Source organism: Tachysurus vachellii, chromosome 3, assembly GCF_030014155.1.
Source record: "Tachysurus vachellii isolate PV-2020 chromosome 3, HZAU_Pvac_v1, whole genome shotgun sequence".
Classification (NCBI taxonomy): Eukaryota; Metazoa; Chordata; class Actinopteri; order Siluriformes; family Bagridae; genus Tachysurus; species Tachysurus vachellii.
Window position 1 is genome coordinate 8,655,844 of NC_083462.1, and position 71,210 is coordinate 8,727,053.

Sequence of the window (71,210 nt, forward strand, 5' to 3'; positions counted from 1 at the left end):
ATAGGGCCTTTTCAGGATATAAATCTCACTCTGTGTTCAGGCATGAAATCTGGGCATGCAAACAAAAAGGTCCATTGACTCTCTTGGGGAGAAAAAAAGATAAAGATAAGATGCCCCACGTTGAACATCGCTAAAAATCAGTTTACTGCCTCAGGTTGTAGCGAGCGAGGGCACAAACATGTGAGATGCTACAGAAAGTTAGATACATCTTAGATACAAATTAAAGATAGTGGAGTCTGGGACTTGCCCCTTGTTTGTCCTTTCCTTGCAACCTTTCCTTGAAATTTAGAGCAATAGTCACTCAATAAGACTTTTCTTAGGCAAGGAAGAAATTTTTGCACTTCCCTTTCTAAGAGTTAAAGGTAGAAAAGTTCACTCTTGAGTAAGAGCTGACACACACACACACACACACACACACACACACACACACATACACGCATTTTTCTTACTATACTTACACTGACAGTAATATTGATATTAGATCATGCATATCTAATCTTATCCTCAGTACCTAAAAGAAAACCTTTGTGTTAGTGTGTGTGTGTTAGCTGCAGGGACATTTGGTCCCCAACAAAATGTAAAAAAAAAAAATTCAATTCAATTTAATATAACACACACACACACAAACACAATATACCAGGGCCACAATACACACACACCAGAGCCAACATGGCTGAATCAACATTAAAACATGGCTCATTTTCTCCAAAATACAATCCTTTAATGGCATTTAAACTCAACACAACACTAAAAAAACAACCCAAACACATCCTCAGTTTTTCAGACTGACATTTATAAGAACAAACCATTGAAAGATGCTATCAAACAAAGTCAAAAGAATTCTTGATGATTTATTGAACTCCGATATATGATGTTTTATTTATTTTTCCTCCTTACAGGATCCCTCTGAACAAAAGAAACTTCAGAGTTCGGTCTAAAAGCCTTTACGGTTTCATCTGTAGCACCTCCACCCTTCTGCCTCGCCCCCTGCTGTGATACAAACATTCTTGATGGGGAAAAGGTGTGTGATAACACTTCTCAGCTACTCCTTCCATTTTGCAATCCAGTCACAGGGCCATCAACATGGCCATTCACATTCATGCCTCAGGTCAGCCCTCACGTGCCCACTGCACTTATCTCCCCTGTGATAAGGCAGTTCAGCAGGGACATTAAATAGTAACACAATACGGATGCATCTCTGTAACAGAAAAACGTGTGAAACGCAGGCTCCTCTGTGGCCCATCACTGCTCTCGAGTCATCTCATGACAATGAAGGCCTTTCACACCAGCTGATTTGGAAAAGAGTAGAAGGAGGAGGATGAGAGGGGAGTCAGCAATACAGCATACAAAATGAGATGATCTGCCCCAACCAGTCATCAAAAAAGCCCACACGAAAAGATCCGGGCACTGAAGTCTCCATCCTTTAACTCTCAACCTCCCAAACTTGTCTATCTGCAAAAAAAAAAAAGCAACTGTTCCAGTATTTGATATGCTTGATGACATTCTTTTATCTCCCTGACACAAAACAAGCATTTTAACTTCCCCTGGGGTTGTAACTATTCTGACAGTTTCTATTAGTTAGAAATGATAATGTTGCGTTTTTAATTAAACTTGCTCAATTCAGTTCTGAGGAAATAGCTCTTTTTCCAGCCGCCACATTGAGAACCATTGATCTACAACGATTTTCAGATAATGTTATTTAATGTAAAAAAAAACTTTTATTTGAATGTATCTGTCACATAATGTGTGACTAAAAAAAGTAAAACTAACTAAAAAAAAGTGCCCAATTTTTTACATACTATAACATATTCACTTTAAATCAGTAATTGTCTTAAATATGTAGGAGTGACCTATTACTCGCGTACGCAGCATACATTGAGCGGTCTCAGAGTTATACATTGTTGTTAAATATATCTCAGTGATAAGTCTGGATCATTGGATAATAAATCAGTTGATCAGCAACTACTACGATCCACAAGGAATCTGCTGTACCTATAAGATGTATTATTAATTATTTTGATGAGTTTTTGGTCAATAAATTACCCACTTGTGGACTATCTATCTATCTATCTATCTATCTATCTATCTATCTATCTATCTATCTATCTACCTCTCTCTCTTTATCTATCTATCTATCTATCTATCTATCTATCTATCTATCTATCTATCTATCTATCTCTCTCTTTATCTATCTATCTATCTGTCTGTCTGTCTATCTATCTGTCTGTCTATCTCTCTCTCTCTTTATCTATCTATCTATCTATCTATCTATCTATCTATCTATCTATCTATCTATCTATCTATCTATCTATCTACCTCTATCTATCTATCTATCTATCTATCTCTCTCTTTATCTATCTATCTATCTGTCTGTCTGTCTATCTATCTGTCTGTCTATCTCTCTCTCTCTTTATCTGTCACTCTATCTATCTATCTATCTATCTATCTATCTATCTATCTATCTATCTATCTATCTATCTTCCATACTTATTTATTTGTGCTCGATATTATTATTATTATTATTATTATTATTATTATTATTATAAAGAAGACGAACAGTAATCCTGTGATTTATAATGAGTTTCAGTATCAACAGGTCCAGCAGCCTTTTAAAAGATTTTTTTTTCTTTCCCCTAATATCAAACAAAAAGGGCGGAGTCACGTAGGTACCGACAGAAGGCGGGATCTATTATATGATTGGTTCCCATTGCGAGGACACGCCCACGGGTGGGGCTTGGGGTTATCTTCAAGCGCCGTTCAACTAGTATCGGTTTAGTAGTAGCGACGGACGAGCAGGAGCTGAGCAGCGACTCCTGTCCAATTCTACACTACAGAATTAAAAAGGAGGAAAAAACAAACAAACAAACAAAAAAAACATTTTTTTTTATAACTCCATCTTGCATTGCGCCTTTTTTTTGGACGAACAGCCTGTTGATTTGGATTTACTCACATTTTTTATTTATTTTTTTTTTAATTCTCACATTTTTTTTTTAATTCTAACAAAATCATGGGATCACAAGCGTCTAAGGGAGGAGTGACTGCTGAGGGCAAAGCCGCCGATGCTGCATCACCGGACGGGGTGAAGACTAACGGACAGGTGGGTACCGTTACCGCGACACACCCACACAGACACACACACACACACTCTGCTCTGACTTCACCTGACGCTGATCTCTAGTTGGCGATCTGTTAAACAGTTGCATCATCACCATCATCATCATCATCATTCTTAACATTTCTATAATTGCACGAGACCAAACACTAATTAATGAATTAATTGATTAATTGACGTTAATTAGTGTCGGTGTTTATATACAACAGCACATAGAGATGCACAGATATGACTTAAGCATGGTCAGCCCAGACACCTGCACTGATTATATCACCCGAACACATCGTCTATAGAGACAGAGAGTTTCGGTGATGTGAAAAGAAACGCGACGATCGATTTTTTATTTATTTATTTATTTATTTTGCAGCCTTTTGTCTCGAGACGCGTCTCGGGGGTTCGCGGTGCCGTGTAGCACGAGCGCCCCCGCGTGGTTTTTCTGGTGGTATTGCAAGGCGTCACCTGCAACACCGACAACCGGGGCTTTGTGTTCGACGACGATTTAGGAAATGAGGCTAAAAATCGTTTGAGAATCATCACCATCCAAGAGCTAGCTGTGGATTTGGTTTATAAAACGTAGCAATGAGTAAAAATGAAGGGAAAATCGAATCGATGTGATAGAAATTAACCTCGTTATATTTGTTCTTGCATTCCAGGAGAACGGGCACGTTAAGACGAACGGTGACGTGTCCGCCAAAGCCGAGGGCGAGTCTGGTGCCACCACCAACGGCTCGGCTGAAACCGCCAAGGAGACTGAAGCCGGAGCCGGAGATGCCATCGAACCGGCGCCTGCTGCCGAGGGCGACGGCGCCAAGCCGGAGGGCGAAGCAGCCAAGGAGACCCCTAAAAAGAAGAAGAAGAAGTTCTCTCTGAAGAACTCATTCAAGTTTAAGGGGCTGTCACTGAAAAAGAGCAAGAAGGCGAGCACCGAGGTGAAGGAGGAGGCTGTGAAGGAGGAAGAGAAGAAGGACGAGAAGCCGGCTGAAAACGGTGCCACCGAGGAGAAGAAAGAGAAGGAGGAAGAGGCTAAGCCAGAGGAGACCACCGCCGCTGCTGCTGCTGCCCCCCCAGCTGAGACCCCCAAGGCAGAGGAGGCTCCTCCCAAAACCGAGGAAGCTGCCGCCCCCAAGGAAGAGGCCGCCACCCCCTCAGCCGAACCCACGAAACCGACAGAGGAGACCAACTCAACACCTGCAGCATCCGAACAGAAGGAGTGATTGTACGTTGCGAGGAACTGTTGTGAACTGTTTTTCAAGGAAAAAAAATCTATATATATATTTATATATATATGTGTATATGTATACATATGTATATATACATGGATATATGTATATGTATATATACACATGTATGTGGAAAAAAGAGAGACTCCTCGTGCCACTTTCTTCAAGATTAATGAGAAACGACAGACTAGATTCACTAGTTCACTTCCCTATTAATGGCTCAAAGATCTGGGACTCTGAATTTAGGCCACAATCGATCTGAGACGTCGACGCTGGAGTGAAGAGTGTGAGAGAATGAGATGAAGAGGAGGCATCTTTCAATCCCACCATCACCCGAGATGCTAATATTATAAAATCAAGTACAAAATGAACATCACCACATAATGACTGTTAAAAAATGGAAATGGAAAAAAAGAAAAAAAAAAAAAAAAAGAAAAGACTCGCCAACTTTCTACATTCCTATATTTTAACCCAAATTTAAGTATTTTGTGGTGTATAGAGAACCATTTTAAATATCCAGAAGGCTTTGTCTTGTTTGTTTGAAATTGCATTTTAATTTCCATCTTGGCTAAACACACACACACTCTCACACACACACACACACACACACACATACATACATACATTTGAGCTTGCTATGTTCACATTTAAAGTAAAAAAAAAAAGAAGCAGAGTTGTTATGTGTTAAATGTGAGCCTTGATCTGCTTTTTTGTCTCTGTAAATAAATTTGACCGATTTTGTTCTTTATTTTGCTAATGTTCAAAGATGTTACTGGTTTTATTGTAAAGTTGATAATGGTAAATAAATGTTGGTTACCTAATGAAAGGTGAAAGTGTTTGTCGTTCTTGCCATCGGTGGGGAAAAATATGGGGCCTGGGGTTAAGTCACGGGGAACGAAAAATCACAAACACGTTTCATAGAATTTGAATGATTATAGTCCTCGTCATAAACGGGCCTGAAGCACATACAACTCCATGTTAAACTCCTGACCCAGATTGTAACTGTCTTGAATGCACACAAACTAAAATCCAGGTTTCAGACCTGATTCTCCAGATGTCTAAATCTAAACCCAAACCTGTAGTCACACTTTATTTACACTCTGAAACTTTCTATCAAGAGGATCTCCAAAAAAACAGCAAATCTAATGTGATAACAGGAGCATTGTTAAGTAGTCATGGGAGCATAGGCGTTAAATGATGTGTGTTAATTGGGATCTAATTAAAAAAATCACTGTCATACATCTTCAAAATGTAATATATAGAAATGTCAGCTTAGGCTAGATGAATTAATAATGAATGCTTGACATTTATATGAACCGAGCAATGAAAAAGCCTATAGATTGTATGATATTTTTTTTTTCTTTTCACTTTCACTGAGGCACCGGTTTTGATCCAAGCCTATAGTATAGATATATAGATAGACAGACAGACAGACATTTAGGGGTAAACAGACCAAACATGGCTTTCTGTCTGTCAGTAAATAAAACTCAGTAAATCCTTTCAAGTGAAGTTAAATATTCAGTCCTGCCTAACAATATGTCTATGTAAATGATTTGCATTGAAGAACAAGAAGGTCAGGGTGTTACTATAAATGTAATATAGCCAACAGATAATATTTACACTTCTATAGTTGTGTTTTTCCAGTTAAAACCTTGCGTAGTTGCTCATTCTGAAAACCTTGTCTGCTTTTCCTTTCGCTGATTAACCTGCCCTTCATCAATAGCGATTTTAACTGAACGAATTCGAGATGAGCGTCACCGCAACCATTGTGTGTGACTAATATAAATGCATCGACTGCTTATTGTTCTGTTTAAACACTGTGTAAGCATCAATTCCATCCAATTGTTTGCATTTATTTATGGCTGCAGGTCAAATGTGGACACAGAGCGCCACCGTGTGTCAGAGAGCCACGCTGCTACTATGTATATGTAATAAAAGCAAAAATAGCTTTTAATATTATTTATACAAGCACAATTGAATTCTGACTTTAAATCTATTCAGTTCGATTTGATTTATTTGTATAGAGCTTTTTAACAATTTTCTATCGTCGAAAAAGCAGCTTTACAGAAGTATGGAAACAGAAGAGAGAAAAAAAAGAAAGAAATATATAATAATAATAAGAAGAAGAAGAAGAAGAAGAAGAAGAAGAAGAAGAAGAAGAAAATAAGGATAAAAATAAATAAATTCATATATACAATTAAAGTTTAAAATGAATTTTAAATTAAAATTTAAGATACTATATATATCTATCTCTATCCCTAATGAGCAAGCCAGAGGCAACGGCGGCAAGGAAAAACTCCCTGAGATGATATGAGGAAGAAACCTTGAGAGGAACCAGGCTCAGAAGGGAACCTCATCCTCATTTGGGTGACACTGGACAGTAAATAGTGTAAATATAAATAATGTAATTTCTACAACAGTGTATAATAGTGCAGCCGAGAGCTCCTGAGGAAGCAGTTATGAGTAATGAGTAAATACAGCTGTGATTCAAATCAAAGATTTGACTCATTCTGGTTGGTTATTGTTTCTGCACTAACTGCTCATTCAGAGAGATTTGCAAATGTGACACTCCTCATAATCCTCCTAATACTTTTAGAATTGATTTTCCATTTAGCGGGAAGATTTCCATCATCGGAAAGTCTTAAGGAAAGTATTTATGCTTTGTTGTTTTTTGGTAAAATTATAAGCTTTATCTTATAAGCAGTGAGAAAAGACAATAGTGGAGGGACGACGGTTTACATCTGTGATATAAGTGATAACAGGAACTTGTCTCAGAGATATTCTACAACCTTCAAAATGTGACTGTTTTTATTGAGAAAGAAAAATATTGCAACTATTGACAAACTGATGCGATATAAGATCTATAAAATGGAATGCGATATGCTATAATAGGAAAAAGATCCATTTATGAATGTTAATTAGTAACTCTATGTTCCTGTTTCCGCACTATTAGTCCATTTTCCATCCATTTTCTGTGCCACTTATTGACCTGGAGCCTGGTGCTTATCCCAGGTGACTCAGGGAACAAAGCAGTGGGCAAACAATCTCAGGGCATTATTAACACCCTCTCACACACCCATTTACACACCACCAACTTAGAGATGCCAATCAAAATAAAACGTATGTCTTTGTACCAGGAGAGGAAACAAACACAAACTCCATGCACACGGGTCAAAGACGGGAATTCGAACCCTGAACCATGGAGGTACGAGACAAACCAATCAAAAATGTACTATAAAGAGCAAAGGTTAGACTTCTGGTTGATTAGTGTGAAGATTTGTTGGATGAACCCAGTACTATAAATGGTAATGTTTAGACTTCTGGTTAATTAGCATTACGATTTGCTGCATTAACAATAAAGCTATTGTAAAATCAGCAGTTCTAACTGTGTGAATAATAATACATAATACATATATATAAACTAGCTGGAAGAGGCAAAGCAACAACCAAGTGTGCATAAACCACCATAAATCATTTAAAAGTATTTCTTGTTGTACATTATTCTCTATACTTTGTTATATGCTTGATATAGTTACAGCTAAATGACCAGATGGTAAAAACAGGACATTTGCAGCATCTAACTATATTAAAATTGAAATTACAGATATTGCTTTACACTTTACATTTTAAATGTACCCTGGCAATGAGCTCTTCTCTACCTGGACATTGGTTTTCTGCTCCATTTGCTATTCAGATCCCATGTCCACTTCACAGATAAAGGCTGTATTGTCTGTCCTTTATTTTCTCATAATGGGACACTATTAAAGCATCACTTTGTATTGTATCTGTACCAACTGAGCACAAAACCTCTGACACTGCTACTGTAACGCTAATCTTGATGAAGCTAGGCTTGGATCCAAAAAAAGATGTAACTAAAATCTGGCTCATTTCCCAACTCGCTTTCTTGAGCAAGGAGATGACATGTTGTCTCCTCATAAATACAACATCATACCTGTTTGAACATCTTCGAACTGGATTTAGAGCCGTGTAAAGCACAGAGAGAGCAACGGCCAACGGTTTGTATAATTATAGATATATAAGTGAAAGGTTTGTATACTCTGATCTTTCTCTAGATTTTGATATACTGTTTTTTTATTTGTCTGAAAAATATTAAGGTGTAACTGGAAATGAACTGAATTTTCTGGTTTCATACAAAGACATCAGTATTGGTATATTAGTAAAGGTGTTAGTATTTGTCCTTCAGGTGTTAGAATTCAGTTCTCAGTCTTTATTATCTAAACTATATGCCTAAATGTTTGTAGATACCTAACCATCACACCCATGTGGTTATTAGACAAACTGTTACCGCAACGTTGGAAAGGCAATTGACCTTCACTGGAGCTAAGAGGCCTAAGAGACCCATGCTGTTCCGGCATGACCGTGCTCGTGTGCTAAAGCTAAGCTTGTGTAAAGTCACGGTTTATCAAGTGTGGTGTGGAAAAACTGAGGCAGATCAAAGCCCAGACCTCAAATCCAATGAACACCTTTGGGATGACAGGAACATCAACTGTGTACAAGGCTTTCTCACCTGACAAAAGTGCGCAACCTGTGGCTGAATGCATTTGAAAACTTTACAGGAGACTGGAGATTGTTATATATGTTATTATATATTCCATTTTAATGGCCATTTTGGATGGGATGTTTAACAGGATGCACATATGATGTATCTTCACTCAAAGCCACTTGTTTCCCCTTCTGTTCCTATACATACATACATACATACATACATACATATATATATATATATATATATGCTTATTTCATACATGGCGGTCAAATATTGTTTAATTGCAATTTAATGGACCTCACTTGTTGTGTGCATATCCTAAGAAATGTTGACGTAAATGGTTACCACTAAAGTTGGATATTTACTGATCATAATTAAACGAAACTACTGTCGTCATACTTGTGTGTCCTGAATAACAATCAGAGCTGTTATTAAAGTTTATTTGCATTTAAAGTTAATAAGTACTTTATATCTCAAGGCTGTTGTTAAATCTGATCGAATTGATTAGTTTACTATAACAGCACACCCTGTAGTATTTTATTTATTTGTTATAATGATAAATCAAATGCCTATTGTTTTTTAAAATAAAAAAAAAGGGGGGGGGGGGTGACCTGAGAAGTAAAAAACCACATCCTCATTTCTGATGGACGTTAAGTACACACCCATCGTGCCATTTTTTAATAAATTAAGAGAACTAAAGTGAAGAAATAATCATGTTTTGGTCAGTGATGGATATTTTAGATGGTTTAAACTCCCATCACATCAAAGAGTTTTGAAAGGAGCACAACAATGTGTGAAGAAATTGAGGGAACAATTGGAGAAGATGATTGGTTCAGATGCACGTTAGTCCCGCCTCTAAGAAAGGAAAGCTGAAATCTGGTTCGTCCAGACGTGCGAAACCAAGTCGTAGTTGAATTGAGCTACGCAGAAAGCGACAGGCTTCAGCCTCAGACTGTAACTGGAGCTAAAATGGCGCTGACTTCCCAAGGAACAAAGAAGAAAGTTTGCTATTATTATGACGGTAAGCAACCGGGCACTGAAGAGCGAGATCACGTTTTCAGTTATACGGCATTAAACTGAAGCATTTTGACACCTTTAAGTAGACTTTGTGCAAATTCTTTTCTTCTTTATGGGGCTGATCGTTAGCTCGGTTTAGCCGGTTAGCATGATGCTATCTGCTAGCTAATGCTAATGCTAGCGCTAGCTATCAAAGAAAGATGGCAAAAAATAGAAACGCTTAACGTCCGGGAATACAAATGTAGTGTTAAAAGTCAAAGTTTAACTTTTCACACGGTTGAAAAATTAAATAAGTCGTATTTCCAATAATTTTAATTTAAAAAGAATAAATGCTAGTTGCTAGTTCGTGACTAGCACGCTTGCACGAGATAATAGCTAATCAAAGTTAGCAAGTTTTTAGTCAGTTCAGATTATTACGCTTTCTTGCACTCGGTGCTTATTAGTTTCAGTAGAAAAAGTTGGAATTTAATACCGAGATCTTTTTTTTTATCTTGTGTATATTTCTATTCGTTTCTTTTTCTTCTTGTTGTTGGACGCTTCAGACTTTTCAGGATGAGACGATGCACTAAATTCAGCAGCTAGCTTTGTGTAATTAAGCGGTTTTTGTCTGTAAGACTTTACTCTTGAACTCTTTAAACCATGTAGAGAAATAAAGAGTAAAAACAAAACCTGTCTTTTTTTTTAATTAAGAACTTTTTTATTTTTGTATTAATTGTTGAATTTTCTTTCGATTCCAAATATTTTTGTAATCTTAAAGTATTGTGTTTTTGTCTATTCCACATGTTTTGCAGGTGATGTTGGGAATTATTACTACGGCCAGGGTCACCCCATGAAACCTCACCGCATCCGCATGACCCACAACCTCCTTCTTAACTATGGCCTGTATAGGAAGATGGAGATCTATGTAAGAGATGGGAAGGTTCCTTCGTTACTCGTATACATGTGCGATGGATGTTCAGTGCTTGATGTTGGTGCATGTCTGTTTTTCTCGACAGAGGCCTCACAAAGCCAATGCCGAAGAGATGACGAAATACCACAGTGACGACTACATCAAGTTCCTCCGCTCCATCCGCCCAGATAACATGTCAGAGTACAGCAAGCAAATGCAGAGATGTGAGTATTTCCCTGTTTGATGCCTGCTTTATGCACCCAACATACATGAAGTCGTTACACATGTATAAGTACAAGGCAACGAAACGGTTTGGCGTCTAACCAGAGTATTTACACTGAGTACGATATATACAGGTTAATATACGGATGAATATGCTATGGACAAGATTTACAGGTTGGGTGGTAGAGGCATGATATACAGGGTGTTATATAGGCAAATATACGGGTACACACACCTTACTGCTGTCTGTCAATAGTGTCTCATCTCTTAAACATTCATATAAGGATGTCAACTCTGATGACTCGTGTCATACTGTTACGGCAAAATTCTTAGGCAAATTTTCTGACCCCAAAACTCAGCTAATATACACTTCTTTATTATTATTAGTTATAATTGGTGGTGTTTTTAAATTCTGGTTGTAATATTTAGCTGTAAAATACATGCATTTATAAAACAGTCACTGCTTGATCAGAAAAATGAACTTTAATTTTTCTGAAAGTTTTAAAGATTTTTTTTATCAGATTTGTATGTAATGGATGCTAGTTTGGGAATCCTAATTAAAAAAAATTGATTGGTTCTATATTCCAAAGTATAAAGAAACTTGATGCTCAGTGATCGTTCAGGACGATGTATTTACTAATTACACGCATCCCAGTCCTAATGCACAGGGCCCTATATTTATCATCTCACCAGGGGTCATGTTGCAGTCAGTTTTCTGCCTATACCAAAAAAAATCAAGACAGTTTAGATGCAATGCTGGAAAAGATACATTTTTCAGGGTTTCCGCGGGGTCATAAATGTAACAATAAGAATTTAAGGCCATAAAAAGACATAAAAACGTCCGGATTTTCCATACAAAGTCATAAAAAACATTTAGCCACGTCTTAAATTGATATGCTCGTCCATTAATTTGTTCTTCAATCAAAATTCGCTCGCGGCGGCAATGGCATTCATTTGTTTCACCTGTTGTAGTTCTGTATGAGGAATCTGGGTGGTGTCACAGCGTTCCAGAACTACAAGGTCCATGCGGCAGCATACAGACATGTCGGAAGGACTTTCACAGAAACCCGCGCAAACTCCAAACATACTGTATCATACTGAGTCACTGCTTAGTTTAATTGAAATCATCCTGGCTATCACAATGGGAAAATGTACCTTTAACGATCTGTGGCTCGAAGAGTTTAGTAGCTGGCTCAAGCCCGTCGCTAACAATCTAGGCTATCAAGCCTATTGCACTCTGTGTAAGAAGACGTTGGAGCTGTCTAGTTTAGGCATAAAAGCCTTGAAGTCGCATGCAAAGTCGGAAAAGCATATCGTTGCTGTAAAAGGCCTGCAGCGGGTGCAGGCGATCCGTCAGTTTTGTTCAGCTCCGTCACTAACGTTACCCGGTCCAAGTACAGCGCGGGATCCAGTGCTACACAGAGTGGTTTCGGATCAACCTCCACACTGAAAGTGGAGGTCCTGTTGGTGTTGAATTCTATAATAATAGAATTACTCTTTAAATAATAAAACTTGTTACTTTCAATGAAAGTCAATAATAAAGACTTTTGAAAGGAATTTTAATGACTGAAGTTATTTATCGTAATTCGTGTAGGTCATAAATTCAAATCATAATGGTCATAAAAAGGTCTTAAGTCTTAAATTTGACTGATTAAACCCTGCAGAAACCCTGATTTTTACTAAGACGATGTAAGTTAATAATATAACGTGTTGTTTGATAATCTTGTAGATACAACAGCTTTGAGTTTTAGATTAGAACATGTCTCAATTCAACCCCAGAAAAAAAGCTTTGCACCATGTGTGACTCATGAAATCTCAATCGCTTGAATAGATGTTTAATTTACATAAATCTCATCAACAAACAAGTCTAAAATTTAATTAAAAATCTGAAAGTTTAAATTTTAGTTAGACTGTGTAATTGTTCATGTTCTTACAATAATTTTTTGTGAACAAGAAAACTTATGAACAAGGAGCCAGTGGAATTTGGATACGCTCAGAATTACCAGTACAGTAAAGGACTCTGTGTTAATTATTGCAGTGCTAGTTTTGGCCAGTGTTCGTTATTTGACAGCTAAGACAACAACACTAAAAAGAGTTTACACCCTAGGCTTTGACTGTGGTTGTGACCTTTCTGAACAACACAGCCGTACGACAGTATGCTCTAAGACACTGATGGCTGAGTGTAATTGTTCACACAGTAATAATTTCAGTAGTAGTAATAGTGTTGCTTGTGTGTGATGAATGTATACACTGCTGTATTCCTGCTCTGCCTCACTGATCATTGGCAAAGCCACAAACTAATCCGACCATGATTAAGCCCCCTCTGCAGTTTTCTCTTATTTATGGCTAATGCTAAGTGTGAAATTGGACTGATGGTTAATGAGGTGTTGGTGTATAAGCTGTGAGCGAACATGATGGCTTTTTGATGAAGACGCTTGTGACTAATCATCAGTCATGTATGCCAATTACCAGAGCGAAAGTGATTACCGTATAAAATAAAAATCAGATGTTTAATTGAATATTTATTAAAAATGGACAAGAAACATCTCACTTTCTTTTGCTAATAATGTGCTCATTTCTATTCCTTCCTCAGTTAATGTTGGTGAAGATTGTCCTGTGTTTGATGGCCTGTTTGAGTTCTGTCAGCTTTCAACAGGCGGCTCTGTCGGTAAGTGCAGTTATCCAGCCGGGTGTGTTTATATTTGTCATATAATTCCTACGCGCTGTTAATCAACAGATTCTAGTAGGTGACAAACCCAAAGCAGATGATTAAAGACTGTGTTTCCGTGTTTAGCGGGCGCTGTGAAACTAAACAAGCAGCAGACAGACATCGCCATTAACTGGGCGGGCGGCCTTCATCATGCCAAGAAATCGGAGGCGTCTGGTTTCTGCTACGTTAACGACATTGTGCTGGCCATCCTGGAACTGCTCAAGTACGTCCTCTGTTCAGGATTAGAGTTTTCCTGAATGTTGAAATCCTTATTACATGCAGCTTGTATCTTTTGTGATTCTTGTCAGGATAAAAAGCTCAAATAGCCTAGAATACCTGCAGGTCATTTAGGATGTACTGTCAAAGCAACATGTAGCTCCAATTAATTCAGAGGAACAGAACACGTGTGGTGGTGTTAATTAAGGGGTGACTGTCATAACTCACATACACCCTAAGTGTAAAAAAAAAAAAACTTTAAGCAGCTAAAATGTCGTATTTTAAGAAAGAAAAAAGTATTGAGGATAGTTTTAATATCCATAACAGATTAAAAGAAGACACTTTTATTGATCGAGCATAAAATTCGAACCATGTAGTAATAAATGAAAATAGTTCTCATATTGTATATATGAATATATTAACTTTCTATGTTGTGATGTACACAATTTATTACAGTAGACTTATTAGTCATATTGCCCTGCTCTAGTGGTGACTGTGTGTGTGTGTTTAAAAGATTAGTTCTAATCATTAGTCCTCTTGTGTGCTTGCTTCTTAGTATTACACTGAAGCTATGAGCCTCGTTTACCTAACAGTCTTTTCTATAAATACATACTAAAATATTTCTAACTTCAGAAGCACGAAGCTGGAACTATCCAGATCACACAGTTGCCTTTAGGAGCATTACATATTGCTGATTGACACATCACACTTTGGTTTCTGATTCGTTTTAAATGCTGTTTGTTTTAGTTTTAACTCAGACCTTTTTTGACCAGACTTCGACTGGATATAAATATAATCTTTTAGTTTTTTTTTTTTAAAACAGGTACCATCAAAGAGTTCTGTATATTGACATTGACATCCACCACGGTGATGGAGTAGAGGAGGCTTTCTACACTACAGACCGTGTCATGACCGTGTCGTTCCATAAGTATGGAGAGTACTTTCCTGGCACAGGTGACCTCCGAGTAAGTTTTGTTTTATTGCTGCCGGAATATTTGTACTCCAACCAAACGCTTCATTATGGTTTTTGCGTTGTGTCACAGCATCGCTTTTTCCTCATTGTCCTTTTCATGATTATAGGACATTGGTGCTGGAAAGGGGAAGTACTACGCGGTGAACTACCCACTCAGGGACGGGATCGATGACGAGTCTTATGAAGCCATATTCAAACCCGTAAGTCGTTAAAGACGTTCTGTAATTATCGCTTTTGGACTTTGACTCTACAGTGATTTGATATATACGTGGTGTTGTTTTCTTAGATCATGGCTAAAGTGATGGAGATGTACCAGCCAAGTGCTGTAGTGCTTCAGTGTGGTGCTGACTCTCTGTCTGGAGACAGGCTGGGCTGCTTCAACCTCACTATTAAAGGTCACTCTCTGAACTTCGCCATGTACCGCTGGAGACTTCTGTGTATTTTGGGGTGTTAAAAGTGAACGTGTTCTCTTCAGGTCATGCTAAGTGTGTGGAGTACATGAAGAGCTTTAACCTGCCCTTGCTCATGCTGGGTGGTGGAGGCTACACCATCAGAAACGTGGCTCGCTGCTGGACCTACGAGACCGCCGTCGCCCTGGACAGCACTATTCCTAATGGCAAGTTTTATTGCCTTGCACTGGATTTGTGACTTGGCACTTTTGGCTTTGACTCAATGCAGATATATAATGTGACTTGGTTGGTTGGGAAAATATACTCAAGATGTTCAAATTATAAGATTTTAGTGTTACAACCAAAACCTAACCATATAAAGACTTTTATCACAGTGCATTGATGCTAGAAGGCTAATTAAACAGCTAGCATCCGTTATTAGAACTCTATAATGTGCTTATGTATAGGGATACAGCTTAGATAAAGTCTGGAGTTTGATTGTAGATTTTAGTTTCAGGACAAGCAAAAAAATGTTTGAGTGGCTTAAGATCATTGTGATCACTGTATGTAATCACTTGTTTTCAATAATACTAACAATACTGGTATTCAGCAAGCAAAGATAACCGATCAGTTCCTCAGTGGTCGGATTCCTCTTTTAGAGCGTTTAACACAATCCTGAACCCTGACCAGTAACTGTGTTGTGGTAGAATTTAAACCTTTTAAATTTGTCCTCAAGTATCATACAATTAATGAGCAGTAAATAAGTAAGTGGTAGAACAATTCAACAATATCTCAAACCTGTCTATCATCAATAAACCAGATAAATGGGTTGATCCAATAAAGTGCAGAGTTGTTGTTTATTTGATGCGTTCTGTAAAGTTCTCCTAATGTTAGTAATGATTTTCCTCTCTTGATTTCAGAGCTTCCATACAACGACTACTTTGAATATTTTGGACCCGACTTTAAGCTCCACATCAGTCCCTCGAACATGACCAATCAGAACACAAATGACTACCTAGAAAAGATCAAGTGAGTGTGTGGACCTGTCGATAGGTTTTATTTATCGTCGTACATTTATTTCAGCTGGATGTTTGCTCTTGTGGCTGGCAGTCTGATCTGATCTTTGTGTTTTAGGCAGCGTCTGTTCGAGAACCTGCGCATGCTTCCTCACGCTCCCGGTGTGCAGATGCAGGCGATCCCAGAGGACGCTGTGCAGGAGGACAGCGGGGACGAGGAGGACGACCCAGACAAACGCATTCCCAGTGAGTGTCCTATTAGTCACTTCTTTTTGGAGGATCCGTTATAAACCCATTCCACAGCATTAGGCTGTAGGAAAGTGATCGTCCAGCTGTGAAGGTGAGAATGTTTTGTGCTAATATTTAGAATGCTCATTGTATATTCAGGTAAGAATCAGATTTGTGTATCCGAGGTACTTAGTTAACAGTGAACTGTAGCAGTATAATTAAACCAGATTCAGTCAGAGGTTAATGTACGTTTCTTGGTGCAGTGTTTCATTGCTGCAAAGCTTCTTGTCTGCATCCTGGATTTAGGTAAAGTCCATCAATGCAAGAAGAACAAGTGATTAGAGAATGATTACTCGCTTACAACTCAAAGTATGTTTGTTTTGGCGACAGGAGAGTTTTCTTGTCTGTCTCGGGTGTTTTTAATACAGTACTTTAATGATCCGTGCTATCGTGCGTGCTTTATGGTACCGCGAGCCTACTCTGGATTATTGCTAGACGTTTTACAGTGATGTTGAACTTGGACAGTGTTTGGACAGGAAGGAGGCAGAGGCATTGCCCATTGTGGTGTGTCTATGGCTAAGTGATGAGTGATTCAGTTAACTGAGTAACGTCAGGTTTTATTCCAGGGCCTTATGTCCTAATCTTCAGAGTGAGATTTAGAGGACTGGCTTATTCTTCCTTGAATGTGGAGGAAAGAGGAGAAATGAAACAAACAGCAGGATAATCTCCATTATCTTGTGTTAAGAAGCAAGCCTCATGGCCTAAATCTGAGTTTGATGAATGGTTTTTGGGGAAAGATGTGTTCTGTGGTATACAAAGCTGCAGCAGTGACTTTAAAGGCAAAAAATATATATATATTGTTCATAGCTGTAATTGTACCTCACAGCCCACTCGTGTACCTCCTCAGAGTACTTTTGCAAAGCCATTGTCACCTCTACGGCTATTGCCACTGTCTGTAATTTTAAAACTATTTAAATGTTTGTTGCCAGTCCGTGCCCACGACAAGAGGATAGCCTGCGACGAAGAGTTCTCCGATTCCGAGGATGAAGGACAAGGTGGCCGCAGAAACGCAGCCAGCTACAAGAAGACCAAGAGAGTGAAGACCGAGGAGGAGAAAGATGGGGAAGAGAAGAAAGGTGAGCGCACAGATACGGCTGACACTTCACCAGCGTTCTGATGATGAATGTTTCTGGACAACTTTTAATAACTAGATGCCGTATTCGATTTATTAGAATGACGGACATCCAAGTCCTGATTAAACTGTGCAGGAATTTGCCACATTGGTTTCCTCCCATTAACCTAAATCATTCCAGTATACGAACTGGTGTCTCTGCATTGCCTCTTTATCTGAGGGACTGTATGAATGCGTACTCCCATTGTTCCTGGGATAGATGAATATTATTATTATTATTATTATTATTATTATAATAAACACACTATTCATGGGCTAATTTTTTTTCACGCTCCTGCAGATGTGAAGGAGGAGGAGAAAACCCCGGAAGAGAAAATGGACACAAAAGGGTGAGTTTTTTTTTTTAGTGTGATTTAGAATTAGATGAAATATTCAGTACGTTTACAGTCCTGTCGCATTTTAACAGCAAGGCTCCAGCTTTACATTCTCACCATGAAGGGCTTCATTTTCTTTCTGTGCCAGACACGGAGTTACCTTTGTGACATTTAAATCGAAGTTTTCACGATTATGCAAATTAGACAGAGTGACTCATTGAACCAATTAGCATGAAATATTTTTTCAGGCCGTTCATGAAGCGTGTGGTCCAACATTTCTTGTTCTCTCACACAGCTTAAGTTCATAGCTGCAATTATTTAATGTTTGACCCAAAAATGGAGAATTTATTCACCGGCTTCATCTCATCCTATCATACATGACCCAATTGAATATTTCCCCCCCATAATGTCTCCGTTCATAGAGCTTGGGATAGAAGCAGGGACGGAGCCTGCCAAGCCAGACAAGCATGCATCGTATAAAACCAACCACCATATTGTTGTTTATCTGGTTGGCTTCTAATGACAAATTGAAGTAGCACAAGAACACAAACCACACTTGCTAGTGTGCATCTAGTGTTAGTCACACTTGATTTTATTTATTTCTTTTTTTAAAGCTCTGATGAGAAAATACTAATAATCAATTTCTGTTTCTAAAGGCCAAAAGAAGAGCTGAAAACAACCTGAGCAGCCGAGTCCAAACGGATGCATGAGCTTGTCTCTCACACACGTGTACGTGATGTTAGCCTCCAAGCTAAAAGACTGTAAATTATTTTCTAAAACTCCTTTTACTATTTGTATTCTTAATGGGCGGTATAAAGGTTTTTTTTTGCATTACACATGTGCATTGAAATGTAAGATGTCTTTTCCTTATCACACCCATCCCTCTCTCTAATTTTTTATTTTGCTACAAATTTTTTTTAGGTAGAAATTTCTAGTAGCACATAAAACAGGACCAGGTAAAGATGGTCATTAGCTGGTCACAGCTTCACCTCCTAAGTTATTTGGAATAATGGACTTGAATACACACACACACACACACACTGTTTCCCATATTAGGTCTTGTCTTTTCTGGATGCTGCTCCGTGGCTGTGTCCTTTACCTCATTTTTAAGAGAAAAACTTTTGTTTTAATGACGTGTCTGTGTTTATGGCTCCTGTGGCCAGAAAATAGCAGTTTTAGGAGTTCCACAGTTCTGTGGCCTTGCATTGTCCATATTATATGCTTTTTTTTGGTAAAGTAAATAAAGAGAACATGATCTCATTCTGTTAAAAGCTGTCATTTACTGAATGTGCTGTACATGAATTAGTAAAGTGGAGATGTTTGTAGTCTGCTGACTACCAGCTTGGAAAGTTTTGTTCACTTTAAAGGTGGGGTGTACGTTGTTTTGAAAGCCGATGTTGACATTTGAAATCACCAAAATAAACACGCCCCTAATCCAAATGGGTCCCACCCCTGTATTGATAGCCCCGAACACATACATACGTAACCCAGGCAACTAATGGAAAGAAACGTGTCTATCATAGCTGAAGGTAAGAACAATACGATTGCAGATAAACAAATAAAGCAAAAATGACGCACAAGTATAATCGTGCAAAGGCAAATTAGTTCTGTTTAACAAAGTAAAACCGTTACTCACCTATCGAGAAGGAAAAAAGCGACCAATGCGTCTTAAAGTTGCCCGCATATTCACAGATTCGAGTCTCCCGAGTCAATAACTCCTGAGCTAAATGCTCTTATTACACTAACACCTCTTTTCTATCGTAGTAATGTAGAGACACAGCTACAACCCAATTTTCCGCAAAATCAGCTTTCCTGCGCGGTGGACAAAATACACAAGTCTCTGTGCGGACGACTGAGAGACAGATTCCAAGGGACTGTCTGCAAAGTGCAAAACCCGAAAAGCGAATACTAAACAGTCAATAACTTCACTGATGTCCTGATAGTTATACTACACTTATTGATTTTTTTTTACTATGAAAATATTAAACTTGAATCTGTGAATATTGCAGGCCTTCCTGCTCCTTCAGTTCTCTCCAGCGCTGGAAAGCTGATCCTATATTAACAAGGGTCCTACTTCTTGCCTTATCGTATGCCTCTCCTTGTTTTGTTTATCCTCCATGTCAATGTTTCTGCTAATATCACACATGCGCACTGAACACTCTCTGCCCATTGGCTACACGTTTTTGTTTTCTCAAACAACGGAGACCCCACCTTTAAGCTTAACTTTAAGGGGTTATGTGTTTATTTTAAACAGGGTGTTAAAACATTAGATAGCTTTGTATAGCTGATGCTCACTCGAGCGCTAACAGGAAGCTTCTAGCGGCCAGTGAATGTTTTGGTGCTAGACACAGGAGGAATTATAAAGAAATGGCACTAGATAAACAGTATGTCTAAGAACTAAATTTATATCTTAAAGATGCTAGTTTTGTGAATTAACTAGTTACAAGCAACCTTAAGCAGATGTCAATCATCCACAGTGTGCAGGTTCAGAGTCCTGTATGGGGGGAAAACAACACTTTTGTAGGTCACTGTTTATTGAGAATATTTATTAAACACTCAGGAAAGTTCCATCTTTTTTGTCCTGATCTTTTTACACTCATGGTGATACTGCTGATGATCTGATGTTAAAACAGGAATGATGTCTAAATCTTAGGCCTCGAGCTCAAAGTCGAAGTATTGAGGGTCAAAGTAATGAATCCTGACGTAGCCGTCCTCGCCTCCGCTGCTGTAACTGCACGACAAAAAAAAAACATGAATAAGAAATGTGATGCTGAAACGGGTTCCTAAGTGCGTTCACTTAGCGATTCGGGGTCGTTACACATCAAGCTAAACGGGATTATTTTTCCTTAAGGCCATCCTTAAAAATATTCTTGTTTGCCGTAACCTGACCGACCCTGTCAGTTTAGGACCGACTCAATTTTATTTTTATTTTTTTGCTTTAAGCCCGACCGACTTGCCGGTTGTAAATTTACGTTAAGACCGACCTTTTTTTTTTTTTTATACTCTTCAAACAACTAAAACAAAAGCAATAAAATAATAAAGGGGTTCAGGCACCATAATACATCTAAAAAATTCATTAAAACAGCTCGACACCGCATTAACTTGGCATGAAGTTCTGGAAAAACTGTGTCCAGCATCAAAATAAGTTTGCAATAATGCGCCCAAAGGCACGGGTTGAAGACCCAGTCAGTGATGTCACAATATGCTAATTTGTTTAAAGTCATACCTACATAATCACCATCACCAAATTTGTACTTTTTTTTTTTTTATTACATTGAAACTTGGAAAAAAAAATATATAGACCTACCTACCGACCCTTTTTTTTTTTTTTTTTTTTTTTTTTTAAACTGTAAAAAAAACCAAAATATTTTTAAGGATGGCCTAACCGTTTACACCACTGGGTTTTATTCCTAACTTCAGTTAAAGGAAATCCGTTTGTATAAGAAATACAGTGAGGTACAAACATCTGCTTCTGTTTCACATTTCATTTAAAATTAATTATATTCTCAGCAGTAACCTGAGCTATAATGACAACGTATTAGTGCGGCATGGACTAGTTTACAAAACCTGGTGGTTCGCATTAGATTGAATCCATCTGCATGGTGTCTGAATGTGTGCTTTACTATAAGAGATGAGACTGGAAGAGAACTTGAGCGTTTGTACAAAGCAGTTAACATAGTGCAGAATCATCATGATTTTTGGTGTGGACACAAGATATTGAGCCGCAGAGTAAATTTACTGAAAAGCCTCTAAATTGAACACGTCCTGTCCAGTAAAATCTCACGGTAGAACCATTTATAAGTTTTCCTTATGAAACAAACAAAAAACACATTAACACATTTTCCTGTGTCAAATAACAAACCTACATTAGATATAAAAATGAAATAAACAGATGAAGAAATACCTTTTGCCGTCTGGATGGAACGCTACGCAGTTGATGGGGCCGAAGTGACCTTTCACTCTTCCGAACTCCTCTTCGTAGGCTGCGTGGAAAAACCTGAAGGAGGGAAAAGAAAGGAAGAAAAAAAACATGGGAAAATAATCCCAGTGCAAACTGATGGACAGAGACGTGAAATCAGACGAAAGCTACGATTACAGCAACTGACAGTTAAAGGTCTTGCTCAGTGGCCCAGCAGTGGTGGCTTGTACAAATACATGCATGAGCTGCTTGTGTTATTTGTTAGCAGTAAAGTGGGATCACATGCATGACTGCTGTTCTCTCTCATTTGCATATTCATTCATTCATTTCTACACGTCGTCGTCATCGTCCTTCTGCCTCTTATCACTGTTTAATAGACCAGGAATTATTCAGTACGGGGGGGGAGGAAAAAAAACAGAGAAGTTTCTTATTTGCACTTGCTGATGCCCGTCAGCAAGTTAGTCACCTGCATTGTTATTTATTTATTTTGTATACTTATGCTCTGTAAGTGCAATCTGATGTGCCACAGTACAGCAACAAGTATGGACCAGTAAAGTATTCTATCAGTTATCAAAGAACCTGAAGTGGTGTGATATAACTTTGGCTAACAGGAGAGAGGGAGGTGTAGGTGTGTGTGTGTGTGCGCCTGCACCAACCTGGCTTCAAATTTGCCGATCCTAGTAGAAGTGGTTGTGACCTCCATGGCTTCCTGACCTCCTCCCATGACCACCTGAGCACAAACACCACAGGAAGCTGAGTCAGATTCGGTTATATTCCTTATGCCATGAACATGTTCAAACACACAAACACACGATAGTGGAGGAAAATATATGCATTTGAAGGACTTACATGGTCCATGATGGGCGAGATGGCAGCAGAGTTCACGGGTCTCTCGGTCTTGAAGGTTTTAATGTGTTCTAATGACGTGGAATCAAACAGCTGTGAAGAGTCGAGGGGCAACAGTTCAGCTGTAGGGTTTCACAAGCGCTCGTTACGTAAAGGCTTTTTTCTCCCAGATAAAACACAAACCTTAGCAGTGCAGTCTTTAGAGGCCGTGATGACCGTCGTGAGGTCTACAGTTGTCTGGATGTCGTTGATTTGCTTAGTGTGTTCCTTCACTGTGGTCAGGATATCTCCAGACTACACACACAGATACACAAGGTTACTGCATGGCTCTCACAGCAGACACGTTATGATCATGTGAGTTATAATGACTGAAACTGCGGATGTGGGGAAATGAACCTTGGCGCTAAACTGGTTGATTTCTCCATTTTCATGACCTGCGATCACAAACTCTCCCAGCGGCCCCCACACCGCACTCGTGATCTTCGACTCGCTGCACGGCACTGAGAGGTACGACTGGTTGTCCTCTGAAGGGCAGAGAGAAATGAAGCCTCAGTTAATAACTTAAACACAAAGCATCTGATCTCCTGACTCCATTATATACAGCAACAGTGTTTCAGTGGCTCAGACTGAGCTGAGGGACAATTTCTGCTTTAGGTTCACAGACCTTTAGGTAAACTTAGTGAAACGATGTACAGTGATACCTCGAGATACGAGTTTAATTCGTTCCGTGACCTTGCTCGTATCTCAAAGCAATTTTCCCCCATTTAAATTAATTGAAATCCCATTAATCCATTCCAGCTCGCAAAATTCCACTCCAGTTGTTTTGTTTATGTGTTTTGAATATGAAAAATGTACAGAACCTGTATTTATAAATGACAAATATTGTATAAAAAACATACAGTAATAAAAGAGAATGTTAAAAAAATAAATTGGTTTTACTTTTTACGGTAGATGCGCACGGAGGTTGAGGGAGGAGTAAACAGGCGGAGGAGTTGGGAGGAATTACACTTTCACTTTCGTTCACTTACTCGTACTCTTAATGCTACTTTACACTTAAATGGAACTTAACTAAACTTCATTTAGAGCGGGGAGAGCAGCAACTAGAAAATAGAATAGATCCCCTGTATAACAGAACCATTAATCATGCATAGAGTTAAAAATAGGAAAGGAAATTAATAAATGAATAATTAAATAATTAGAGAGAGATTTATGACGTTAACTGGTACAACGAACACAGGTTCCGGCATGGTGAGGTCGGGGTTAGAGGAGGGAGTTTAAATCGCAGCAGCAGCGAAGCGCTAGAAAGCGGCTCAATGAATGGGAATTTAAATGGTCGGTAATATGGATGTCGTAAACGGATTGGTGCGCGTCGTGGACAGCTGATTAACAGCTGATTAACGCTTCACGACGTGGCCTGCCAGAACTAACGCGATGCTTGATTTCTCTTAATCCTTGTGCAGACCTGGGGTCTATTTGACTCATCTGGAAAGTTTAATGTGTCATAACTTGGGTTTCCTTCCACATATTTGCCTGAAATTTACCAGGAATGTTCCAAATTATGAACTTTGCAAGTAAAATTACTTTTGTCTATTTTCATTGAACTATGTATTTGTAAAATAAACACATTCCTCCTCAAGTCCTCCCGAGTCAATTTGACTCGGCCACATTTAGTTGGGCAATAGGTCACACTTTTGCCCTTTTCACCGCAATGAACATACATACAGACACAAAAATGCACACATAAAATGTCCACTAACACACGCACCCAAAACACACATGCAGACACACGCACACACACGCGTGCACACATGCAGGCGCGCACACATGCACGCGCGCGCACACAAATTGGGCCTCCAGAAGAAAAAAAAGCCACACATTTGTAAATATTTCACTTTTGATATGCCTTTGCCTAGCAGAGGGCAAAATATGATCTACCAAAATGATGCTACACACACACACACAAGCATTGTTATATGCATTTGTCCCGCTGGGGGCAAAATCTGATCTACCAACAAGCTTCACACACACACAAAAGCATTGGGCACTGCAATTCATTGGGCCTCCAAAAAAACAAAAACAATCATTTGTAAATATTTCACACTTGTTACATGCATTTGTCCAGCTGGGGACAATATGTTCTATTCTACCAACAAGCCACACACACACATGTTGTGTTTTCATATTCAAATCATATTTGTTTCCTCTCTCTTATTTATGAATTTAGTTGCATCAGTCAGCTTTGACTTGGAGATGATTGACATACACCAGCCAGTGGTTATACAAAATAATATTTAATAATTTCTGTTTATTTTACTCAAAAACATGACAATTTCATGATGTTTATTGTTTATAAATTAAATATAATAAAAAGCATAAGAGGTGTAAAGGAAGTTTTATTCACAATAAATTATGCCATGTTTTTGAGTGGTGTGTGTGTGTGTGTAGCCTGGTTTTTGGGTGATCAGATGGCACCTGGTAGGCAAAATAAGACATAAGACATGTGTAAAATGTTCACAATTGTAAGCTGATCACACAGAATGGTGATCATTGTAGAATTTTTGATTTATAAGCATTCAAGTCAATTTGACCTGGAAAAAAACAGGTTTTATTATTTACTGACGTTAAAAATGGTCAAAATGGTTTCAAAACAATCTCCTGGCTTTGAAATATACCAGCCTGTAATTGTGCATTAACTTTTGTGCCTCTGAAGTGAAAATAATTCATAATTTCTGTTTGTTTGTTTTTTTTTACTAGAAAATGAGGCATTTTTGCACATTAACGAGGTTTATTATACCAAATATTACAAACATTTTTGCAAAATATGTTAATATGTTGTAAACAAGTTAGACAAAAAAGGTGGGAAAAAAAGGCTATCATATATACTTAATTTTTTATAAGCAGTCAAAACAGACAAGGTCAACTTGACACGGCGCTCCTAATTTGCATAGGAATTCAGACGAGGTCTCCAAGGGGGTTAACTTAACAGAACTTAATTGCTACAATTTCTGTTTTCTTTACATTAATTTTGATTAATTTTCTTCATCGCTTTTCTCTTCACTTGTTTTTGCCTTTTTTTTGTCACTCTTTCCTGCCGGTCGTTTTAATAAAAACTTGTCCGGTCGGCATATCAGATGCGGTGTAGTCGCACAAGTTAAAATTTTTTAACGGATCCAACGCTTAAAACGGATCAGAAAATTACGGATCCGCAGATGGTCGGCACCTCACACAGCGCCTTTGCGACTCTCCACAGGAAATGAATGACTGCCTGTTTATCGGCCGTCGTTTGTCATGTGCAGTGGAAAGGCGGCTTTAACTGAGTGAGACGCGGGAAGCTGAGGCGGGGGAAACAGAGCACACGTGGTTGTTGGGGATCTTTGTTTCAGCGGCGGAGGCTCGGATGCTCGTATCTCAAGCCAAAAATATGGTCGAATCACAGCTCGTATCTCAAAAAATTCGTATGTCAAAGCACTCGTATCTCAACATCACTGTATCACTGTATAAATGAAAGCGTAATCAAGAAAACAAAGGTTTGTGCAGAATAAGCTGCAAGGTGAACTTGTGACCTCATCTATATATGTGTGAGGCTTTAAAGACTGGAAGTTAGCGTTAGTCGGTACGGCAGATGATTAGATGTACTTTTTAGGTTGCCAGATCCTCAGAGATTTCGCTTCAATCCTCGTGGAGTGATTTCAGTTCCTGTAAAATCTTACCGATCTGTTGGGGGTCTCGCAGGTCAAAGTAGTTCAGGTAGCACTGGTAGCCCATCTGTTTGTCTGTGGAGAACATAATGATGTTCCCGCTGAAGTCGAAGCCACACGTCCTCACTGCTGAGTTGGTATCGAGCACGGCGAGCTGTTTACCTGGGAGCAAACCAATGAGCATTTTTACAGCAGGCAGGTGATTTTAATTACACACGGTACACAAGGTACATTTTCAAGTACAGTGTTCAGTGAGTTAGTAGTAAATAATATAAAATAACAGCTAGTAACTCACCTGTCTCACAGTCCCAGAGTCTGCAGCTGTTATCAGCCGATCCGGTCAACACGTGCTTTGTGTCCCCTTCAGCTTATTAAGGCAAACGTACTGAAATCGGTGATGTGAACATGTGTGTGTCTCTACACTGTACTGTTTTACTGGCAAGCAAAGTGATTTAGAATGTTAGTCACTATGGCAACCAGGAGCAAAAATGCCTACAGGCATTCACTTTACGTGTGTAGTTTAGATTTGGATTTAGTGTCATGTTATAACTGTAATTGTCTGCTACTGTGACAAAACTCACTCTCTCTGCCTGTCTCTCTCTTTTTCTCTGTGTCTGCCTGTCTCTGTTTGTCTGCCTGTCTTTTTGTCTCTGTCTGTGTCTCGTTCTTTCTGTCAGTCTGCCTTTCTGTCTCTGTCCATATCTCTCTGTGTCCCTCTCTGTCTGCCTGCCTGCCTTCCAGTTTCTCTGTCTGCCTGTCTCTCTGTCCATCTCTCTCTCTGCCTCTCTCTCTCTCTCATAAGGTTAAATCCTTTAAAAAGGTAATAAGTGTTAGTGAAGGATACAGTCCACATCCACGCACCACACAGCTCCAGTGTGACCGTTGTAAGTCCCAAGCCTCTCCCCATTGACCGAGTACCAAACGTTGACAAACTGAGGACACACACACACACCTAAATAAAATGGGACTCAATGCATCAGAACAAACAGGAGACCGAATAATGCATTCGGACCACGGTGATGTCATTTCTGTAGCTGAATGTGTCATTTCTATCATATCTGTTCCTGACTAAAATAAAATGCCATGTGTTTTTCTGTGTGATTCCTTTTTCCTTCTTGAAATGTATTAAGATTTAGATTTGTATATTCTGTTTTATATGTTCGACGTCCACATGTGTCCTCTGGATTTATAACATTGACCAATAAAAATAAACGCAAATCAAGCTTGAATTCTATCCACCTACCTGGTCCTTGGCCACCGAGAACAGCAGGTCACCTTCTCTGTTGTACTTGATCTGAGTGATGGACCTCTCATGGCCCTGCAGAAGGATGGGTTTCTGCACAAAGGAAATTAAATAGCATTACGACAGCTTTCAGATTTCACTACACACACATACAGCTTGCCTTTTTATTTATTTATTTATTTAGGCCAAAATAAAATCCTTCCTCTTCGGTGTGACGTGAAACTTCAGCACAGACGTATGACATCAGAATCAGGTTTATTGGCCAAGTGCGTTTACACACACAAGGACTTTGGTTCCAGCTGTTTGTGACTCTCAATAGTACAGACATAATAAACACTTGTTATTGTGTTGTTAAGGAATCTAAAATGAATATTAATTACTGATAATAACAGAGCTGAAACTAGCTAGAAAGTCACATCAGTCTTTTTTTGTTGTTTTTTTTTTAAACAGGCTTTGGTTCTTTTTCTTTTGGTAAACAACACTGAAGAAAATCTAGTGGCTATCAAACTGTTGTGGTCCGAGAGGGGAAAACACACACACACACACACACACACAAAAAAAAAAACACACACCACGTCGTTGATTAACACCATTATAACATTTTAGAGTTGTTGTTGTAGGTAAATAGTGACAATATGCGAGTTAATGTAAGACTAGCTTAGCATAGGCTAGCTAGCTTGCTAGCAAAATAAAAAACACCAAACATTCACTGAAATAAAGACAAAAATGACTGTTAAGCAGAAGTAGACTACGTCTGTGTTTTATAAATGTGTGAAAAAATCAAAACATCTGGACGGTATCTCAGCAAGAGCGTAGTGATCGTATCTAGGGAACAAGCAGGGATTTGGAACACAGCCCGGTAGCAACACAGGCCCAGTTTTGTCGCAGCGGTTTTATCTGATAATAAACGGCTTCGTTTTACTCGGATTAATTACTTTTATTTAAACAAAAACACTCACCATGTCCAATAATCTCGTTCACTCCGTATCTTCGCGATAAAGGTCCTTTTTTTTATTTAGCAAAGAGACGTTCTAACTCCATGCGCGTGCTGTTTAGCGCCGGTGTAAAACGGAAGAGAGATTTGATCACTTCCTGTTATTCAGAAATAATGACCTGAAGCAAACAAACACTCTGATTCGAGCGTTCCTCCTGGGTTAGAGTTGGGTTAAAAATATATATATACACAAGTATGCATACTCAAAAAATTAAGTAGGCATACTTAAAAATTAAGTTATATATGTATACATACATACATACATACACACACACACGTGTGTATAATTAGGGGCAATTTTCAGTCTGTACCTAAACACTGGACAGACTGGATTTTTTACCTTTCCAGAAAAATGTTATATGCATTTAAAGGGTGGCTTCATGGTTAGATTAATATATATATATATATTTTTTTTATTTAAACTTAAAAATCTTAAAAATAAAAATCTCAATGTTTTAAGTGTACTGCAAATGAATGAAACAGATAAAAATAAAATTGTTAAATAAATAAAATTGTTAAATATTAAATATAAAAAAATAGTGCTTAAAAAGAAGCCTTTTGGCATTTCTTTGTCAGTTGCCAAATAACAGAGAATGCTAAACAGCACTGGTTTTGTTAACCAGAATATTAATAATGGCTCCCAAAAAATACCCAAACATCCCAAAGGTGCTAAATGTAAATCATAAATTTTCCTGACCTGCCTCTAATATTCCTCACTTAAAAATCTTTCTTTCCTAGAGTCTCTTTTGGGCATGGTGAAGCCTTCATGAAGCATGGTGGTGGCAGTGTAATGCTAACAGGGTGCTTCTCATCACCCAAGAAGGAGGAGACCGGCCAGAACGGATAGAAGGATGAATGGAGTAATTGTAGGGAGGCATATAGCCAAGACAACAATAGTGTTTTTTCTTCTTCTTCTGTTTAAACTGAAGGCCAAAAAAGTGTGTGTGTGTGTCATTATTTTTATATTATATATATATTTTTTTTTTTTAAACTAAAAAACCATAAATATAATTACATGATGTAATATGAAAATTACACTTCCATACCAATCAGAATCATGACTGACATCACTGTGGTAATAAAGTAATACAATCACATGGCAAGTTTTAAACAAAAACAATAAGTAATGAATTCAGACTCGGACAGATTATGTGTAATACCTTTAATTTTTCAAATCATGTTTACAGGGTGTGAAAAACAAAAAAACAAACAAACAAAAGATCTTTGGTACCTTCAATAACAGTGGGTGTGTCCAGTGTTAATGGCAAGAAGGAATCAAGGAAATGTGGCATGCTGTTATTGTGTAAAAGAAGGAATGTAGATAAACAAGATAAACCCAGCTTTTTTTATTATTATTATTATTATTATTAAACTGAAGTAGGTCCTCATGTAGGAGATTTAGTATTCAGATTAATGAAGCTATAAAGTTCATGATGCCCTGGTATGAAAAAAATAAAACCACACATAACATGTATGTCACACCAGACACGACTTCATGTCATTAAGTCTGAAGCCACAATGAGGAGATTATAATAATGTACATTCCTTTGTTAGCATGTTAACCCTCGATTTACTAGACAGAAGGTGAACGGCACTAGAATTGCATAGAGTTTGACCGAGTTTTAAAATCGCTTTATTTAACCCGGTCACACAGCAGATTGGATTTCTGGGTTGTACATGAAATTATCTCCACAATGTTTTATACCAAGTTTACAATCACAGGAACATGAGAAAATAAAGTTCCACTATGAGAAAAGTGGTGATTATTATGTACCAGACAGAAGAACACCGCGAACGTGTTCCTCTGTGGTCACGGCCTCGATCGAGTGCATGCTCTCTTCTGGATTGATCTAGAAGCAGGTGTTTAAACTTCAACGGTCAATTTCAAAGCCACAAGTCAAATGTGGTGTCGAGAAACGCAAAGATCTACGAAAGAAAAGTCCAATTTAAATGTATCCCACCCTAAAAAAAAAAAAAAAAAGTCAGTATATAGAGTTTTGAATAAACTACATAAAGACGTTACATTATGAATGTGTTATACTCATGAGGGGGAAAATAAGAATATCACGAAGCAGCACATGTTTCCAGCAAACTTGTTTCAACGTGGTGGAAAACAGGGGTTCTGGTTCCTAAAAGATCTGATGTGATGACACTGAATTCAACGTGACCTTCACTGAGTGCACATTTTAAAAGCACGAATCGAGACTAGTATCTTAAATGACTGCGAGAAAAACAAAACCAAACCAAACAAAACAATGATTACATGATTGTTTACATAAAAAAAAAACAATAGTGTGTGCAGACCCTTATAATATGTCTATAAATTAAACAAAAACAAAAAGACAACCCTGACGCTAAATGTGATGAATTTATATTTTGCTGCACTACAGCTGCTGTTCATATCATAAGCAATAATATGGAGCTCAAGCGGTTTACCTGGGTTACAGTTTATAGATAACCGTCGACCTACATTCTTAAGTTTTTATTCAGCCGAGCGGACAGGACTTGAGGCTCACACTTAAATAGAACTATGAAGAGGAGAAGAGCACTCCAAGGTAAGCATTCCAAAGCAGCAGTGGTGCTCAGTGCCTCTAAGCGTAGGATCTCAAAAACAGGAAGTTCTCAAAGTGTTGGAAAAAGAGGAATAAAGGGAGAGTAGGGAAGAAAAAAAAACACAACAGGGTAAAAAGTTTAAAACACAGCATCTCAAAGGCACAATCTTCCCTGACAGAACGCCCCAGAAATGCTGAGACAGCTCAGAGACGGGGAGCTGCTGGGTAGATTGTGAGCGGTACGAACCCAGCGACTGCACCGTTACCTCAGTCCTGGGCTGAACACGTCTCCCTCTGCGACTCGGCCCCTGCGACGGGGCTGCAGTGACACGCTTGAGAGTGGTCGGTGGGCGGAGTCTCTGGCTGTGGGTCATTTGTGTGCGAGGGGCTACACTCTGCTGAGTCTGTGGCTGGCGGTGACGGTTTGGTCTCCGCCTCAGCCTCCGAGCCCCGTCCATCCGCTGGGTTACTGAGGTCCTGAACCTTCTTGCTCAGCTCGTTGCGTTCGATCTGCAGTGCACGACACAGCTTCTCCAACCTCTGTACCTTCACCTGCAAGCTCTCCAGTTCCTTATCTCGGAGGGTTTTCTACACAAAAAAAAAAAAAGACGACAATATACCATTTTAGGAAAAACCTTGCGGTGGAGCGGCAGCACTAAACACAGCGTTTGATGGGAAACTAAATGTTATAGTGTGTACAGGAAATTATAATTAAAGCCAGTACCTCTTCAGCCATCTCCAGCAGGGCTTTATTACTGCTCTCCCATCGGGACCTGTACATGGTGGTCTCCTTCTCCAACTTCTTAATCTTCTTAGTCATCTGAAAGACAGCGTACGTTCGTTAAGGGACAGAGATTTCCACCCATCTGAGCTTAAAACCTGGTTAAGTGCAGAACTGATGTTAGCCAATCATTACTACAACAACTCTAACATAAAGGCACCTTGGGGATTTAGTCCACCCCATGAATCTATGAAGAGGAAATAAGAGTCCATTATACAGATTTAATACCTTCTCCATCTCTTGCTTGAAGGTTGTGAACACCTCGTTGCTTTTGGAGAGCGTGTTCTGAAACTCTTCAAACTTCTCTGTGTATAACGATAACTGAAAGAAGCAGACCCGATAAACACACGTGCATTATACAGACGTGCATTGGCTGATTTTTATTTAAACGTTTCTGCGTGTAATGAGCCTGATCCTCACCTGTTGCTTCAGATGAACTTCCTGTTGTTTCATAAGTTCGTACATCCTCTGTGACTCCATGGCTTCTTTCAGCAGCTGGAGAAATAGGAAAAAATAAATAAATAGTGCGATACAAATTACACATACATGATTAATTAGTAATGGATAGATGGATAAATAAATAAATCCACCAAAAAAATATTACAGTTGCATTATAAGGAATGTGTGCTGTGTCCATATCAACACGAATACCGTTCTTTAAATACTAGTTCTTTTTAAACTCACAAACTCTTTCTCCTTCTGATGTCGATCCTCCGAGTCTTTGAGCAGCGCCTGAGCCTGGTGGAGCTTTGCGTCAACCAGCTGCTGCTGTAGATCTTTGTGCTTGAAAACTTTATCTATGTGCTGCAACAAAGAACAAATGAGGCACAGGGGTTGGTCGATGATGATGATGATGATGACGACACCGTATAAATATAGCAATCAATTTTGTCCCAATACAGTTTTCAGCACTTCTCTTCAGAACACTTTCGTTAACCCTCGACAATTCTTTCTTCGGTACTCACCTCCTCCCTTAGCTCGTACTGCTCGATGAGCTTCTTGAGCTTCTCTGCCAGCTCCATGTTCTCCTGCCGCAGGTTGGCGTTGCGCTCGTTGTGCTGCTCCATCTGCGCCTGGATGTCGTTCAACGTTAATTGAAAGTGGGAGGTCACTTCCTTCCTTTTCTCCTCCTCCTGCCGAGCGCGCTGCACGCCGTCCTCCTGCCAGGACGAGCAAAATGCCACAGATTCAGAAGGGACAACAGCAGGTGTGACATACATCAGCATACCACTCTCTCTCTCACTCATTTTCTACCGCTTATCCGAACTACCTCGGGTCACGGGGAGCCTGTGCCTATCTCAGGCGTCATCGGGCATCAAGGCAGGATACACCCTGGACGGAGTGCCAACCCATCACAGGGCACACACACACACACTCTCATTCACTCACGCACTCACACACTACAGACAATTTTTCAGAGATGCCAATCAACCTACCATGCATGTCTTTGGACCGGAGGAGGAAACCAGAGTACCCGGAGGAAACCCCCGAGGCACGGGGAGAACATGCAAACTCCACACACACAAGGCGGAGGTGGGAATCGAACCCCCAACCCTGGAGGTGTGAGGCGAACGTGCTAACCGCTAACCACTAAGCCACCTTGCCCCCCCGCATCAGCATACCATGGCAAAGAAATTGGAAACTACTGACAGTAAACAGTATGTTACACTGATATGTACAACAAGCAAGAGCCTTCTAACTTCAGAAAGATGATGCAGATGTTCGCTTCTACCCCATTTGTATAGATTACCATTATAAAACATGTTACAGTGTCACTTTTTATTAAAAGATTTCAGAGAACTGGAGTAAATCCTTACTATCTGGATAAAACTGTATAAAACGTAATCCTACATCTAACAGGACTTTAAAGAAACAAGTAGCATCCACAACCTTAGTATAAAGAACACAAGATTGTTGTTGACGTAATATTAAAATATTAACGCTTTTATGACGTCAGACGGTATAATCGAGGCAGACAGTTTCATTTTCAGAGAAACGTAGGGAACAATTTTTCCTATTAAGCAACAGCAGTGTTTCACAATCTTTAGGGTTTTCTTTTAAAGCTCTGATCAAGGCGATGTGAGTGCTTAACAGCTATATTAGAAAAGCAATCCAGCAGTCCAAAAAGTCAGGAACTGATGGGAACAGAATCCGTAAAAACATATTATATTAACGTATTATCCCATATACCACAGGGTGACCCTTCGCACCCTGGACCTCTTTCAGCTCCTCCCTTCTGGTAGGCTCTACAGAACTTTGCTTACTAAAACTGCCAGACACAGGAACAGTTTCTTTCCCCAGGCCCCTTATCACCGTGATCAACAACTCACCATAATTATATTCACTGCTTCATATCTATAAGTACTGCATTATCAGGACTGTCGGTCATCAAATCATCTGTATATTACACACACTACTGCTGCTATATATTGTACAAAAAGCATAATATTGTTATTTGTACTCCCACACTTTATGTACATAACTCATTCATTCATTCATTCATTTTCTACCACTTATCCGAACTACCTCGGGTCGTGGGGAGCCTGTGCCTATCTCAGGCATCATTGGGCATCAAGGCAGGATACACCCTGGATGGAGTGCCAACCCATCACAGGGCACACACACACACACACTCATTCACTCACGCAATCACACACTAGGGACAATTTTCCAGAGATGCCAATCAACCTACCATGCATGTCTTTGGACCGGGGAGGAAACCGGAGCACCCGGAGGAAACCCCCGAGGCACGGGGAGAACATAATGTTATTTATGTCTGTACTTTTAAGAGTCACAATCAGCTGGAACCAAATTATTTGTGTGTGTCAACACACTTGGCCAATAAACCTGATTCTGATATTACGGTAATAACATTCCTAATATTCCTGCAATGATGATAATTGCTTGTCAGCAGAATTACAAACAAGTCTGTGCTCAGGTTCATTGTGCATGTCTGCGTGAGTCATCCAGGGTGTCTGCTCTCTCCAGAGCAAGTTGGATTGTATTTTGTTTTTTTTTTGCTATATGTCTCTTGGCTAGTGTATTAACGCTTTCATGATCATGCCGGACGTGTTTGGCTTAAAGACTAAAATACACAGATCAGCTAATAAAACGCAGGACAGACAAATCTGGAAATAAAAACACACACAATCAGAAGAGATGTTTTTTTTGTTCTCTACACTGTACTTTAATTACCTGGCTATCTACAGCTGGTGTTTTAGTTTCCATCTACGGGCTCTTTCACAGTAACGATGATCTGCTACTTGTGTGGTATGAAGGTGTGTATTCTCTCGAGCAGTGGGAGGGAGTTAATCAAGTGAGTGTGTACCTTCAGTGTGCGGTTGTGTCTCTGCAGTTCACGGCACAGGCTCTCCAGCTTGCTGCGGGCCAGAATGGCTTTACTGTGCTCGTTCCTCAGGTGGTCCTTTTCCTGGATCAGCTGGGCCTGCTTCTTCTGCAGAGCTCGCATCTGCTTCTGAGAGTTGCGGTGCTCTTCAAGCTGAACGAGAAAGACATTTTAGGAAAAGTAACTTTTTTTTTGTCCCACAACTATTTAAAGCAGTGAGGCAATAAAGTCCATGAATCAGGCAGATTTAGTGTGGGGAAAGTTTACTTGGTACAGATTGGGCATCATAATATCAATGCCTTAGTGGTTTCTGAACAGGTGCAGTCTTTAATGGCCACAATTTATCCATCTAATAATGGATACTTCCAGCTTGATAATGCACCAAACTGGGTTCCATGAGCATGCGAGTTGTGTAACCTCAGTGGTCTCCCCAGTCACCAGCTCGGAATCTAATAGAGCATCTGTGCTATAATGTGGCAGAACAGCAGATTTACAGCTCGCACATTCAGCTACAGGAACTGCGTGATGCAACATGGCCCAAAATCTCACAGAAATGTTTCCAACACCTTGCGGAAGCCATGTCATGGAAAACATATTCGCCCAGATACGTCGACATGAAAGATTTTAACGATGATTCTAATAAATCTTATTGTGTTACTATGTGTTATGACAACAACAAACACAAGAGGCATGGGGAATCTCCAGTGCACATCCCGTTATGGTTGTCCGCCTGGCTTAGCTGGCTCTGACGTATAAAATCAATCAACTGAAATGGCAGAGCTGTGCGTGCCAAGCCTCAAAGGGCTCTGTGCTGCAGTTTGTTAACAAGGAACAAGTTCTGTACAGAGCTACCCAGAACAAACAACGTAAGTGTGTGTCGAGATGACATCTTAAGGACACACTATCCCAGTTAGTCCCACTAACACACCAATACTGGACAATATGATGCTTACACATGCACACAGACTGAGTAGAGTGGAGTTTTTGCTGCAGCTTTTTCCCCCAAAATTTTTTGTAATTTTGAGGGGTTTTTTTTATTACAGAAAACTGAATTGGTGAAATTACAAGCACAAGGTTCTTCTTTTAAACTCCTCTCTGTGAAGACACATGTAATTACTTTCTGTGAGAGGTGACCATGTTTGAAGCACGTGACGGTGTGCTGATGTCATGGACGCTTCTCGGCCCAAATTTTGAAAAACTGCAAACTCCTCTGAATATTGTCAAGTTCTGTGATTGCAAAATGGACTGCAGAACTAAAAGCACCCTGATAATTTACAAGTCTCCTCTAAAGGTCACTGCAACCCCTAGAACGAGTGCCTGGAGGAAATGGCATTACCAAGGCAGGTAGACAAAATGTCACACTTTTCTGCACAATTAATTGCACAGATACTAGCAGCCAAGGTGTCTTTTGCCTCAGGCATTGCCTGTACGGACATTTCTGTTACTGAAACAGATTCGTGACTTAGACGTGTTATTAACGCAGACTAAAGAAGATAAAGTCGTAGAGGACACGTGCACTATACATCCAAAACAATCCAAAATAAAGTTAAATCATATACATTACTCCTGCTTTTATCAGAACTAATTCAGAAGAATGAAAACTTACCAGCTCAGCATACTTCTTGCACAGACCACCAAGTTTTTCTTCGGGAGTGCTCAGCGTGTTCAGTGTCTGCATAAGCAGTGTTATTTCCTTTCCTATAAGCAGATGAAAAAGCACTGCATAAGCGGTTTAATGAAACGCACCGGAGCAGAACTCCAGTTAGTCTGGAAATCGCTGCATGTGTTGGTAAGAATCACGTGGTAATAAACAAAATGCTGAAACAAACAGTTTATTCTCTAAGAGGTGACTGGTGAGATTGGTTCAAGCTGACATGTACGCTATGGTCTCTCAAATAAGCACTCTGAGTAGAAAAGCATAGGAGAACATGTGAAACACTGAGAATTGTGGCGGGTGAGCTACAATGTACAAAGAACACGTCGGGTTTCACTCCAGTGAAACAGCCAAAAACAGGAATCATGGGAACAGACTTCCTGGGCAGAGGATGTACTTTCTACACCAATTAGAGGAAGTATGGTCTGCAACAGGAGCTGTTGATGCTGTTCTACACTGCAGTCATTGAATCTGTCCTGTGCACATCCATCACCATCTGGTTTTGTGCAGCAACAAAACAGGACAGAAACAGACTGCAACGCAGAGTAAAAACAGCAGAAAAGATAATTGGTGCCCCCCTGCCCACTCCCCAGGACTTGTACCATACAAGAACCAGAAACCGGGCAGGAAACATCACCACTGACCCTTCGCACGCTGGACACAAACTCTTTCCTCCCTTCTGGTTGGCGCTACAAAACTTTGCTTACTAAAACTGCCAGACACAGGAACAGTTTCTTTCCCCAGGCAATCACCCTACTCACAACTCACCATAATTATATTCACTGCTTCATATCTATAAGTACTGCATTATCAGGACTGTCAGTCAACAAATCATCTGAATATATTACACACACTACTGCTGCTATATATTGTACAAAAAGCATAATATTGTTATTTGCACTCCCACACTTTACGTACACAACTGATCGTTCATATTCTATATTCGTATTTAATATTCATTCCGTCTATATTGTATCTCATCGTCTGCATTGTCTTGTATAGTTTGTACAGTATAGTGTTATTTATGTCTGTACTTTTGAGAGTCACAAACTGCTGGAACCAAATTCCTTGTGTGTGTCGACACACTTGGCCAATAAATCTGATTCTGATTCTGACAAAGACTGAAAAAAACAACAACTATTCTGTTTCTGTCCACCTCAGATTCAAGATGAATCAAAATACACATCTCTTCTATTTGACCCCTAAATTCCACTTACCCAGACCTTTAACCTTCTTTTTCTCCTGAAGCTTCTTCTGGTCCTTCTCTGCTCCACTGCTGCCGTTCAGACTGGCATCCTCTGACTTGCTGTCCTCTCTCTCTGCCAGCCCGTTGACCTCGGCACCGTCAGGTTGGCCGTTAGGAACGGCCCTGTCTTCGCTTCCATCTGCCCGACAGTACGTGCTGAGGATGTCCTCCAGCTGTCTGCTAAGCTCCTCAGCCACATCACAGGAGGTAGATTGAGATCCAGCTTCAATCACAGACCATGTGATGTGAGGAAAATAAAACATACAGGACAAAAGTTACTTACATGCCTTGTAATCAAACATATAGGAAATCAATTAATCTTTGCAAGCATGGAAGTATGGCTTCACACGAATCACGATCACTTACAGGCTTTGTGTGGTTGAGATTTAACAGTTATAGAGCTATCTGTCTGCGTGTTCTGCTCCTTTGGGCTCTCAGTGCCTTCAGGAGTCGCCGGAGTCTCTGATGTTCCCTCTGCACTAGACTCTCCACTGTTATCCACCACCTGGTCGTCAGTGTCCTGCCTCTTCATTATTCAACTGTGAACAAGCAACCGGGGTCAATATTAAACACACACACGCTAGGTTTTTAATCATATGACAATTATGAAAAATATCATAATGAAGTAAGAGCAGTATCCGGTTTCATATATATATATATATATATATATATATATCTCGAGTTAAATCTGGCTACAAATCAGTGATATTTTGAGAACACGTAAGCAATTGTCCTACTTTAGATCTCTCTCTCCATCTCGGTTGCTGGTTAAACAAGTTGTTAGAGATCAGTCACTCAATTCACCACCAGCAATTACAGATTTGACTGACTTACTTGTGCATTGTTCCTAATGTTCCCAATCACAGACCACCATTATATGTAAATGACGTAAATACGTGAATAGCTCATTTGAATAACTACGTTTGTAAAATATTTTTGTGCTGCCAAGACCGAAGCCTATTTCTTATAAACAATTCTTTTTTTTCTAATTCGGATGAATATTTAATGATTCTAAAGGTCCTCACTAAACCTCTCGTCGTGTTAACACTTATTAATATGCAAACGATCGTGACAATTTCATGAACATGCAAATTAATTACTCCATGTGACGACACGGACAAATTTTGCATATTCATTAATTTGTCTTTTGCTCATCAACAAAGCTATTAAGTCAAAATCACGTCAAAAGACCGTTGTTTCCTTGAGTTTTAACGATTTATTCGCCCAGTTATTCTTACAAACAGACATATCTATCCATGTTAGCTAATTTCTGTTAGCTAGCTAGCCTGTTAGCTTCCTGACAAGCCCAACGAGCTAACTTGTTTAGCTTGTAAGGTAGGTTAGCTTAGCACTCAAGCTAAAAACCAAACCATAAACAGTCTCTAAGACTGTAAAACTTTACACTTACACTTTAGAATATCCCTCCTAAATGTTTTCCTTAAAGTACAACACAGGTTAAATCCCTACCGGAATGTTAAAGCGCTCCCAGGAATGTTTATAGCTGGACTTGTTTCTTCTGCCAACGGACGCCGGAAACAGAAAGCAGAGACTGAAACCTGATTGGAGGATGAAAAAGTTCGGTAGTTTCCGCTTGAGTCTGCTGCCACAATGAGGAGGGAAAAGAAGCGCCAAAGAAAGCAAAAGCAGACTTTCATCAAACACAGAGTTCCCTCCATATGTTTACAGTCTCCATAATAAACATGCATGGGTCTTATTTGTTTATGAAGCAGGGAAATGATCCAAAGAGATCCATCATGCTGAGATCTAAAGAGATCCAGGAACAAATAAGTAAGAAAGAAAGTAATTGAGATCTATCAGGCTGGAAAAGGTTATAAAGATATTTCTAAAGCTTTGGGACCACAGTGAGAGCCGTTATCTACAAAAAACCTTCCCAGGAGCTTCCGTCCGACAATTACCCCGAGAACACGGCGACGATTCATCCAAGATGTCACAAAAGACCCCACAATAACATCCAAACAACTGCAGATCTCACTTTTTTCAGTCAGTTAAGGTCATGTTCATGACTCCACCGTAAGAAAGAGACTGGGCAAAAATGGCCTGCATGGCAGATTAGCAAGACGAAAAGCGCTGCCAAGCAAAAAAGAACATAAAGGCAGGTCTCAGATTTGCCAGAAAACATCTTGATGATCCCCTAAACTTTTTTTTTTAGGAAAATACTCTGTGGACTGACGAGACAAAAGTTTTTTGAAGGTGTTTGTGTGTCCCATTACATCTGGCATCATTACATCATACCAACAATAAAATACGGTGGTGGTAGTGTGATGTTCTGGGGCTGATTTGCTGCTTCAGGACCTGGAAGAATTGCTGTGATAAATGGAAACATGAATTCTGATGTCTACCAAAAGGACAACGTGCGACCAACCGTTTGTGACCTCGAGCTGAAGCGAACTTGGGTTCTGCAGCAGGACAATGAACCAAAACACACCAGCAAGTCCACCTCTGATTCAGAATCAGAATTAGAATCAGGTTTATTGGTCAAGTGTGTTGACACACACAAGGAATTTGGTTCCAGCAGTTTGTGACTCTCAAAAGTCTATAAAAGACTATACAAGACAATACAGATGATGTGAGACAATGTAGTACAAGTACAAGTATTAAATAGGAATACAGAATATGTATAAAGTGTGAAAAGTGCATGCTAGTGCAAATAACAACATTGTGCAATATTATGTTTTTTTGTACAATATACAGCAGCAGTAGTGTTTTTGACACATATGGATGATGTGATGACTGACAGTTCTGATAATGCAGTACTTATAGATATGAAGCAGGGAATATAATTATGGTAAGTTGTTAATCAGGGTTATTGCCTGCTGCCTGGGGAAAGAAACTGTTCCTGTCTGTCAGTTTTGGTAAGAAAAGTTCTGTAGTGCCTGCAAGAAGGGAGGAGCTGAAAGAGGTTGTGTCCAGTGTGTGAAGGGTGAGTAGTGATTTTTACTGTGTGTTGCAGTCTGTTCCTGTCTTGTTTTGTTGCTGCACCAAACCAGATGGTGATGGATGTGAACAGGACAGATTCAATGACTGCAGTGTAGAACTGCATCAACAGCTACTGTGGCAGACCATACTTCCTTAATTGACGTAGAAGGTCCTCTGCTGGGCCTTTTTTAGAATGGAGTCGATGTTGTGCTCCCATTTCAGGTCTTGTGAAATGGTAGTGGCCAGAAACTTGAAGGTCTCCACAGATTACACAGGGCTGTTGGATATTTTGAGGGGAGTAGTGTTGAGGGGTCTTTCCTAAAGTACACTATCATCTCCACAGTTTTGAGGGTGTTTAGCTCTAGACTGTTCGACTGCACCATAGCACCAGCCGCTTCACCTCCTGCTGGTACGCAGACTCAGTGCCATCTCGGATGAGATTGATGAGCGTAGTATCATCTGCAAATTTCAGGAGTTTAACAGTTGGGTCACTTGAAGTGCAGTCATTATTGTAGAGGGAGAATAGCAGTGGGGAGAGGACACATCCCTGTGGAGCGCCAGTGCTGACTGTCCGAATACTGGAGGTAACACCTCCCAGTCTCACCTGTTGTTTCCTGCCTGTCAGGACGCTGGGAATCCACTGGCAGATGGAAGGGGGTATAGTGAGCTTAAGGAGTTTGGAGAGGAGAATTTCCGGGATTATAGTATTAAAGGCCGAACTGAAGTCCACAAAGGGAATCCGGGCGTATGTCCCTGGGCAGTCAGGGAGTTGTAGAATGTAGTGCAGCCCAATGTTAACTGCTTTGTCCACTGATCTGTTTGCTCGGTAGGCAAACTGTAGGGGATCCAGCCTCCGTTCTGTTAAAGTCTTTAGGTGGGCCAATACCAGCTGTTCAAAGGTCTTTGGTGTCAAATGTCAGAGCAACAGGCCTTGGTGATTCAGTCCCGTGATAGAGGGTTTCTTGTGGAGAGTTTAAAGCAGGAGGGGACTTCACACAGCTCCAGTGATCTGTTGAAGATATGGGTGAAGATAGGAGCCAGGGGGTGATCTCTTGTAGTTTGTGATGTCTTGCAGGCCTTTCTACAATGATCCAGGATTGTTAGCTGAAAACCTGCTTTTCAGCTTTGCAGAGTAGCCTCTTTTGGCTATTCTGATCTCTTTTGTAGGTAGGTTCCTGGCCTGCTTTTACAGAGCTTAGTCCACTCCTCTGTAGGCATCTTCCTTGGCATGTCGACGTTTTTTCAGTTTGGCTGTGAACCATGGCTCGTTGTTACTGAATTTGCAGACACGCGCGTCTTCACAAAAACTGATGTAAGATGTCACAGTGTCAGTCAGTTCATCCAGGCTGTCAGTTCCAGCCTCAAAGATAGTCCAATCAGTGCAGTCAAAACAGTCTTGTAGTTCCTGCTTTGCCTCACTGGTCCATCTATTCACTTTTTTGACTACAGGCTTAGTAGATTAAAGTTTCTGCCTGTATGTTGGAATAAGATGGACCAAGCAGTGATCAGAGTTCCCCAAGGCTGCCCTGGGTACAGAGTGATATGCATCCTTAAGAATTGTGTAGCAATGATCCAGTTTATTTTTCTCTCTTGTGGGTCAGTTAATATGCTGTCTGTATTTTGGAAGTTCAAGTGTTAGTTTTGCTCTGTTAAAGTCTCCAAGGATAATAAAAAGAGAATCCGGATTATTTTGCTCAAAGCCGGATATTTGGTTTGTCAGGTTTTGCAGTGCATCAAGTCTGTGGTGGGATGTAGACCAAATTGGATATTTGGATAAATGAATGAGGAGAATTCCCGTGGTGAATAAAAAGGTTTAAAGTTTTATGAACAGTGACTCCAAGTTTGGGCTACAGTATTTATTCAGCAGTGTGACATCTGTGCACCAACATTTTGTTAATGTAGAAGCAGATTCTGCCATCTTTAATTTTACCAGATAGCTCTGCTACGTGATCCGCTCTGTGTAAGTGGAGGCCCGAGAGAAGTAATCCACTGTCTGGGATTGAGTGACTGAGCCAAGTTTCAGTAAAACAGAGAGCAGCGGAGCATGCAAAGTCTTTGTTTGTTTGTTGGCTAAAGAAAAACAAAATGAAGACTTTGTAGTGACCTACAAAGTGGTTCATGCTCAATGTGGCTGAATTACAACAATTCTGCAAAGATGAGTGGACCAAAATTCCTCCACAGCACTGTAACAGACATTGCAAGTTATTGAAAACGCTTGATTGCAGTTCTTGCTGCTAAGGGCGGCCCAACCAATTATTAGGTTTAGGGGACAAGCACTTTTTCACACAGGGCCATGTAAGTTTGGATTTTGTTTTCCCTTAATAATAAAAACCTTCATTTAAAAACTGCATGTTGTGTTTACTTGTGTTATCTTTGACTAATATTGAAATTTGTTTGATGATCTGAAACATTAAAGTGTGACAAACATGCAAAAAAAAAAGAAAAAAATCACGAAGGGGGCCAACACTTTTTCACACCACTGTAGACTGTGTAGGATAAATGCTGCAGAAGATGGACCGATAAACAGAATGGTAGTTAACAGTATGTGTTCTCAACTCTCTGATATGATCTGACTCTCACTGGAAGCTCCGCCCCCTTCACTTGTCACTTCACTAAACTTTTGGTGCTTTCGTCTCGGCCGATTTTTTTATCTTGATAGACGTGGTCCCAATTTCTGTCCAGGTAAAGAATATTATTAATGTAAAATAAAATATATCAGTGTTTTCTAACATTAGACACAAACATAGTTAGCATAGTTAACATCTGTTAGCTATATTGAATTGAATTTCCGTTCATCTGTTAGCTATATTGAAGTTTCCTAGAGAATTTTTCTAAATTGGTCAAAATACAAACAAATTAAATAGACATACAATAGGATAAGTTCACACCATAACCATACTGATCATCAAAAAGTGACAAATAATTAACCAATAATTAACCAGTAATAATAAGTAACCAATAATTCCCAAGACCAATCGATGATTCCCATTGTTTCCCAAGCATTTCCTTTCTGTCCATTTTATTAAGACCCATTATACCTGCTTCATTTGATCTGATTTCTTACAGAAAAAATATTTTGTAAAATATTTTTGTGCTGCCATGAGCAAAGTCTATTACTTAGAAACTATTATTTCCTATTCGGAAGAATATCTATTTTAATCTAAATTTCCTCAGAAAAGCTCGCATGTTAACGCTGATTAATATGCAAATGATCGCGACAATTCAATGAATATGCAAATGAGGACTTCTAGGGACTCGTTAATATTTTGATCATTAAAAACTGATTAAAGTTGATGTTTTGTTCCACCAGCATGGTATACTGGCTTGTTGCTTGTTTTTTTTAAAGATGTAAACATGTTTGAGTTACGTGTATACTGTTAGCTAATTTTACAATTACTCTTTTGTTAAGAACTTTAAGAAAAAAAAAATCCCTACATTTAATGATAGTTTGTAGATCTGAACTAAGACCAGATAATTTTTAACTTCTAAGAACCTGGTATTTTCCAGGTTTTGAAAATCTAGTTTTAGACACATTTATAATATGAATAATAATAATAATAATAATAAATATACATATTTTTTCTAGCCTAGACATATGACTTGTTTGTAAAATGTACTGTACTCAGTATTTTTACTCACACATTATTCCTACATTTACACGTGTAATCATCGCTGCTTTAAACCATAATTATCCAGTTGCCTGTCCATTTATATTCCAGATGTATGCCTGCTTTAGAGACACATTTAAATTAATGACTATTTTAGTAGACAAAATAAAGATATTTGTTTCTTTTCCCCTAAACAAAACTTAATCAGACAAAACACAAGAGTTTTAACATTTACATGCACAAAGAAAAAACCCAAACAAAGTGCAATATTTGTCTTTCTTTATTATTTATTTTTTTGCATGTTATTTGCATTCTGAACAAACCTTTTAAATCTCCTTAAAACATTTGTACAGTATCGTTAATGTATATGTTCATGTGTGTCGCTCATTCATACGGTCGGTAAAGTCAAGTCAGTCACAGTATGAGATGGTAAATAGTTGGCAAAAGGAGTCGACAGAAAACAGATCTATAAATACCTTTAAAATAAAAAGGAATCGCAGGATCAGGACACGAAACTTCACCAGGGTAAAATGAACAGATTGACAATTTTAATAAGAATAAACATGTAGCATTGTAAACATATGAGTTTGCCTTTTCATTGTATTTTTATTTAGATATATATATTTTTTTTTACATTTTTTTTTATATACTTGTATTTAATGATACAGCCAAGCATTAGGCTTTGGATTTGGAGGAGACAAAAAGTCTCGAAGATATAATCATCTACAAGATCTAGGACGGAAGACCAGAAAGCCTCGACTGTACATAAATGTGGCCTTTAGCAATTTTTGCACTTCTTGGAAGTCAGTGTTTAATCAGGGTGAGCATCAGGAGATTGTGCCAACAATTACAACAACAATAACAACAACAAGAAGTCCAGAACAGGTCCGCAGAATTTTCTGATTGAAATGCAACTTGTATTGATTTTTTTTTTTTTAAATAATCTGAAGCCCTGATCTGATAATCTCTCTAAAGGACGTGCTTCAGCCTGAACTGAAACTATGTATATTCCCTGCACATGGTGAATTTTGGAGCGGTTTCTGCAGGCAATTGATCCACCTGCGTTTTCTTCCCTGAAAGTGAAACCTGTTTGAACTGAATTTTCTTCAGTGACTGAGAAGACCCGATTACTTAGACACTGCTGTAGAATTCGATACCGAAACTGTAGAAATGCAAGCAACCTCGACACAGAGCCGCAGGAAACAAGATATAAAAAAAAAAGAAAAAAAAAGAAAAGAAAAAAACTATGCTATTTGGATCTCAGTATGAAAGAGTACTTTTTTTATGATGTTATGAAAGCAAAGAAATATGGGGAATATTTTTGATTAAAAATGTAAATTAGTCCAGCATAATTTAAATTAAATTAGCATTTAAATTTCTTTTTATTTCTTTCTTTCTTTGTTTTTTTTTAGTTTACCAATTTGGTGTACAAACAGCAGACGGTCACATGTCTACAGAAACTACTTGAGAGAATGTAACCTCTTAATGTGATCACTATAAAGATATGAAAAATAACAAGAGCAGCAACATCGGCACAAATATGTGCACATTCAAGTAAATAAAGAAATGAAGAAGAAAAAAAATTGAATCAGACGAATCGATATACTACATCATCAGCCACCAGTCTTCGTTGGTCTGATTGGCACTTTAGTGAAAAGGAGTGCTTTTTTTTGTTTTTTTTTTGTTGTTGAAATCAATATTTTTTTCGGTATCATGATCCATTACATAGCCCCGCCCACTCTAGCCCCGCCCAACCCACCCACTCCACCAAAACGTGTACGCATAGCTGCAGAATCCCTTTTAGTACAACGAGTACCGGGTCAAATGTTTCTCTTTTCTCCCCTAACACAAGACGCTCAGAAAGATCCAAGAGCAGATAAATGCTCTGACGTGATCTCCAGTATCCCTGTGCTTCAGCCGTTCCCGGAGCTCAATCGGCGTTTTACGGGAAAATAAATCGTACTTCATCTCTGTTGATAAATTGTGCTGTTTGCCAAAGCAACAGCTGAATCCACGGTTTGATAAAAATGACTCAAATAGAACGAGTTTAGAAATATCTGCATTTAAGAAAGAAATCCACCCTGAAAAACGCTAAATGCGGGTCTAAAGATATCTGATGGAGAATTCGTGGTTGTGGAGGTCACAGGGAGTCATCGCTGTTACAAGTGTGTTTACTAAAGCTTTTACTCGTGCGGTTTTATTTTGTGTCCAACTGAACAGAATTGATCTGATTTGTATGAATGAACAAGATGACAGTGGAGGAGATTCACAATCTTCACAAAGAGTCAGTAATGTACTGAGCGCAGCTCTGTGTCCTCTACGTTTGGGTGAATGATGATTACACGACACACATGCGTGGTTAATCTTTTGTTGATCAATTTAGTTGTAAAAATATATGACACTCGTGACGTTAGAGTCAGAGGTCTGATCAGAGTGAACGGAGGACGAGGTGAGAGACGCACAGACTAAGGAGGAAACAAAGTGAAACCAGGCAGAAGCGTAAACTCGCTGGATGGCACTGAAGATCAAATCATAACGATGAACACAAATTCAATCAGGGTGGATTTTTCCTTCGAGTTGTTGTAAGGATGAGTAGAAATGCGATACTGTAAACTGCGTCGTAAAAAATTGTTTTTTTCTTCTTTTAAACAAATGCTGAATGCCACGCTATGGGAAACAGCTAACATTTTCATGCACTAAGCTCAAGAAAATGGCAAAACAAGCAGAGCTGAACCACTAAAAGAGAACAAAAAACACGAGCAAAGATTTCACAACGCGACACTTTAACTACGGATCAAAAGCTTTCGTTTCCTTTACTTCGTAATCCACTTGCTTCTGCTAGAAACTGTTCTCATGCTCGGACGTCTACGTCAATTTTGCCTTTATGGAATGCAGTCGTTCACCAGAGGATTCGCTCGTGTGTACCGATAAGGTGACAAATTAAATGACATGAGAATGTAAGCAGGTGTATAAAAGCGGTCCAAAAAAAAAAAAAAGTCTCTGATTTTTCCAGTTAATTTTTATGAATTACAGAGGAAAAGAAAAAAAAGAAAAAAAAAGAAACCTCTGGTGAATGGCAGCACAGTTCTGGTAAATAAAGGTTCAGGCATGATTTTTATTCATATTCAGCTAAATAAAAAAAATACTCACACGTCGTCCTGGACACCGATCATGCATTACACCGAAACATGGATGACACGCACGTGTTAAATAGGTCTGCATACGTATAGCACACACTCGTGTAAACTACATTTACCGTACTAGGAAGTCGCTACCAGGTTACAATCGAAAGACCTTCCCGCAGCATCACAGAACATCAGTCAGTCGCTGTCTCGCTCGCCGTTCTCGATCCTTCGCCCAGTTGTCCACGCGTACATTAACGCACGAGTCAGTGGTCAGTATAGTGAACACGGAGGAGAAAAATGCGGATTCAAATTTTCTTCTAACACGTACATGCTGCGTGGAAACCTGACGTGAATGACATACGAATGAAAATGAACAGTGAAGTCAGAAAAGCTGTGGAAGAAAGTTCTAGAAGCAGTTTTCTCCTTCGTGTTATTTTGTGAGCTGTGTATGTGTGTGTGTATTTTTCATCTACAGGTTAGCCGAGATATTTATATATTTATATATATATATATATATATATATATATATATATATATATATATATATATATATATATATATATATATATATATATATCTATATATATATCCCTTGCCAAACTCTGTGCCAACCTGCCAGTACAACTTAACTAATTAAACAAATACTTTTAAAGAAAAAGACCACAAAAAAACAAAAACCCAAGCAACGGGAGCATAAGGTCGAGTGCAATCCTGAAAATACTTGCCGATGGAAGGAACGAAAACTGTTAATAGAATAATGCAAGAATGAAAACCATGCAACTCTGAAAAGACCTGGACACAGTCTGCATCACCGTCTTAGTAACAGAGCAGAAAGGAGGGAAAAAAAAAAAAAAACAACAACAGAAAACCAAACCCCAAGAACTTCAAGGGAAAGCAGAACGGCGGTGTTGGTGTGCAACCCAAACTCACACACACACACACACACACACACAGTCACACAAACCTAAGGATTTGTGCTAAAACCTTGTGAAACCCCAGTCCTATGCAATGCACTCTTCTTCTATAATGAATAAAACGCATGGGATTTGCAAAATCTAAAGGTTTTCAGATCACCGCACACCACAAAACAGTAGACGACTAATTATTCTGCCTTTCAAAAAAAAAAAATACCACTACAGCTTTGAACTAGAGTTTTTAAACACTGAAGAGGAATTTTCAGAGTTTAACTCCCAAACCAAAACGATAAAGATTATAAACAGAAGGAGAGCCAGAGAGAAAAATGCAAGTGCTATCTAAAGTGCACAAAAAAAAGAGCCTCTAACTTCAAATCGTGTCTGTTGACGGCGATCTACTTTCGTCTTGGCATGAAGCCACGCCGATGAAACCGTCACGAGCTTGTGGCTTTCCAAAGGCCTGCGCACGTGGGGTTAAAACCCGTGAGACGAACGAAAGCAGGGGAAAACACCAGGGTTATGAGATGCTGATGGGAATGTGTGCCCAGTAAGGTAGCTTTAGAACAGGAAAAGAATTAATATATAAATATTTTTATCCAATATGTAAGTGGCACTACTTAAATTAAGACAGAATAAAATGAAATAAAAACCCAGCTCCTGAAGTCTCGGATGAGGGAAAACAGTGGTAAAGTTCATCAGCAAGCAGTGCGCTTCCTTTCAGGTCGGTTTAGTTTTAAATCTGCTTGTATGGCTGCGCTGAGGGCACATGAGATACAGCCTGCAGTACAGATTATGGGCACGGGAAGGACCTGGACGCGGCGTACGGAGCCTAAACGGGTGTCGGAGGTGGATTAGAGCTGGAAGCCCTCCATGGGGGCCTCCTGCTGAGGGAAAAGATACTGCTGCTGGTTCTCGTCCACCTGTGGAGCCAGAGCGGCGTCTTCCTCCTCCACGCCGAAGTAGTGCTCGATGAGATCGAAGGCCTTCTGGTAGATCTCCTGGTTCTCATGGCTCTGTAGGAACTCAATTTTGTCCAGACCTGAAGGGAAAAACAAACATCAGCTTCTAATAAACGGATTATGATTAGCACATGGCAATACTCTGATTTCTCTAATCACTGAAATGAACACAGAATCGAGCAGATATCATTATACATATATATGATATGATATTCGGAGGAGCTTGAGATCTTTCTTAATTACAGCAGATACCTGGCTGCTGCGTTTCTTCTGTATGACGAACGTCGTTTGCTCGTCACCTTATCGGACAGTTAGGTGTCACAGCGAAACAGACACGAGCCTGATTCATTCGGTTTGTAGTTATAGTAGTAGTGTTGATCTAACCGGCTTCTTCGACGGAGTCGGAATGTCCCTCGTAGTGCAGGCTTTTAATCTACTCTCACATCTAGCGATTTTATCTCTGCGAGTCTCCAGTCGCTGTGCTACGTGGTCGTTGGTACGTGTTCATAATACTGGTTGCCATAGTAACAGTGCATCGGTGAGTGGTGTGACTAGCACTGAGATGAAACAGTCTGGAGGGAGATTTGGTGTTTGTATATAAACTTCAGCAGTGTAGATCTGCACCATACCATATGAGATAAAGAAGAAACAGTAGGACATTTGACACTTTGGCTTTGTGTGTGTCGCATTAGGCTGTAGCCTAGCATGTACCTAAAGATAATGGGAAAACTGGGAACATTGGGAACACATTACCATAGGCCTCCTCTATGAGACTGCAGTAAGGATTGAGGCCGCTGCAGTTCTGTTTGGCTTCCTGCTCTCCCAGTCTCAGAATATTCTCCAGTCCGTTCAGAGCGACCTGCACGATCTTAGAGTCCATCACCGTCAACAGATCGCACAAGGGCTTAATGCAGCCCAAATTCACTAGATACCTACAGAGAGAAAAAGAAAGAAGACAAACAGAAGCATGCGAGAGGCACGTCAGTGAACTGATGGCACAAAAACGTGATGTAACAAGTGTAAGAGATTCGAACAGATGAATGATCACAGATTGACATTTCCTCATCTATACACTGTATAACACATTGTTACACACACCAATGCCACTTTAGGGCATCCTTAAAAATATGTTGGTTTGCAGTAACAGTAAAAAAAAAAAAAAACAGTGGGGAAAAAAAAAAAGGTCGGTAGCTATATTTCTTTTTTCAAGTTTCAATGTAAAAAAAAAAAAAAAAAAAAAAAAAAGTACAATTTTGGTGATGGTGATTACGTAGGTATGAATTTAAACAAATTAGCATATCGTGACGTCACTGACTGGGTCTTCAACCCGTGCCTTCGGGCGCATCATTGTAAACCTCATTTTGACGCAGGCTATATAGACCAAAAACAAATTTGTTTGAACGGTGACGGCGAACATTTTGTTTACTGCAGCCGCAGCCATCATTACCAAGCGTGAACCGTCGACGCTGACAGTGAATGAGAGGATGAGACGAAGCGAACGCACAGGCCATACTGTGACATCCGTTAACCAATAGTGTAAACCTAGACGACGTCACAGGTTTTTATTTAAAAGAAAGAATGTAGCCTTCGTTTGTATGTAGGCCTGGGCATTTTTTATATTTATATATAAATATATAATTAATATTATTTTATTGCTTTTGTTTTAGTTGTTTGAAAAGTAAAAAAAACAAACAAACAAAAAAAACACGTCGGTCTTAACGCAAATTTACAACCGGCAAGTCGGTCGGACTTAAAGCAAAAAAAATAAAAAATAAAAAATTGAGTCGGCCCTAAATTGACAGGGTCGGTCGGGTTACGGCAAACAAGAATATTTTTAAGGATGGCCTTATTTCTGACTTTAAATAGGACTATTGTGCACTGTTTATGTCTAGTCCGCTCCTCTGTATTGCTCTCTTGTTGTGACACCAACTTTCCCCTTAGGGATTAATAAGTACACTGCTGCACTCTACACATGCTCTATTATCAAGTCTAGCTATTAGATTACAGGGAGGAGGATTTGAGCTGAAATTCAGAAATGAAAGCGTTTTGTTCTCCAATCAACACAGAAAGGCTGAAAATGAACGTTGGTGTTCAAACCTTTAAAGACAAGAAACAAAAATCAGACTTTTAAAACCTGGCAGTGCCGAAGTCTGTATGCTCGCTGACGTTTTGCGTGTGTTTTTAGTGAATGTTGATGAGATTGTTATTTTCCGGTCTTGTAATTTCTGCTTCGATAACGTATGTGCAGTTAGATTTGTTCATATTAAACTCTTGTGCAGAGGAACCAGAATCTGATGCATGTACTGCTCCGGTGGTAGAAAGCGTGTGCACGTCATATTCAAATTAAAGCCTTAAAGCTATTCTTAAAGCATTATTCTAGACAAACCGTTATTGCGACATGTTGGAGTTCTACAGATATTCGCTTTGCACACTACAAGACTGAAACGCTTGAGCTTTTGTTAGGGAAAAGTGCTGCAGTAAGATCACGCTGCTCAAAACTCTTTTAGGAAATCGGCTGATAATCGAGTGCTTGTTTTAGCATCTCACTCTTTCTCTGAGTGGATAAACACCGGGAAAAGATGGAGCAGGTGAATTGAGAGATATAGATTCCTACCGGATTTGCTCGGGCGTGCCTCCTGATGTAGCGTTAGTTATGGCCCATGCTGCTTCTTTCCTGGTGCGAAACTCGGCTTTCTGGAGGATTTCGATCAGCACGGGGAAGATGTTTGCATCAATGACCGTCTAAAGAGAGAAAACAGGTTAGGTATCGATTAGGGATACTTTTTAATAGTCCACTGGTGCATCCATCCATCCATTTATCTAGGTGAGGTGTGTGTACCTGTATCTGAGCTCGGTTTCCTGCTGTGATATTGGAGATGGTCCAGCAGGCTTCCTTCCTGATAGATTCCTTTGCACTACTGAGCAGGTGAAGGAGGCATGGGAGAGCTGAGCAGTTCAGTACCACCTTAAACAAAGGCAAGCGAGAGAAAGAGAAAGAGAGAGAGAGAAAAAGAGAGAAAGACAGAGACAGAGAGAGAGAAAAGAGCGTGAGTGAAAGAGCGCGAGAGAAAGTCAAACCAATACAATTTTTCATCAATTTCCCCAAAAACAAACCACTTTCCCCTCTTACTTGTGTTTGAATGTCATCACCAGTGACGATATTTCCAACAGCTCTTAAAGCCGGAGAAGCTACTTTATAATCGGAGTGCCTGGAAAAACGAAGGAAAGCAGAACCGCATCATGTCTCATAACGCAGTACTTTAACATGTCGAAAAGACGGCAAAACGAAGATGCGAATAAAGACTCACATGAGCAGTTCTACGAGTCTCCTGCAGACTCCGGAGTCGATCACTGCCTGGATCTTCTCGTTGGGTCCGTCTGAGAGGTAGGACAAAGCCCAGCATGCGTCGGCCAACAGATCGGGATCGCTGCTGAACAGCAGGCGGGACAGTACGGGCAGGCACTGAGACACCTGCAGCATGCACAGGAAAAAAAAAACAAAAAAATAAACTAGTGGTTAGCACGTTCACCTCACACCTCCAGGGTTGGGGGTTCGATTCCCGCCTCCGCCTTGTGTGTGTGGAGTTTGCATGTTCTCCCCGTGCCTCGGGGGTTTCCTCCGGGTACTCCGGTTTCCTCCCCCGGTCGAAAGACATGCATGGTAGGTTGATTGGCATCGATGGAAAAATTGTCCATAGTGTGTGATTGCGTGAGTGAATGAGAGTGTGTGTGTGCCCTGTGATGGGTTGACACTCCGTCCAGGGTGTATCCTGCCTTGATGCCCGAAGACGCATGAGACGCACAGGCTCCCCATGACCCGGGGTAGTTCGGATAAGCGGTAGAAAATGAGTGAGTGAGTAAACTAGTCTCCTCCAATTACCATGAAACTGGAACAAACAAATGGTTAAACAAACCGGATTTAGCAAACAAACCTTCTCGACTCGGTTAGTAACTCTAGTAATACCGAAGGTTTACAAAGCGATGCGTCGTGTTTAGGAACGTTTACAGAAATAATCCATGTGGATACTACATCAGATATTTAATTGGGCAGCACATACAGCATGTCAGCATGAACCCATCCTGAAAAGTGTTAAATATGTGCGTGCTGAATTCTTTCTGAGTAAATCTGATGCTAGGAAGTAGGTAGAGACGGCGATTGTGAGAAGTCAGCAATCGATGAGAAATCCAATGCTGCTATAAGACACGTTAGCGCAGAGTTACAGTAAATACCTAACGTGGCAAGTCTCTCTGTCTAGGAGTTTGAAGCTCGGTGGCTAAAAATGCTTGATTTTGCTGTATTTTATTTCTTTTTATTATAAAGGCAATCTTGGACTCCACTGAAAGTCTCTGTTAATGTTCATGTTCGTGTTCAAGATGGGCTTTATTTCAGACATAAAGAATGCTTTGAACGAACATCCTGAACATTGTGTCTGAGAAAAACCTCCGTCCTCCATGTCCCAACTGGACAAAACGAGGACATGTAGCGTGGAAGTGTCACTTCTTTGTAACGATGTCGTGAGGAGATAAAAAAAAAAACAAAACAAACCTTTTCAAAGTCAGGTGGTGGGCTTTTGCCTCTGCACAGGTTAGAGAGCGCCCACACGGCGTTCCTGGTCATCGTGAGTCGAGTCGATTTGGTCAGCAGCCTGAAAGAGGAGGACAAATACAAAAAAAAAACTTGTCCATAAAACAGTAACTCAGCAGGATATAATCTTTAAAATGTGTTTATTGGGCTGTAATGTAACAGCACTCACGTTAACAGTGGAGGAAGGATATTGCAGTTCAGTACAAAGTCTCTGCACATGGCACTGTCTCCTGCAATGTTCCCTAATGCCCACACCGCCTGAAAGCAACACAGAGCAATGACGTGAGTGGCAGAAATCATTCGTATCATCTTAATGCTTGAATTCATTCATTCATTTTCTACCGCTTATCCGAACTATTCTCGGGTCACGGGGAGCCTGTGCCTATCTCAGGTGTCATCGGGCATCAAGGCAGGATACACCCTGGACGGAGTGCCAACCCATCGCAGGGCACACACACACACACTCATTCACTCACGCAATCACACACTACGGACAATTTTCCAGAGATGCCAATCAACCTACCATGCATGTCTTTGGACCGGGGGAGGAAACCGGAGTACCCGGAGGAAACCCCCGAGGCACGGGGAGAACATGCAAACTCCACACACACAAGGCGGCGGCGGGAATCGAACCCCCAACCCTGGAGGTGTGAGGCGAACGTGCTAACCACTAAGCCACCGTGCTGCTTGAATTCAAAAGTGGAGAATTCAAAAATGTTTGTTTGAAGCAGACAGATAGGACCATTAAAACGTTTAAAGCTTTTCACACCTTCGCTGCTGGAAGTCTTACTGACGTTTGTGCGTCGTTCCCCAAAAGGAAGGAAACCAGCAAGATGTGACAAAATGCATGCATCCACAAACCCTGACGGTGTTGAGCCACGGGAAAATGATTTCATTTATCACGGATTTATTTTTCCGATTATGTGCCGAGCAAAAAATACAAAAGCAACAAGGTTTTTTTTTTTTTTACCAGGCAGAGATTCCACAGCCCTGCCTTTTTGTTAGCCTGGCTCTCTTTTCTTTTAGCGTTTTCTTTTAGCCCAAAGATACTGTACTGTGTCGTGCAATAAATCTTTTCTGAACACAATTCTCGGTGAAAACAAATTGTTTCATGTAGTAGATAAAAAATAGTCCATCATCTAGAAATATCTGAACAGCATTCTTCAATTTTTTCCCTTTCGCTTTCCAACACTGCTGATAAACAACCAGAAAGCTTTCGTTTAGCTCGTGATAACTACAAACACGAACAGAGGCTGCTCTACACGTACGATTCTGTCGCTTGCAAATCGGATACGTTTTCTTGCTAAAATGAATCATTCTGCAGGGAGATTTGTTGTTTGTGTATAAAATTGATCAGTGTATATCTGTGGCATGTAATACGAGATAAAAGAAGCAGCAACATTTGTTAAAGTTCATCGTCCACCGATCTCCCTCATCAACAAGGCGTCTCTAACGTGTCGATAGGGTGCTATATTGTATTGTGTGAAAATCCTTAAATCGTTCCAGAGCCAGTCACTGAGATTACATTCTGATGTTTGATATGAATATTAAATGAAGTTCTTGACCTCTATCTGCATGGCGTTACGTGTTACACTGCGTTGTTCCTATTAAAGTGACCGACGAGTGGAGTCTTCTCTTAGAAAGGTGAACAAACCCATTAAAACATTAATTAGTGTTGGACAAAGCCCGAGAGAAATGTATTCCCATGCTTTAGGTTTCGCATTTATCCCAAACCTAATTTGCAACTCATTTGAATATGATTAAGGGAATTAATTTTGCTCTTGTAGCTTTACTGGAGCACGTCTGACTAACGCCGTACTGACTGATATGAACGCTGACGGCGAGGACGTTACTCGAACGCCGCCGTCGTCGTTTACAATCTCAGTACCTGTTCTTGGACGTCCTCGAACTCGGAGTTGAGCAGCTGGATGAACACCGGCACGGCGCCCGCCTCGATCACAAATTTGGTCTGTTGAGACGTTCCTGAGGCGATGTTGGTCAGTGCCCATGCTGCTTCGAACTGCACAGAAATACCGATGTTAACACAGCAAGCGAAGACAGCATACGGTGACGAGAATCAAGGTTTGATTATTTATTTTTTTTTTTACCTGTAATGTGCTATCAGTGCTTTTTTCAAGGAACTCTACAAATCTGTTTACGACTCCTGGAGTGCTGATGACCTCGTCGATGGGTGGGTTCGGTTCTGCGGAACAACAAACAGGTATTGTTCAGTTTGGCAAATGCTCAAGAACGGGCAAACAAACAAACATAATGGAAAATAATCAGTGATGAGGTCTTGTGATCTACCACCATGACTAGATTACTTTTCCTACAAGCACACGCTTAAAATCGATCTAAGAACGTGTACTTTTTATCCGTTTAGTGTTGCGTTCGTTATTATGCAGCATCCACAGATAATATTTTCCTTCCAGCTAATCAGGCTAACAGGAAAATCTAAAAGCAGGTCCTGAAGACTTTCCAGTGATGGAAAAAATAAATAAGTAAAAACACGTAAGCCCTTTAGCTCTGAATGTTACAAAGCACTGACACAGGAGACTCCTTCCAAAAATGTTAAACAGGAAAATGAAGAGGGGAAAAAAAACAAACAAAAACAAATCAAAACAACAAACTTGACATGGTTTGTCACGATAACGTGTCAGAACAAGCTCTTAAATATCAACGTAGGACTTGAAGTCAAAGCTGCTTGCTAACCTACACCTCAGTGACCAATCAGAGGCGAGAACTCGACCTCGCTCTTGACTAAAAATACGTCCGCACTGGATACCTTTGGACAGCAGTTTTCTGAATTTCTGAGTGGTAACCAGCAGCAGTTCAGGATCGTCTGAGAAGAGCATTTCTACCATGTCTCTCGTTATGACTCCTTCCTGGAAAAGAAATAAATCAGTGCATCACATCCTGACACGACTGGACTTGTAACTAAATCGTAAACCAGCAGCTATTAAAACAGTATATGCTCATAAATAAAGTAGTAATGTAGGTTTAGCACATTAACAGGCGTTATGATAGTAACGGCTCGGTCTTACTGAGGCTGTGCTGGAGCTGACGTAAGCGTCCATGAGAGGGCTGTCGAACATTCCTCCTTCCTCGTTCAGCAACTCCACGTTTCTCCTCTTAAACAGCTGCAGAGAGCACAGTGAGGATCAGTAGCCTGAAAACACTACAGAGAACAGCTTCTCCAACTTGACACATTTTGGATGCGATTCTTCTCAGAGATCAATGACTTAAACAAAACACGAGACACCAGATTGCCATGTAGAAGGAAACCCCCCCCAGAGGAACCCCAGGACAGCATGGGATTTGCTTCTTGTTCTATTCTAATACCTGTGAGACAGGACTAAGGAAAAATTTTACCTGCTGTTCTCTTTTCTGTTTCCTCAGCTGAATGCCTTCCTCTTCTCGTCTCCGGCGCATCTCTTCCAGGTTAAGAGCTTTGTTCTTGTAGCGGTTCATCCTGTAGTTATCCTTCGCAGGACTCGCTGACGGTTCTGACGAATAAGATAAAAAAAAACAAAAAAAACAAACAAACAAAAAAACAAGAGCTTAATCTCAAACGCATTATCTCTGGTAAACACGACAAAAAAAAAAAGAAAGAGACAAATAAATAAACTCATTCATGAAAACAACTTATACAACATGAATCTAATTCTGTGAAAGTTAGCATTGATTAGTTGTAAGCATTTTATAAATTCTAATAATGCGATATAAAACTTTAATAACGTTCCTAATAACGTATCACAATTCCTTAATCAAATCCTAAAGAGATCAGGAATATAATCACCGCTGAAGACATGAAAGCTGCTAGTGAAAGTGGAAGTGCTTCAGTTGCATGGTGATATTTTGCTTAGAAAAGCAGTAACTCTCTAGAAATGCGATCTCTGTGCAAATCACGTCGACCGGTATGTAGTGCTGCTGCAGAAGGAACACAACAATCCTTTATCACCACTCGAGGAAACGGTACAAAGAGCAGTGAGCACTAATAGTCTGAAAAGCCACTTCTGAACGAGCTCAGCACTGTGTTTGGGTGAAAAACATCAGGTATAATGCAACACTGTGCACTTCCACTTCCCGACTGCACGCACTTCCACTTCCCGACTGCGCGCACTTCCACTTCCCGACTGCGCGCACTTCCACTTCCCGACTGCGCGCACTTCCACTTCCCGACTGCGCGCACTTCCACTTCCCGACTGCGCGCACTTCCACTTCCCGACTGCGCGCACTTCCACTTCCCGACTGCGCGCACTTCCACTTCCCGACTGCGCGCACTTCCACTTCCCGACTGCGCGCACTTCCACTGCTCATTTTCAGTGTCATTTGTGAAAACTAACAACGTTGAATCTCAAAACACTTTTACTTTCCATGCACATTTGAGGATGAGTCGAGTTCAAATCAACAGGAATCGCGGCACAGTTCCAGTGCACCGAACTCACACCGTCTGCTACAGGAAGCTTCAGGTTCGGTGTTGAAGTGTGCCTCAAGGTCCACATCACATTACTGATTTTTCATGTAATCTGCTTTCTGTTTCAGACTAAACTGCTGTGTGAACTCCTCTTTAGTGTCAAATCATGTTGTTGCTGCAGTTGAACCGCACGGCTATTTGGCCTGAAGGTTCTCTCCTGAACAGCTAACCCATGGGAGGAATAATGGAGCAGTTGGAACAGGCACTGGACTAATAACGATAAAGCTGTAAGTTTAAAGCCCAGCATCAGCACACGGTCACTGTTCAGGCCTTCAGCAAGGCCTTTAACCCTCAACTACAGTTCCTTAAATGAAAGAACTGTAAAAACAACCTCTCTTTTCTGCAAGTCACGCTAAATAAAGCTTCTGCCAAAAGTCATACATGTATGTGCGCAAACCTCTCAAGATGGTAAACAAATCTTCCCCAAAATTTCTTAAACACAGAACACAGCACTGGAGCTCAATACGTAATTAGACCGAACATAACAGCCAGCTTTTATTCTTTTTTTGTTTTATCGTTGAAATATGTAAAATGTCTCATTCCCAACAGCTCGGTCCTTGGATCTTGACCAAAAACAAAAAAGACCTGCAGCCCAAAGTATTCCATTACACAGCATATTTGATTCATTTCCTGCAGTTGAGTTCATTCCGTTTCGATTCACCTTCTCACACTGCAGCTGAATCACGTCGCGTCATCCTCGTTCAGTCTCTGTAAAATTGCGATGATCCCTTTTCCCTTCCATGTGGTCCGTTTGTGTAGAAAAGAACACAGACCAAAATGACTCAGAATGCTGTGAGAAAGCAAGCTGACTCAAATCAAATCAGTGAACCAATTCCATCTACGTTGGGCTGCTAGCAACAGGGAGGCAGGAGATACTCTGATCATTATAAACTCTAAAAAGTTTAAATTATTCCCATGCGAACATCAGATATGTAGAGCGTTTTATAGCAGCTGCCTTATTTATAAAGTCCAACCCGCTACATTTTCACAATGTTGCTGAGGGAATAAAGGAATTTGACCTCAGTGACACAGGAAGTCATGGATGACCACTTAAGACACATCGTGTGAACGTGAAACAAAAGAAACAGGTGTTTAATATTTCTAGAGCAGCCAACAATTGATTTCCGGAGATGTTTCTTTGTAAAAGAAACATAAATAATACTTTATCAAGGGTGCCAATATTTCTAGAGCTGCCCATATCCCTCACTGGTCCCAGACTCTGAATGTCTAAAAGACCAGAATGACTCAGCACATTCCTGTTCTCTAACTCCAGCCTCTAACTCGCCTGCTTAGTCATCTTCCTAAGAGACGGAGGAGGGTGAGAACGCTTTCCATGTGCTACAAATTTAGTTTTCTAGTAAAGCATGTGCTCGGTGAGTGCAACATTACAGTTATACATCACATGCGCCTCCAAAATAGCAGCATGCCGTGTGCCTCAGTCACCGGAGCCGCGTTGCTAACGTCAACCTCGAAAACAGAGAATCGGCTCCAGGAGGAAAAGATAAACGTCCGTCCTGATGCATGAATTCTTTGAATTCTCAAATCTGATTGGTTAGAAGAGGTTGGTTAATTCTATAACAGCACAATTGACAGTATGGCCAGCTAAAAGGCCATCAGAACGTGTCCCAAATGACATTAGACACTATGCACTCTTCTCTCAAGTGTAAGAATTTCGAAAGGGAAAAAATAATCATAAAAATATTTCGATCCCAGCATCAGGTAGCTCCGCCCCTCTTCCTCTTCATAAGCAAAGCTGTGACGGAGGAGTGCACGAAGTGTCCAACATTCCACACTTGTTTTTTCTTTTATCGGTTGGATATTGCATAAGTGTGATTCTTTTCATTGTGGGATTTGCATTGTGAATACACTACTCACACAACGTTTCTACTACACAATGAAGTATAATAGTTTGTTCCAGCACTAGTGTTGCGCTGCCATGCATCACCCCACCTTGTCCTGTTGGTGATTTGGAAACTGATCTGTTTGATCAGAATGAACACATGATGAGGGACTTAAGTGCTGCCGCATCACTCGAGACACAAACACTGTTTTCTGTGAAACATCAGGATGCAACGAAAGTAACGGCGACGTTCATTTTTTTTATCTTTACGGCAACGACGATTTGTGACCCTGAGCTTCAGAGACAGGAGACTGCACCTCTGGATTTATAACAGAACCCACAGATGAAACTAGCGACGTTTTGACCAGATACAAGGGGCGGTTCTGCGCTCGATCTCATCACTCCTACATCACAAGAAATTACAACGACGTAATCACCGATCTGACGTCAAGTTGTCATCACGTTCGTCGAGGGATGTTGTAGCCTAGTGGTTAAGGTGTTAGACTACTAACCTGAGCGGAAGGACATGAGTTCGAATCCCAGCTCCACCTTAAGGTTATTGCCCGTAACCCTTAATTGCTCAGTTGTATAAAATGAAATAAATTGTAAGTCACTCTGGATCAGGGTGTCTGCTAAATGCCAGAAATGTAATGAAACGTCAAGCAAAATCAGGATAAGAAAAGTTAGATGATGATAATAAGAATTAGAAAACAACATCCCATAAAAGGGTCTTCTTCGGATTAAAAACATTTTATTTTGACGTATGTGACGATATATTATCCTGAAAAGAGGACCAGACCTTCCTTGTCTTGACTCATGTCGAGTAATATCTGATTGATGGGAATGTTTACTGTGAAACGACGGTTTGGTACAATGCTAACAGCTAATCAGGAATAACAATGCTAACAGCTAAACCCATTTAGAGAATTTAGATTCTGCATCTTTTCAAATATAGTTTCAAATACGACCTAAAGTATTAAAATAACCGTAGTATTAAAAATATCGACATATTGCAGCGAGAAAAAAATGCCCCCTCGTAAATACCAATATTATGCTAGCTAGCGACACTAACGCAACACTAGGGCTGTAATCCAACTCACCCCCTTCTTCCCTACATAGGGTCACTACTTAGGGAACGAAACTAAAGCCTCGCGCGCGCTATGTAGTGAACTTCGTGTTCTACACGGAGACATTTGAGATTCTACCGAACTGCGACTGCTCGCTAACTAGCGCTAGCCGTGTCTGCTAACGAGGCGGCTAAAGTGAGCTAGCTATCGGACGTTTACAGGTAAACAAGCCACAGAAAACCACGAAACATATCCACAACCAGATCATATAGACTTACCCATCTTGCTGACTTTACAAAATAAGTAGTTTGGACGCCCTGTAATGATGTAAAGGAAATAATCTTCGCTCCCTCAGGGTCTTCAAGAAATCGCTCCCCACAAACAATATGTCGGAGATCTACGAAGCGCTGGAAAGGACAAACTTAACGAAACGAGTAACAGGGAAATAACTGTGCGCATGTGCGATTTAATTGCGGCGTGTAACACTGTGCGATACGGTGGGAATGTAAATCGTTTCGGATTATATATTTAACCAAAGTCAGTTCGCGTTGACAAACTCCTGATACCGTGCAATAATATGCAGTTGAACATATAGACATATGTAGTCTAGGTATAGACATGTGTAGTCTTAAGTTTTAATCATACTCAGGAACAATTCTGCCAACCAAAGCAAAGCTGCTGCCTACCCCGGGAATATAACCACCTATACCAGGAACAATAATGTTTGTGTTAGGAACATTGATTCCCATCTTGATCCCATCAACATTCCTGCTATCCTATGAATATTGCCTACCCCAGCACATCTCTGCTATCTCATGAACAAAACTGTCTACCCCAGGAATATTCCTGCTCTCCCATGAACAATATTGCCTACCCCAGGAACATTCCTGCTATCCCATGAACAATTTTACCTACACCAGGAACATTCCTGCTATCCCATGAACAATTTTACCTACCCCAGGAACATTCCTGCTATCCCCTGAACAATTTTACCTACACCAGGAACATTCCTGCTATCCCATGAACAATTTTACCTACCCCAGGAACATTCCTGCTCTCCCATGAACAATTTTACCTACCCCAGAGAACATTCCTGCTCTCCCATGAACAAATTTACCTACCCCAGGAACATTCCTGCTCTCCCATGAACAATATTGCCTATCCCAGGAACATTCCTGCTCTCCCATGAACAATATTGCCTACCCCAGGAACATTCCTGCTATCCCATGAACAATTTTACCTACCCCAGAGAACATTCCTGCTCTCCCAAGAACAATTTTACCTACCCCAGGAACATTCCTGCTATCCCATGAACAATTTTACCTACCCCAGGAACATTCCTGCTATCCCATGAACAATTTTACCTACCCCAGGAACATTCCTGCTATCCCATGAACAATTTTACCTACCCCAGAGAACATTCCTGCTCTCCCATGAACAATTTTACCTACCCCAGGAACATTCCTGCTCTCCCATGAACAATTTTACCTACCCCAGAGAACATTCCTGCTCTCCCATGAACAAATTTACCTACCCCAGGAACATTCCTGCTCTCCCATGAACAATATTGCCTATCCCAGGAACATTCCTGCTCTCCCATGAACAATATTGCCTATCCCAGGAACATTCCTGCTATCCCATGAACAATTTTACCTACCCCAGGAACATTCCTGCTATCCCATGAACAATTTTACCTACACCAGGAACATTCCTGCTATCCCATGAACAATTTTACCTACACCAGGAACATTCCTGCTATCCCATGAACAATTTTACCTACTCCAGGAACATTCCTGCTCTCCCATGAACAATATTGCCTATCCCAGGAACATTCCTGCTATCCCATGAACAATTTTACCTACCCCAGGAATATTCCTGCAATCCCATAAACAATATTGCCTACCCCAGGTACATTGCTACCTATCATGGGAACTACTGATAGGTAATAATATTCCTGGGATTTTGACTCTATATCCCCATGCCAGGAACAATACTAGTCTTCAAGGGAACACTACTACCTATTCCACAAAGATTACTGCTTATTCCTGGAACATTGTTTCCTATCCTGGGATCATTGCTGCTTGTCCCTGAATACAATCAGTCAATGATACACTCATCCAAAGCATTACATTCACACAGTCACATGATTAAGAATTGTGAAGGTTAGAAATATTAATCAACATGTTTTGGAGTGCAGTGAAAAATTTGTGTCGTATGGACGCCTTCACTAAGCTTTGTTATACATCCACTAGGGGGCGCCGTTGTATAAGCTCAGAGAAATACAATCACTATATCACTCTTCAGACCATACTTACTCTACTGAGAAATTTTTGTTAGAAGACTTTGCTATTGTAAATGTGCATGCTTTGAAATTTGTAGAAAACAAATGGTTGTGAGATGGAACAGAAGGGAGGTGTAGGCTATTGTAGGGTATTCATACTTGCAGGAAATTATACTGCAGATTAAAGCATTTTCTGCTGCAGTTTCCATGTGATTCCTAATTTAAAGTCCCATCAGGCTTGATCTTGTGTAGCTCAGCAGTTTTATAAGATGGAAGATCCACGTTTAGCTATTTGTCAATGCTAGACACAAAAGTCTGAGACCTTAAATGGATGAGCATTTCAGTGTAGTACTGTATTGTGTAATGTGTTGCAACCAAAAACGATTTTTTTAAATAAAACCTTAGTATGTAAGAAGACAAATGATATGTTACGTTCATTTATTATGACTTATGATTTATGCTTTTCCATTACTTTCATTTACCTTTGATTTTATGCACATCAACATTCATGTGGAGTGGAAAAGGGTGTGTTAAAAATGCAGTTTTTTTTTAATGTTTATAGATAACTAATACTAAGAATAAGAAAATGAATATTAAGTTCTTTTCATTTTCAACCTCTGTACAATAAATTTTTTTTTCAACTCTGAAATGAGCTCCTTTACGTCTATAAAAGAGATCCTCAGCTCTGCCTGTTTACACTGGTCTTCTGTTTCACTTGTAACCTGGGAACACTGGGATCACATCAGACATCCTCACCCAAGCATGTTAATCAGAATTTGTGTCCATCTAAATCTGGGGTTAATCATACGTTTGATGAGGTATTCAATCTTCCCACAAAAAAACATTCCTGTGGACTCGATACAACTATCCTGACAGATACATGTATATATATATTCATCAAGGAATCCACATGAGCAACACAATTAGCCTGTGAGAACTGATCACAGAGAAAATAATTGCACAGTAAAAATCAGAAGCAACTCTGAGGATATACCAGCACACCTCCTCATCTCGACGCACACATGCTAACAAGCAGCTGTGAAGAAATACAAGAATAGGACCTGACTGGATAGCACACAGGAAACCTGTAAGAGGATCCCTTGAGTGCTAAAGTCTGTGCTGCGCTAATAAAGCAAGTGTTAGATAGCAGAAATGCGAGGCACATCCATTGAGAGGAATCATGTGAGTGAGAAGACAGTGATATGTCTTTATTAACTAAAATAATATTAAATCCACACACCCCACTTTCCACATTCTCTTTATCTGCCTCTGCAAGGATCCGACAAGGTGGTGAGAGAGATAGCAGGGAATGGGAAGAATTTCTGAGTGACAGCAAAGAGGGAAAATTTTCACACACAAGTGCTATCACCAATGGATGATGTGGTTTTTTTGGTGCTTAGAAGGAACCACTTGGAAACGCACAACCACCTGCTCAAGACAGGATTTAATACACCCATCTGGGGTTTTTGCCGTGTTAAAGTTTTCTCTTTGAAAACCTCAGGAAAGTTCTGAAGATTGTTGTGCACGATTTGTGGGTTTAGTTGTGCTGTTACACCTGTACCGTTTACTCACACATGTATTCCAAGCTCTATCTGAATGTTGCAGTATGAAAACTTTATGATAATTATGCAACATACATACAGTAATACATGCCTTAAAAAGCATTTTAAACAATAAATGAATCAACTTTATGGATTGAGAAACCTATATGGTAGCTTTAATACACCAAATTCTATAATTATTTCAGTGTGTAATAACCAAAAGTGCTTGCTGATTTTTAACAGGGACTTCAGAGGATTAAAGCTTTTACATGCTTGCTTTGGTGAATGTGCAATTTCACCAGGTTCCAGGTTGGTGTCTATGGAAATCTAATAGTTTAGCACCAGATTTACTCACTCACTCACTCACTCATTTTCTACCGCTTATCCGAACTACCTCGGGTCACGGGGAGCCTGTGCCTATCTCAGGCGTCATCGGGCATCAAGGCAGGATACACCCTGGACGGAGTGCCAACCAATCGCAGGGCACACACACACTCTCATTCACTCACACAATCACACACTACGGACAATTTTCCAGAGATGCCAATCAACCTACCATGCATGTCTTTGGACCGGGGGAGGATACCGGAGTACCCGGAGGAAACCCCCGAGTCACGGGGAGAACATGCAAACTCCACACACACAAGGCGGAGGCGGGAATTGAACCCCCAACCCTGGAGGTGTGAGGCGAACGTGCTAACCAGATTTAGCTCAATTTAATTAGATGGAAAGTCACTTGTTTGTGCAAATTAGGACAATTGAAATTCAGGTAATAACTTTGTAAAGACAGTTGGCACCTGTTTCAAATCTGTTTTCATTCACATTTAGTTAAAAAAAAATGAAGCACACACATCACTTCTCGTATATTGTGTTCATTTAACATGCTAAACGTTGCTTCGGCTTACTTTACTTACTGTAATCGTTACGCTTAATGTGTTTTACACGACTATGATCAAGGAAATTAAAACCATTTTCACTTTGTAGTTTTAGAGAATCAGGACCTTTGAGAATGACTCTAAATCCCTTAGAGATTTCACCAATAAATACAGGCTATGTTGTTTTAAAATATATATTTAATATTTTTTTGTAACACCACAATCTATAAAAATATATAATAATGCATTTTGACTTTTTGCTATATCAGATTTCTTTAATCAGTCTGTCTGAACATCTCAGTGTTTGGCAGAGGTGGGAGTAAGTCACACATGTGCAAGTCACAAGTAAGTCTCAAGTCATGAATGTCAAGTCAAAGTCAAGTCGAGTCTTTTTTTAATATTTGTCCCAAATTTGCGACTTAAGTCTGACTCGAGTCAAGTCATATGACTCGAGTCCCCCATCTCTGGTGTTTGGTCTATATGGTCTTTGATTTATGAATAGTCATATTTTGATTTTGAATAAAATAATATAAAGCAGCACAGCAGGTAGGGTTGTGGGTTCAAGGTCCACTATCCGCGGTTCTTCTGTTCCCCCGGTGTTCATGTGACTGTCTTTCATGTTTACGACTATCAAAAAACTATCTGGTTATACTAAACTACTTGTGTGTGCATTATGTCCTGTGATGGATGGGTGTTCCTTCAAGGGTTTTAATCCCACCCCATGCCTAGTCTTCCTGAGATAAGCTCTGGATCCTCCACAACTCTGTTCAGCAGAAAGTGATTACACATGAATAAAACACTGCATCTTAGTACATTTTATTTCATTAATAGAATGTAATGTGATATGATTAAATATGATTCGTGAACACAGATCAAATCTACCAAAGTACCAGTTCCTACTGATGTAGCAATTCCTGATCATGGTCCTGTTTCACAGATTAAGAGGCTGACTTTGTTGCTCAGATTCAGTCTGCTTTGTTCAGAAGTCTCTGAGTTCTACAGACTTTTTACATACTTCTTATTGGACTTTAATCTAGACTGTGTGTTCCTTGATTTGTCTATATTATGGTTAACCCCACGGAGATCTGAGATGCAACTGTTTTAAATAAAAGCAGACAGTTTGTCAACTTCACATTTGTTCCTCAGTACTAGAAGACGGAGACAAAACAACACAAAGTAAACAATTAAAAACACAATCTCAATTAGTGATATGAACCTGAAGCTTCTTTTGTCATTTTTTTTTACAGAAACTAAAGAAAAAGTGATATAAAGGGTTAATATTTCTGTAGAGACCGATGTCAGGCATAATGATCACTGTTAAAATTTTCTTTTATAGAAAACAATTATATAAGTAGAAATATTCCCTAAAATATATCTACAGTGACAAACTTTTTTTTTACTTCATTGTTATACACCACCAGATGTAAATCAGTTGTAACTCAATAAAGTGAGAGACAAAGCATCGGAAAGCACTTAGCTATGGTAATAGATAAACTCCCTGTGATCAATAGGACATAATATTGTGCACAGGCAGAACCTGATGAACATAGTGTGCAAATCACTCTGATTTCTCACATCTTTGTTCACACTGGATGAAATAAATTCGACTTTATCTTAGAAGAAGTCCATGTGTGTGTTTGTGAAAGAACAATCTAAAAGACGCCGGTGTCTGTGGTGTTAAATGAACTCTGAGAATCTTTCTACATGTAATGTTAGTGAGGAATAAAACTCGACAGGACATGTGGTTAGAGGAAAATGATCAACGATGTGGTGGTGTCATCACATATCATACAGTATAGTTTAGCTTTCTTCTTGTTATTCCTTACGTCATACCAGGTATAAACAACTATTCATTCATTAGCATCAAAAATTCCTGCTGAAATTAAAAGGCGTTGTTGTTTTAACTGAGCTGTCAGACGGGTCTAAAAAGATGTTACACTGTTTGGTCATTATAATACTAGCAGGCACACTAAGTATTAAAGGATGATGGAAAATTCCTCCACAGGGAACAGAATAACATTGTAAAGGAACATGTGGCTCTGTCCTATCACCAGGCCCCAAGGCCCAGGAGCTGATAAGACTGAGAGAGGACGAGGTGGCTTCAGCCCTCAAGCTCATCTCATTATTAAAGAAAGCTCCAGCGGACAAGCTTGCTGTGCTCATAAATCCTCACAGTTATCCTGGACCAGTGGACGCCAGAGACTAAGAGCCCCTGGGCCAGAGACGCACACTCACTCCTGCACTAAATCAACCTTCTAGATCTCACCCAAGCCTCGTCTAATCTCCAGACTCACAAAAGCGCAGCAGGTGTAATAAAATTCCACGCTGGTTGATGTCTTTCCTCAGGCCTCGAAACTTTCTTATTAACATTGCATCACTAACGCAAGACCTTTATTTCTCCAGCTGTTACACATGTTAATAATGAATGCTGGCTGCTGTGCACAGAAGGGTCCAAACCATGGGTGTATAACCAAAGTAGTTCAGCAGCACTTATTTTTTCATGTAAATGGAATGGAAATGAAATGGAACTTTTTACTTAAGGAGTAATACTCAGTGGGGCAGACCATAATAGAAAAATAATCAACAACGTAAAGTGGAAGTCACTGTTGCCACCCAGAAGTAAATTTTTTTTTTCCTGATAAAGACCCAAAGGGTTTTACATTCCATACATTTGCCAATTTTTACAATTTCCTTTTAATAATTACTCATCATTTGTAATAAACTTTACTGTGTTGGAAAACTTAAAGTTGCAGTTTTATTTTCTTTGCAGTTGTTGACACTGCACATCGTTTCCATAAATGTTAAATAGATGTCTCTTTATGTGCTTTGCCTCTCAGCTCGCTGTTTATGTGCTTTGCCTCTCAGCTCATTCTGTACATCAGGAAAATTAATGAAACTCTTTTGAACAATCAGATTTGAGAATACAGCAGCACTCTGGTGCGATTACAAATACATAATGTAGCTGTTTGGGAAACACTCACATGAACCTGACGTTCTTTGTTCACAATTTATTTAATTTTAGATTTATTTGAATGGCAAATTTTTGGGTCTATTTAACATCAAAACCTACAGTATACATGTCATATACAACACGCAGTTCTAGCTGTATAGTCTTGTCCTGATGACTAATCGCCGATACTGTCTTGATTATTACATTTCTTAATATCTTACTATCAATGTAAATAAACTCTGACTCCCAGACTCAGTACACAATGACAGAATATTGTTTTTATTGTCAGCTGGATCAGTTCACCTTAATAACCTGAATAGAGTTGCTAATTTATAACCGTTTCATTCATTCTTCAGTCTAAAATTCATATTCACAGTAAATGTGTGCAGAATAATGTGTTTTATTGTCTCAGTTGTTAATTGTGTTCCATCATATCTACTCTCCACAGGACCATTTCTGCTTTGACTGTTTGATCCACAATCCAAAAGAAATAGCACAGCAATAAAACGCTCCCCTGATAATGGGTTTGATTAAAGCGCTTATTGGTTTTGACAAACGGTCGGTAATTACAATCATAAAATTATCACTGCTGCTTATATAATCAGTTTCTCTTCTCCACCAGTTAACTTGCTATAAAAGAAAAACATTTCTATGTTCGGTTAATTAACTTATATAAAATACTAATTGATATATTACCTTTGATTAAAAGCACTTTGTTTACTTTAGGTTAATCAAATGTGCCAATTTATAACACAAGAGATCAGGATCCGATGTGCCCAATGATACTTTGGGTGAAAAATAGTCCTTGATGTGATCCAGTATCTTAATGAGTATTAATCTGCTAGTAAAACAAATGTGAACGATTACAGTCCTAGAACAGTTCATAAAGCATTTCTCTGATATAACCTGAAGGACCTTGAATAAGCCTGACACTGTTTAAACTCTCAGAGCCAAAAAATGGAATTTGCTCCTGTTTTGTTGTGCCATTGTTCAGCATTGAATTGCTTTGTCATGTCCCACTTTACGTTGGTGGTTAATGGTTTATATGAGATTAGACACTCAGTTAGACTCACAATTACTAGTTTTTCTGTAAAAAAATTTTCATAAGTCGATTTCTGTCTAGCCGACAGAACAGAACTCTATGGTACTGATAAAAAAGGTTTATTCACTTTTTATCACTTTGCATTGACAAAAAGACATTAATACATTTAGCATAATGGGGAAAACCCATGATATAATGATATAAGAAGCAATGCAAGTAGCACATTAATGAGGTAATATTGGTCTATTGTGTTACGTCTTTAAATGCACATTGTTTTAAAGAACACGTATAATAACTAGATTTGTAAAGTTTGTCGCGACAAACTTTGATGTTGGCTTTGATGATGCAAGTATTCGCAAAGGCCGGTGCTTTTTGGAGGCAAGTGGACATAAGGGTCAGTGTTACTTTTGAAAGCAAATAGACAGAAAGCTAGGGTGCCAAAACATTTGGAGGTAAGTGGAGATGAGCATGTGATGTCATCCGAATACTCTTGAGGAAGTTCTCCTCATTGTGCTGAGTGTTTTGATATGTCACAAGTCCATGTTGTGCTAATTTTTAATTTTCACGTGACATAACGTGACGTCACGTGACATCATCAGAATACCCGTGAGGAAGTTCCCCTCATTGTTCTGAGTGTTTTGTTATGTCACATGACAATGTTGTAAAAAGTTTTTTGATTTTGCATATTTTGGGGCCGGGGCTGCGGCACAAACGGAAGGCCAGTC

At 39.7% G+C, this 71,210-nt stretch overlaps 5 protein-coding genes across 6 annotated transcripts; 2 read left to right on the top strand and 3 right to left on the bottom strand.

Annotated features, from left to right (window-relative positions):
* The first annotated feature begins 2,769 nt into the window (after positions 1-2,769).
* On the top strand, positions 2,770-5,158 carry marcksl1b (MARCKS-like 1b). The gene is made up of 2 exons (XM_060865637.1): positions 2,770-3,097; positions 3,766-5,158. The coding sequence occupies exons 1-2, from the start codon at positions 3,008-3,010 to the stop codon at positions 4,324-4,326; spliced, it is 651 nt and encodes a 216-aa protein (XP_060721620.1). The 5' UTR covers positions 2,770-3,007; the 3' UTR covers positions 4,327-5,158.
* A 4,544-nt stretch (positions 5,159-9,702) lies between these two features.
* Positions 9,703-19,265, top strand: hdac1 (histone deacetylase 1). Its single transcript, XM_060865638.1, has 14 exons — positions 9,703-9,860; positions 10,648-10,760; positions 10,852-10,969; positions 13,561-13,635; positions 13,762-13,900; positions 14,717-14,858; positions 14,974-15,066; positions 15,153-15,261; positions 15,342-15,482; positions 16,176-16,284; positions 16,390-16,517; positions 17,489-17,635; positions 17,972-18,020; positions 18,662-19,265. Exons 1-14 carry the CDS (start codon positions 9,809-9,811, stop codon positions 18,687-18,689), a joined length of 1,443 nt encoding a protein of 480 aa, XP_060721621.1. The 5' UTR covers positions 9,703-9,808; the 3' UTR covers positions 18,690-19,265.
* Positions 19,266-20,536: 1,271 nt separating this feature from the next.
* eif3i (eukaryotic translation initiation factor 3, subunit I) lies at positions 20,537-28,823 on the bottom strand. Its single transcript, XM_060865639.1, has 11 exons — positions 28,671-28,823; positions 27,712-27,804; positions 27,313-27,400; positions 26,764-26,829; positions 26,481-26,630; positions 23,167-23,294; positions 22,954-23,064; positions 22,774-22,863; positions 22,581-22,654; positions 21,910-22,002; positions 20,537-20,736 (listed from the first exon to the last, which is right to left on the bottom strand). The coding sequence occupies exons 1-11, from the start codon at positions 28,671-28,673 to the stop codon at positions 20,655-20,657; spliced, it is 978 nt and encodes a 325-aa protein (XP_060721622.1). The 5' UTR covers positions 28,674-28,823; the 3' UTR covers positions 20,537-20,654.
* A 1,029-nt stretch (positions 28,824-29,852) lies between these two features.
* Positions 29,853-39,904, bottom strand: txlna (taxilin alpha). 2 transcript variants are annotated; one of them, XM_060865640.1, is made up of 11 exons: positions 39,752-39,904; positions 38,651-38,823; positions 38,256-38,507; positions 36,991-37,082; positions 35,367-35,537; positions 33,004-33,198; positions 32,723-32,842; positions 32,459-32,533; positions 32,267-32,359; positions 31,982-32,077; positions 29,853-31,845 (listed from the first exon to the last, which is right to left on the bottom strand). In XM_060865640.1, exons 2-11 carry the CDS (start codon positions 38,814-38,816, stop codon positions 31,525-31,527), a joined length of 1,581 nt encoding a protein of 526 aa, XP_060721623.1. In that variant the 5' UTR covers positions 38,817-38,823; positions 39,752-39,904; the 3' UTR covers positions 29,853-31,524. The 2 variants fall into 2 exon arrangements, with proteins under 2 accessions (XP_060721623.1, XP_060721625.1); XM_060865642.1 differs by having other exon boundaries at positions 39,693-39,832.
* An 8,634-nt stretch (positions 39,905-48,538) lies between these two features.
* On the bottom strand, positions 48,539-62,222 carry kpna6 (karyopherin alpha 6 (importin alpha 7)). Its single transcript, XM_060865643.1, has 14 exons — positions 62,075-62,222; positions 57,785-57,918; positions 57,457-57,552; positions 57,198-57,297; positions 56,521-56,615; positions 56,301-56,432; positions 54,582-54,670; positions 54,374-54,473; positions 53,136-53,299; positions 52,958-53,036; positions 52,667-52,792; positions 52,442-52,569; positions 50,581-50,759; positions 48,539-49,907 (listed from the first exon to the last, which is right to left on the bottom strand). The coding sequence occupies exons 1-14, from the start codon at positions 62,076-62,078 to the stop codon at positions 49,720-49,722; spliced, it is 1,614 nt and encodes a 537-aa protein (XP_060721626.1). The 5' UTR covers positions 62,079-62,222; the 3' UTR covers positions 48,539-49,719.
* Between the last annotated feature and the right edge of the window lie 8,988 nt (positions 62,223-71,210).

What these genes read in the sequence shown, in the direction of transcription:
- txlna (XM_060865640.1), bottom strand. Translation starts at nt 38,816, where the DNA reads ATGAAGAGGCAGGACACTGACGACCAGGTGGTGGATAACAGTGGAGAG. An exon ending in AGTACGAGCTAAGGGAGGAG is followed by an intron (nt 32,843 to 33,003) that starts GTGAGTACCGAA and finishes TCTTTGTTGCAG; the next exon opens with CACATAGATAAAGTTTTCAA. An exon ending in AAGTTCATCTGAAGCAACAG is followed by an intron (nt 32,360 to 32,458) that starts GTGAGGATCAGG and finishes TGCTTCTTTCAG; the next exon opens with TTATCGTTATACACAGAGAA.
- eif3i (XM_060865639.1), bottom strand. An exon ending in TCTCGCCCATCATGGACCAT is followed by an intron (nt 22,655 to 22,773) that starts GTAAGTCCTTCA and finishes GTTTGTGCTCAG; the next exon opens with GTGGTCATGGGAGGAGGTCA. An exon ending in TTCCATCCAGACGGCAAAAG is followed by an intron (nt 20,737 to 21,909) that starts GTATTTCTTCAT and finishes TTTGTCGTGCAG; the next exon opens with TTACAGCAGCGGAGGCGAGG.
- hdac1 (XM_060865638.1), top strand. Translation starts at nt 9,809, where the DNA reads ATGGCGCTGACTTCCCAAGGAACAAAGAAGAAAGTTTGCTATTATTAT. An exon ending in CAGCAAGCAAATGCAGAGAT is followed by an intron (nt 10,970 to 13,560) that starts GTGAGTATTTCC and finishes TTCCTTCCTCAG; the next exon opens with TTAATGTTGGTGAAGATTGT. An exon ending in CCCAGACAAACGCATTCCCA is followed by an intron (nt 16,518 to 17,488) that starts GTGAGTGTCCTA and finishes GTTTGTTGCCAG; the next exon opens with TCCGTGCCCACGACAAGAGG.
- marcksl1b (XM_060865637.1), top strand. Translation starts at nt 3,008, where the DNA reads ATGGGATCACAAGCGTCTAAGGGAGGAGTGACTGCTGAGGGCAAAGCC. An exon ending in GGGTGAAGACTAACGGACAG is followed by an intron (nt 3,098 to 3,765) that starts GTGGGTACCGTT and finishes CTTGCATTCCAG; the next exon opens with GAGAACGGGCACGTTAAGAC.
- kpna6 (XM_060865643.1), bottom strand. An exon ending in TCAGCTCCAGCACAGCCTCA is followed by an intron (nt 57,298 to 57,456) that starts GTAAGACCGAGC and finishes TTTCTTTTCCAG; the next exon opens with GAAGGAGTCATAACGAGAGA. An exon ending in TCTCATAGAGGAGGCCTATG is followed by an intron (nt 49,908 to 50,580) that starts GTAATGTGTTCC and finishes TTTTCCCTTCAG; the next exon opens with GTCTGGACAAAATTGAGTTC.